Source organism: Cajanus cajan, chromosome 9 (genome assembly GCF_000230855.2).
Source record: "Cajanus cajan strain Asha chromosome 9, NIPB_CcT2T_4, whole genome shotgun sequence".
NCBI classification, from domain to species: domain Eukaryota; kingdom Viridiplantae; phylum Streptophyta; class Magnoliopsida; order Fabales; family Fabaceae; genus Cajanus; species Cajanus cajan.
Window position 1 is genome coordinate 25,834,452 of NC_138525.1, and position 72,089 is coordinate 25,906,540.

General features: G+C 31.8%; 4 protein-coding genes and 2 long non-coding RNA genes across 9 annotated transcripts; 3 read left to right on the forward strand and 3 right to left on the reverse strand.

The window, feature by feature from the left end:
* Positions 1–8,703: 8,703 nt before the first annotated feature.
* LOC145951642 (uncharacterized) lies at positions 8,704–18,500 on the forward strand. Its single transcript, XR_014429496.1, has 3 exons — positions 8,704–11,855; positions 12,740–17,264; positions 18,226–18,500. It is a non-coding gene; the product is annotated as an uncharacterized LOC145951642 (long non-coding RNA).
* Positions 18,501–25,167: 6,667 nt separating this feature from the next.
* On the forward strand, positions 25,168–25,977 carry LOC145951644 (uncharacterized). The gene is made up of 2 exons (XR_014429498.1): positions 25,168–25,420; positions 25,531–25,977. It is a non-coding gene; the product is annotated as an uncharacterized LOC145951644 (long non-coding RNA).
* A 340-nt stretch (positions 25,978–26,317) lies between these two features.
* Positions 26,318–31,257, reverse strand: LOC114915628 (TOM1-like protein 4). 4 transcript variants are annotated; one of them, XM_083063217.1, is made up of 7 exons: positions 30,421–31,257; positions 29,116–29,173; positions 28,776–28,851; positions 28,612–28,689; positions 27,551–27,712; positions 27,177–27,229; positions 26,318–27,006 (listed from the first exon to the last, which is right to left on the reverse strand). In XM_083063217.1, exons 3-7 carry the CDS (start codon positions 28,799–28,801, stop codon positions 26,942–26,944), a joined length of 384 nt encoding a protein of 127 aa, XP_082919343.1. In that variant the 5' UTR covers positions 28,802–28,851; positions 29,116–29,173; positions 30,421–31,257; the 3' UTR covers positions 26,318–26,941. The 4 variants fall into 4 exon arrangements, with proteins under 4 accessions (XP_082919343.1, XP_082919345.1, XP_082919347.1 ...); XM_083063219.1 differs by lacking the exon at positions 29,116–29,173; XM_083063221.1 differs by having other exon boundaries at positions 28,612–28,663; positions 29,116–31,257.
* A 152-nt stretch (positions 31,258–31,409) lies between these two features.
* On the reverse strand, positions 31,410–33,418 carry LOC109794268 (uncharacterized). Its single transcript, XM_020353729.3, has one exon. The coding sequence runs from the start codon at positions 33,336–33,338 to the stop codon at positions 31,554–31,556; it is 1,785 nt and encodes a 594-aa protein (XP_020209318.3). The 5' UTR covers positions 33,339–33,418; the 3' UTR covers positions 31,410–31,553.
* A 5,970-nt stretch (positions 33,419–39,388) lies between these two features.
* Positions 39,389–41,523, reverse strand: LOC145951641 (ferrochelatase-2, chloroplastic-like). The gene is made up of 4 exons (XM_083063227.1): positions 41,169–41,523; positions 40,690–41,084; positions 40,385–40,589; positions 39,389–39,848 (listed from the first exon to the last, which is right to left on the reverse strand). Exons 3-4 carry the CDS (start codon positions 40,415–40,417, stop codon positions 39,651–39,653), a joined length of 231 nt encoding a protein of 76 aa, XP_082919353.1. The 5' UTR covers positions 40,418–40,589; positions 40,690–41,084; positions 41,169–41,523; the 3' UTR covers positions 39,389–39,650.
* Positions 41,524–65,618: 24,095 nt separating this feature from the next.
* On the forward strand, positions 65,619–66,323 carry LOC145952043 (uncharacterized). The gene is made up of 2 exons (XM_083064262.1): positions 65,619–65,681; positions 65,790–66,323. Exons 1-2 carry the CDS (start codon positions 65,619–65,621, stop codon positions 66,321–66,323), a joined length of 597 nt encoding a protein of 198 aa, XP_082920388.1.
* Positions 66,324–72,089: the final 5,766 nt, after the last annotated feature.

The window sequence follows — 72,089 nt, forward strand, 5'->3', positions numbered from 1 at the left end:
AAATATTTCTTTCTCTCAAATTGAATTTGAATAATAGAGCATCATTCTCTTGGATAATGAGATAATATTTTTATTTGATTGATTTTTATTTGTTACATTTATATTGTATCATTATGTTATGATAACCAAAAATATTGGATTGACAAGAAAAATATACTTTAAAATTAAAATAAATAATATATTTTTACCTTTAAAAATTAAATTAACTATTAATGCGTTGTATAGTTAATAAGTCATGAACATTGTGAGACTTCTATAACTATTATTTATCTTGTATAAAGTATTTCATATGATATTATATTTTTTTAATTAATAATGTTTATTAGATGTAGAATAATGCCAATTTTTTATGTTATAATAATTTATAAATATAATTTTATTTTGTGTCTAATATAAAGTTTGCATTATATATTTTCTTTATACATATTTTTATTTTAATGTTTTATTCTAATATACACGAGTTATTTACTGGTTTAATATAGTTAAGTTTATCATTTTTTTTATTTATAATAATTACAATGCGGGTGACAAGTTTAAACATAAGATTATGCATATATTATTAGACTTTACATACTAAAATACTAATTACAAAAAATAGCAAAGCAAAATACTCTTTAAAAAATGGATATAATCGTCTTAAAATTGTAGAAATCAAAGTTACATATTTTTATGTATTATTACATATTATACATAAATATTATTGTTACTAAACATTTTAAGATTAATATTCTTTAAAAAAATGTGATAAATTAAAAAAAAAAGGTTTTAAATGTCATCATTTAAAAACAACTTGTCCGATAAAATCATCTCATGTAGGAATATTACCTTAAAAAAATAAAAATATTTGTTAGAATAGAAAAGGTAACATGGATAAATATAATGTTTATAAAATATAGTTTATAAATACCAGTTTCTGCACTTGTAGTTTTTTGTGCTTGTCTCTTTTAACACATGGTAAGGAATCTAATATTAACAACTTCCTTTCATATATGTCAACTACAAGTAGGTACCAATGATCGTTATTGTCGTTGATAGGAATAAAAATATGCAAATAGAATTTTTCTCATCATTAATAGGGATAGAAATTTACACCTATAAATTTTATTTTATAAAATGTGAAAACATAAAATATAAACTAGTTAGATAATGAATAACCTTTCGCATAAACTTCAATTTTCCCATAAATTCTTCTTTGATGAAATCCATTGTTTTTGTAGGCATATGACCCAAACTAAGTGCATATTGCTATTATGACACAAAAGAAATAAAATTGGAAGGTTATATATTAAAAAATTAATAATAAAATCTAAAATATTGTACAAGTATATTCTCACTGCAAATGTAGTTGGCAAGTACCAAGTATTATATCCCACGACTGTTGACTTATGGGCCGTTAAAGAATCTAAGCTTACAAGCCATCAAATTAATAACCTAAAATTGATAAATAAAAAATCAATTAACTTGACATAAAAAAAATTAATTTAATCATAGCTATATAATTTATAGGTTTTGTCTTACCTCTTGATCCAACCAACCATTGGGCATAAGGGTCTTTAATGTTTTCCATATTGGAAGGAGGTCTAAATATAATAGGAATTTTCTGCAAAAAAATATATTTAATATATGTTACTCTAAACAATATTTGATTTAACACAATAAATTGATAATAAAATTAATAATTATTATTAATATATATATATATATATATAAAACTTACTTTTGGTATTTGAACACTAACAATACTTCCATCAATCATATACGGAGGCATTGGTTGAAAATTTATATAATAATCATTATCTGCTTCATAATAATGGAGCAACCTCCTTCTACTTTTATTTTGACAATCTACTCTTGAAGGATTTTGATGTGAATTAGTTGAAGAGCTTTGTTGGTTATTATCAATAAGTATTGAAAGTCCTGATGGAGAAAATGCGAACTTCAATTTGGGATATTTATCCACTATCATTCTGGCTAAGCTATTGAAAATGTCTATTAGTGAATCCTCACCAGCTTGTTCCACATCCTTATCAATCCTACTTCCAACAAATTTTATGGGAGATGACGCATCTGAGATATTATAATATTTATCTCTATCATTTTTTTGTTGAGGTACTTGATGAGACTTGTACTGTAATTGTAAAAAAAATATATTACAAAATTTAATTAAAAATCACATAAAATAATAAAATTAAATAATAGGTTTTAAATGAAAGAACCTGGAAGAAATATAAACAATTTCTTGAAACGATTTTGTTATTTTCTTCATCTCCTTCCGAGCAACTGGTTGTATCTCAGTTGATTTGTTTGTTGACCGATTACATTTGTTTCTTCTTGCCATTGTTTTGTTAGACGTTTTTGGAAACAGGTTTTTGATGACAAAATGTGTTCTATATAGAAACTTAAGATAATCCTAATTAGACTCAGAATACATAATTGAATGATGAATAAAGACCTAATAAATAACTATATATAAACCAATAACTTCACAATTATTTTCAATTACTGATAATTTAGATAATAAACAAAATTATACTTGATAAGAAGATAAAACATTTTCATCAAACATGTTTTTAGTTATCAAATCATTTATAATTTTTAAATTAAATCTTTTACATTTTTTTATTACCAAAAAAATTTATAAATCTGTTTTATCAGAACATAGTTCTAATATAAAAAAAAAAATTCTACTAAACCTTGACTCTGTAAACATTTTTCTTTATTTATTAAATTATCTTAAAACTTAAATTTGAAATGTTTCGGTTACAATTTTTTTTACCAAAATAATTACGATATTTTAAAATAAAAAATTTGTTATATGTCAATTACAAAAACAAAATCAACAACTTTACAATTATTTTGAATTATTGATAATTTAGATAATAAACAAAATTATATTTGATAAGAAGATAAAACAATTTCTAAAATATTTTTTGTTAAATTTGTTTTAAAAATATTAAATTTCAATTTAAAGATATATGTGATAAATAAAAAAATTAACCGTTATATTTAATTTAAAGATATATATGATATTTAAAAAAAAAATTGTTATATGTCAGTTCCAAAAATAAAATCAACTATACCATTATTTTGAATTATTGATAATTTAGATAATAAATAAAATTATATTTGATAAGGGGATAAAAATAATTTCTAAAATATTTTTTGTTAAATTTTTTAAAAATATTATATTTCAATTTAAAGATATATGTGATAAATAAAAAATTATCGGTATTTTGAAATTCTTTATTTTACACCATGTGTACAAATTTGGATTAATTAATTAATTTTTAAGCAACATTTGTTTTTAAATTTGAACCTTTTTTATTTAATAAATTATCTGTAAATTTTAAATATTTCAGCTTTCACCAAATTTATTACCATATTTATAAATAAAAATTTGTTATATGTCAGTTTAAAAAAATTACTAGAATTTTAACAAATTTTTTAATTCCTTCTTTGTAGAACATAATTCTAATATAAAACAGCTAATAAACCCTAAAACTTAAATTTCTAAACCGTAAATTTTAAATGCTTTTTTAATTTATCAAATTATATAAAAAAAATTAAATTTGAAATAATATAGTTAAAAAATTACCATAATAATTATAATATTCATAAAACCTTTTTTTAGTTACTAAAACAAAATGACTAGAATAATTATAAAATATTTAAAAAAAACTAGAGGGATTGTTTGTGTCTTTAATAATTATACATAGACATAATATTAGAAAGTTATGTATAGTTATTCAAAGATAATATAATATTTTTTAACATCTGAGGAGTATAATGGTTCATTAAAAAGTGAAGACCAAAACCAGTTACATACCCCTATACCCCTTTTATAATAGGTATAGATAATTATAATATATAAACAAATCTACTAAACCCTAAAATTTAAAATCTAAACAATTATTTTTTAAATTTATTAAATTATTTTAAAGTTTAAATTTGAAATGATTCGGTTTAAAAAAATGACCAAAATAAATACGATATTTTAAAACCAAAAATTGTTATATGCCAGTTTCAAAAACAAATTATCACTACAATAATTACAAAATCTTTAAAAACATAATTATAATGTATAAAAAATCTATTAAACCCTAAACCTTAAAAATCTAAATCCTAAATTTAGTACCTTTTTTAATTTATTAACTTATCTTATATTTTTTACATTTTAAATTAATTATTTATAAAAAAATGATAACTATAATATTTACAAAAATTGTTTTTAATTTATCAAATTATTTAAAAATCTAATATTAAATATTTTAACTAAAAAAACACTAAAATAATTACAAAAATTTATAAATCATTTTTACCGAAAGATAATTCAAATCTAAAAATAATATACAAATTTAATGATTGAAGTATGTACAAATTAATTTATATTACTTTTATTATTTAATTCAATCTTTTATTTCAATGATTAACAACATCACTTAATTTTATTAATTACTATAATAAAGATGAACAACAACTGTAACACCCCATCAACCCGCATGTGGATATTGTCCGCTTTGGCCGCAGCCCTCACGGTTTTGCTTCTGGCAATGGCACGCATGCCACCCCAAAACGCGTCCACACAAGGAAGGTATCCACACCCATATATATGGCATGCTTCGTTCTCCTTCCTAACCGATGTGGGACTTCACAATCCACCCCCCTCAAGGGAGTCCAGCGCCCTCGCTGGCACACCGGCTCGGGTCCCGGCTCTGATACCAATGTAACACCCCAGCAACCTGCATGTGGATATTGTCCGCTTTGGCCGCAGCCCTCACGGTTTTGCTTCTGGCAATGGCACGCATGCCATATATATGGGTGTGGATACCTTCCTTGTGTGGACGACCCATATATATGGCATGCTTCGTTCTCCTTCCTAACCGATGTAACATCCCAAATTTTATTCAATATTAATATTAAAAGGGTTATTTTTTTATGTATGGGATTATAAAAAGTTAAAAAAAAAAATGTGAAAAATATTTTATAATATTATTTTGATGAATAATAATCTTCAATCAGAATTCAAATCAAATTTTTCATGAATAGTATTTTATTATTTGAATAGTAATATATATATAATAATTGTAGTAATTATGAATTCAATCAGACGAAATTCAATCGAATTCCAATTCCCTTCATTTGAATAAAATATTATTATAAATAGTACATTTTGTAATAATGTATTAGAATCCAAATCAAATCCTAACATGGCCTCTTCTAAGTGCAGTAGCAATGTGAATGCAATTGGCAAAGCAATAATTGTGAATGTATAGCAATTGGCAATTATGTGCGTAGGAAATGTGATACGTGGCAAAGCAATTATATAGCAATCATATAGCTTTAGCGTAAGCAATTACGTAAGGGGATAAGATACAATTGTGTAGTAAGTGAGATTTCATTTCCTATAAATAGGCTCCCATTAAGACATGCAGCAACGGGAAAAATTGAAGAGAACGTATGATAATAAAAATCTGATAAGTGTGTATTTCTAGGTAAGGGGAGGAGAACTTTATCTCTTTAAAATTTTATATACTACTATGTTTATTTATTTATGTTATTTTAGTGGGGTGTCCCTAACCTCACTATATTTATATATTTATTCAGTGAGGTGCTTCTAACTTCACTATATTTATATATTTATTCAGTGAGATGTTCTTAACCTCATTTAACTACTTAACTTTTTACAATGTTTATTTATGTTATTGTTATATTTATTCAGTGAGGTGTTCCTAGCCTCATCTAACTACTTAACTTTTAATTATTATGTTTATTTATTTATGTTATTTTTATTATTTAGTGGGGTGTTTCTAACCTCATATATTTGTTTAACCTTTAATTACTATTGTAACATCCCAATTTTCAAAATGGTAATTACTATTATTATTATTATTATTACATAGTATTTGGTCATAATTTGAGGATTATCTTTTATTTCAATTGTAGCTAATTTACACTCCATTTATGATTAATTGTAGGTTTTAGAAAGATAGGTGTGTTAATGGACTTAATTAAATAGTTGAAAAACTTTCTTTTTGTTAAAATCGTTTTCGCAGGGCTGACTGGCAAGCCTCGGTTTTTGGGGCATAACTCGGTCTGTGGTTGTCCAAATGATGCAAACTTTGTATCAATGGAAAGCTAAGAGAAAATAGTATAACTGTTATGAAGAAACCATTTTCAAATTCCTTCATCTACCATGTTAAATATTCTAAACACCGCAACAGCTTTGACTCACGCTGGCAGCCTGACTCCTATTCACTAAAACGGTCATATCTGGAGTTATAAACCTCCTTTTTCGGTGATTCCAAAACGACTGAAAAGATAACAGCCACGGCTAAAACTTTCATGAAGACCACCTGACCAAATTCTGCCATATAGAAGGTCTAAATCATCGTGCTTAAGAACGTGTCCACTAAATCATCCACCAGCACCACTAACTCATCCAATAACTCCACTAATTCTTCTACCAACTCCACCAACTCCACTAATTCATTTCATATTACTCCACTAAGCCCATTTTACTTATATTTTAATGTGTTATGAAGGCTATAAATAGCCCTTCACTTCTCCATTGCAAACCATCCCTCAATTCTCATTCTCTCTTCTCTTATACTCTCTTCTTCTCCTCTTCTTCTCTTTGAAGACCTAGAGGAATCCATAGGAGGTGGTTCTATCCTAGTAGAAGGAGCCTAGAGGAGGAAGCTCTTCTTTAGTTTCAGCGCTTGTCATCCAGGTAAGGGGGGGAGTGAGAAATCTCGCTCTGGGTGTGGGATTGTATGCTGGGTAGTGGGATTGGCCCCCAATCCTGTGTTTGTTGTATGTTATATTGTTTGTATGTTCTAATTGCTTGGTTAATATGTGTGTATGAATAGAAATTCTGTTGAGATTATGATTGTGAAAGTTATGAATATGATATGATAATGTGAATGTGATGTTTCTAATGATATGATATGATGATGAAATATGATGTGAAATGACCATGAGATATGATTGACCATGAGATAGATAATGTGATAATGTGACAATGAGATATGAAATGTGATAAAGAGAAATGACCATGGAAAGTGATAAAGTGATATGAGAATGCATAGAGTCTTGTTTGACATGCATCATTTGCATAAAGTGATAAGGGTACGATATGGAATACGCCGCCAGAGAAGGCCCCCTAGTGTAAAAGCTGTGGGGATCAGTCCTTGGGGATGGCTCGGTTTGGAAGTCCCAGTCTCGCCCATTGTGTGCATGGGATGTATCTTGCGCGGCTTAGCTATCCCGACGAGACTCTGGTAGTATGTCCTTCTAGTGAGAGTGCGCAGAGGTTGTGTCCCGGCATGTACTCCTAGACTACTCTTTGTGTATTGCTAGCGGCAATATACTACGTGATAAGTGACTGGCGCCACATGCATGATAAAATGTAGTCCGTATCCATACATGTGTCTTTTGATATTATATGACAAATGGATATGCCTTGAATGAGTAAGATGTGATATTGTTAATCTATGTTATATATGTTTTGTTTGTGTTTGGCTATCTAGTATATATATTCCTACACTGTGAGCCGAGTGAGATGTTTTCTCACTCCCTTTTTCTTTGTGTTGTTTTTCTTTAACCGTTATACAGGTGATTATCAGCATGAAGCTGAGGATGTTGGTGGTGAAGCTTAGGCTTCTTTATGGGCTATGCTCTGATAGGACATGTGACATCGGGGTATAGATAAGATTAGATTAGGTTGTTAATGTTATTTTAAATTACTTTGAAAACTTTGAGATTTATTTCTTTGTAATTTCCGCTGATTATGTTTGTTAAAAATGTGATACTCTTTAAACATGTTTGATTATTAAAGTTATATTATTTAAATTTATTGATTTATGATATGCGGGGTAGAGGGTGTCACATTTAGTGGTATCAGAGCCTGGTTGATCCAATCGGCCGTGAGTTATGAGTCTACTATGCTTGTTTGGTAGATTAATAATGTGATGAGATGATTGATGTGCTAATGTGATGATTAATTATGTTCTTATTTATTTATTTGTATGTATTGTATTCTCAGGATTTGTCTGATAGACATGATATAAATTGATGATGCTATTTTTGATTGATCTTTTCATAATTGCTTATTTGTTTGATACTTTTTGCTTACGTAAGAAGTAGTGATTGAGTAGTATCACTCGTATGGTGAGCTTATGTACCAATAGTACGGACAAAGCCTTGATAATCAACTAGAAATTATTGAGACCTTAGATTTGGATGATTTTTCAATAGTTTACGGTTAATGGAAGTTAGGAATCTATAGTAGTAGTGGTTGAATCCAAGGAGGTTGTATTTGAGAATTGGAGTTTTGATATTTTGATGAGAGATTGGTACGTTCCTTGAGTGTTGGTGCTTGCATGTTAACTTTTATGGTTGAGGTAGTATGTGAATTTTATTCTCTAAGTCCTTTGTGAGCTGTTTTGGTCTAGGATTTGTAATGAAAAACTTGAATATGAGTTAAGGTGGGAAGGAGTGAATTTGAAATGGTTGAGGTATTTTGTGAAATGTTAGTACACTACTGCTTTATGATATGGGGATTATTTTCGTTGAAATTCTGTTGTGCTAGTATGAGTATCATATGACAGACTCAGATTTTGTGGTCTTCATGAGAATTGTGGCTTGGGATATTATTTTTCCAATGGAACTAGAATAAGATAAAACAGAGGTCTAGAACCTTAGTTATGACTACTTTGGTCATCAGAAGTTTAGTTATAAGAGCTGAATATACTTGAAATGATTTCTGAATTTTTAGTTAGGAAGGTGATCTTTTTGAAATCTTATGCCTTCATAAGAATTGTAGCTTATTCATTTACCTTTCGTTTGAGATAGGTTTGAGATCATTTGGATGAGTATAACTCTGTGTGTCAGGTAGATATATGCTATCATGATATTTTTGAGATTTTAGGCATAACAAGGATAAAAATGGATTTGATGATGTTTTAAGGTCTGGTCACTGAAAGGTTGATTCAAATGATATGATTGGTTCATGGTGATAAATTCATACATATTTAGGGATGATATATGTGAAAGAGGTATTCTAATATGAATTGATATGCAAGTATGTGACCTTATGGATCAATTAGTGGATATTTGTGTGTTAATGAGAGGTTTTGACCTTAGGATGTGATACCATCATATTAGAGTTAAGTGTGAAGATATATCTAAGATAAACTTAGCTAGATTATGATTTTGATTGTATGAGGTGAGTGTTCTAGGCTATGTAATTTCTTGCGAAGGTATAACATAGAGCTATTTAAGGTAGAAGTTGTTCTTAAGTGAGAGATACCTAATTCAATTAGTAAAATTAAGAGTTTTCTTAGGATAATTTATAGGAGATTTATTAAGTAAATGTCTAAGGTAGCAGTTAGAGGTTTAGGCTACTCTCATTTCACTCGCCTCTACTACAGGAATCGCTTTTGCTTTCTTTTCCTCTAGCTACTAAGACGTTTCAGTTCACTAAGTTGTCGTTTGCCTACCCATGAATTCAACAGTAGTTTGAAAGGCTAACCCATATTAGGAATTTCTGGACCTATGTTTATTTTAAGTACCTAAAACATTTTATCGCTTACTTCTCTAGGTCGCTTAGTATTACCTTTGACTGGATTGACTAAGAAAAAGTTGCCTTTGTGTGCATAACAAAGGAGAAGGTAGTTTTCAAACTATTAAGGAAGAATTGGCTAGTGTTAATACTACTAGATGTTAACAAAGACTTTTGTGGTATATAGTTATGCTTCTAAAGATAGGATCAGGAAGAGTGTTGTGGCAAGAAGAAAGGTAGAAGCTTATGATTCTAGGCAACTGAAAATTCATGAGAGGAATTACTTTACCCATAACTTTGAGTTAGCAGTTTTAATATGATTTGAAAACACTACGTATATGATTCTAAGCTTGAGGTATTTAGCGATCATAATAGCTTTAAATATCTATTAACCAAAAGAAATAGTTAGAATTCGTTGAGAAATAAGATTTTGATCTTATTGATTATTCGGCCAAGCCATTATGGCAACCGATGTTTTGAGTAGTAAACCTTTATATTTATCTTCCTTTATGATTAGAGAAATGGATTTTTTTAGATTACTCCTAGTAGTGTGAAACTAGGTATGACTTGAGTAACAAGTGAATTCTTGAAAGAAATTGGAAAAGCATAATTAGTTGATTCATTTGGTGACAAGATATGAGGCTATAAGATAAAGTGATGAATAAGAGTTTGACTTGGGTATAGCTAGAATGGTGAAATTAGAAATCTGGTATATGTATCTAGTGAACCTATGCTTAAGTGCTTAACCTTTGGAGAAGGTCGTAGAAATAAAGCTATTATTCTAGCAGATACCTTGAGTAGGATGATCTTTCACCTACCATATTTGACGATTTAAGGGTTGTATTTGATTAAAGAACTTAGCGACTTAAGCGTGATGTGTGAGCTCACCCTTAGGAGCATTGAATTTAGTATGTTGAAAATGACTAATGAATTAATGGACGAGATTAGAGAAGCTTAGGAGTTAGATTCTTTCTTAGTGAACCAAGTGGAGAAGATTGGTAGAGGTATAAATAGCCCTTTATGAGTAGAAGTTGATGGTATTTTGGGGTTCAATGATAGGATCTATAGCCTAGTAATCTTGAATTTAGGAAGATGATCTTAAAGGGAGTTTTAAGAGCTACTAAGGTGCATCAGAGTGGCGCAGCGGAAGCGTGGTGGCCTTAAGTAAAGAGAGGAATAGAGGATATTATGTACTTATATTTAGTATTGTATAAGTATGAGACAGAACATCAGAAGCCTTTTAGGACTTTTGTAGCCTTTAGATGTTCCTATTTGGAAATGAGATAATGTGTCTAGACCTTGTTGTGGGTTTTCCTAGGAAGTTTAGAAAGAATCTTGAACAAGTCATAGTCAAACCTCTTCGTTGCGGAAATTCGAGGACGAATTTCTTAAAAGGGGGGAAGTATTGTAACATCCCAATTTTCAAAATGGTAATTACTATTATTATTATTATTATTACATAGTATTTGGTCATAATTTGAGGATTATCTTTTATTTCAATTGTAGCTAATTTACACTCCATTTATGATTAATTGTAGGTTTTAGAAAGATAGGTGTGTTAATGGACTTAATTAAATAGTTGAAAAACTTTCTTTTTGTTAAAATCGTTTTCGCAGGGCTGACTGGCAAGCCTCGGTTTTTGGGGCATAACTCGGTCTGTGGTTGTCCAAATGATGCAAACTTTGTATCAATGGAAAGCTAAGAGAAAATAGTATAACTGTTATGAAGAAACCATTTTCAAATTCCTTCATCTACCATGTTAAATATTCTAAACACCGCAACAGCTTTGACTCACGCTGGCAGCCTGACTCCTATTCACTAAAACGGTCATATCTGGAGTTATAAACCTCCTTTTTCGGTGATTCCAAAACGACTGAAAAGATAACAGCCACGGCTAAAACTTTCATGAAGACCACCTGACCAAATTCTGCCATCTAGAAGGTCTAAATCATCGTGCTTAAGAATGTGTCCACTAAATCATCCACCAGCACCACTAACTCATCCAATAACTCCACTAATTCTTCTACCAACTCCACCAACTCCACTAATTCATTTCATATTACTCCACTAAGCCCATTTTACTTATATTTTAATGTGTTATGAAGGCTATAAATAGCCCTTCACTTCTCCATTGCAAACCATCCCTCAATTCTCATTCTCTCTTCTCTTATACTCTCTTCTTCTCCTCTTCTTCTCTTTGAAGACCTAGAGGAATCCATAGGAGGTGGTTCTATCCTAGTAGAAGGAGCCTAGAGGAGGAAGCTCTTCTTTAGTTTCAGCGCTTGTCATCCAGGTAAGGGGGGGAGTGAGAAATCTCGCTCTGGGTGTGGGATTGTATGCTGGGTAGTGGGATTGGCCCCCAATCCTGTGTTTGTTGTATGTTATATTGTTTGTATGTTCTAATTGCTTGGTTAATATGTGTGTATGAATAGAAATTCTGTTGAGATTATGATTGTGAAAGTTATGAATATGATATGATAATGTGAATGTGATGTTTCTAATGATATGATGTGATGATGAAATATGATGTGAAATGACCATGAGATATGATTGACCATGAGATAGATAATGTGATAATGTGACAATGAGATATGAAATGTGATAAAGAGAAATGACCATGGAAAGTGATAAAGTGATATGAGAATGCATAGAGTCTTGTTTGACATGCATCATTTGCATAAAGTGATAAGGGTACGATATGGAATACGCCGCCAGAGAAGGCCCCCTAGTGTAAAAGCTGTGGGGATCAGTCCTTGGGGATGGCTCGGTTTGGAAGTCCCAGTCTCGCCCATTGTGTGCATGGGATGTATCTTGCGCGGCTTAGCTATCCCGACGAGACTCTGGTAGTATGTCCTTCTAGTGAGAGTGCGCAGAGGTTGTGTCCCGGCATGTACTCCTAGACTACTCTTTGTGTATTGCTAGCGGCAATATACTACGTGATAAGTGACTGGCGCCACATGCATGATAAAATGTAGTCCGTATCCATACATGTGTCTTTTGATATTATATGACAAATGGATATGCCTTGAATGAGTAAGATGTGATATTGTTAATCTATGTTATATATGTTTTGTTTGTGTTTGGCTATCTAGTATATATATTCCTACACTGTGAGCCGAGTGAGATGTTTTCTCACTCCCTTTTTCTTTGTGTTGTTTTTCTTTAACCGTTATACAGGTGATTATCAGCATGAAGCTGAGGATGTTGGTGGTGAAGCTTAGGCTTCTTTATGGGCTATGCTCTGATAGGACATGTGACATCGGGGTATAGATAAGATTAGATTAGGTTGTTAATGTTATTTTAAATTACTTTGAAAACTTTGAGATTTATTTCTTTGTAATTTCCGCTGATTATGTTTGTTAAAAATGTGATACTCTTTAAACATGTTTGATTATTAAAGTTATATTATTTAAATTTATTGATTTATGATATGCGGGGTAGAGGGTGTCACAACTATTACTTATTCTATGATTATTCTTATCCATGATAATTATTAATATATTCACATTTTATATTGTTTAATTATTTTATAATAATTGTCATTGTCATTTAATTAATTAGTGCTCTTAATATATTTTATTTAAATTTGTGTTATTTAATTAAAGCTTAAATAATGATAAATTCTTAAATCTATTTTGAGTAATTTTTTATGATTAATATAATTTGTTAAAATGTTTTTGACTCATTTTAAAGATAAATAATACTCTATGGCCATAGACGATAAAGTTTGAATTATTTGTAGCTGGAGGTTTAACCTTGGGGATTTAAATGAGTAAGAAATGAAGGTGAAATATCCTTTTGTTGGTTGCTGTTATAATGATGCTCATTTATCCTGACTAGTCACTACAAGTATAATTCAAATTTTATTGTATCACCAAAAACTAATATTTGATCGGTATATATATTTATATTTAATTTTGTTTATAAATAATTCTGTTTATTCTTTTGAATTATTTTATTTATTGGATATCGTTCTTACTCCTTTCTTTTCTTTGTTTTTTTTAAATTAAATATATTATAAAATAGATGGATCAACTTGAGATTCCAGATCATTTTGCTGTTGTTGTTATTGCTGTCCTACTTGGAAGGAAATCGGAATATGGAGGCTATTTGATGGATTTGTTATAACTTTACTTGTCAATCATATTATTTTAATTGAAATTTTCTTTCCATTATGAATATAAATATTGTATTGAAAGGGTAAGGAAGAGGAATAATGTGTAAATTAATACGTTATTCTAAATATTTTAGAACGATATGTCATGTATTAAATTCACAAAATAATCTTTTCTTTACTTTCATTTTTATTAAATAAATATATAGATATTGTTAATGATATAATTGCAGAAATATTTTAAAATTTTATAATTTTTATTATATAAATTGGGTATTAGAATTTGGGCGTTACATTAATGGTATCAGAGCGGTCGATCCAATCGGCCGTGAGTTATGAGTTTACTATGCTTGTTTGGTAGACGAAGTCTATAGTTGCAGTGATTAAATTCAAGGAGGATGTATGTCGAGAATTGGAGTTTTAAAAAAAAAAAAAATTTTATAAGGCTAAAGTGTACGTCTTTGTTATTATTATTTTTATATGATTTGAAAGTTATAAATTATTCCTAACTAGGAGGCACTGCTACCTTTACTGGAATTAATTTATATTTCCTTTATTATTTTTAAATCTTATTATATGATTTATTAAATTTGATGATTACATATTGATTTTTATGGGCTAGGATTTTATTTTAGTTTCTAAGTTCTTTGTGCTAAATATGTAAGTTGTTTGGTTTAGGATTGTAGGAAAGAAATTTAAATAATGATTTGGAAGTGTCTTAAGGTATTTTTGGGGCTTTAGACTTTGGTGCACTCTTTTGCTGATCAATGCAGGGAATGTTTTAGCTGCAGTTTTGTTATGCTAGTACACGTATTATATTGACAAAATTGGATTTTATGAATTCCATAAAAGTTGTAGTCTTGGATGTTAACTTGTCAAGGGCACCAAAATCAGGTACAATGGAGATCTAGAACTTTCGTTAAGACTATTTTAATAAACAAAGGTCTAGCTGTTAAACACTGATTATATCTACTACAATCTTTGAAATTTTTAGCTAAGTATATGACCATTTTAGAAATTTCAAGTCTTTATAAGAATGATAGCTTATCCTGTTAGCTTTCTTTTGGTGATTGGTTTGAGATCATTTGGTGATAGCCTATATAATTTTCTATGTATCATTTTCTTTGATTAGTTGTTAAAGGGATATATATATATATGTTATCATGATATTTGTGAGTTATTAGGAAATCGATTTTTTTATGATATATTGAGGTGTTATCTCATGGATCAAAAATTTCTTTAAGGTCGTATGATGTTATGTGGTAAAGGTTGTTCATGTACAGGCTATACGGAGTAAATAGTGATTGATTCATACATGGTTAGGGATGGTATATATGAAGGTTTATAGTAGGTATTCTAATATGATTTGGTATGCATGTATGTTGATATGAGGATAGATGACCTTAGGAATGAATTAATGAAGGTTATGTGTTTAGTGAGATTGACCTTAGGATGTGATATCATCATATTGGAATTGAGAGTGAAAATATATTCAAGACAACTTTATGTTAAGTAAATTTTTATTGTATGAAGTAGATTTCCTAGGTCCTATGATTTTTTTTATAAAAGAAATTCTAAGATAATATTACTTTTGTCTGGGTTAACCAAGAAGAGAGAATTACCTTTATGAAATAGTAAGTGTTATGTGGTAATATAGTAATGCTTTGAAGACAGGTTTGGGTGAATTATTTTCATAACCTTGAATTAGAAGTTGTAATAGTTACGCTTGAAATTTTGGAAACATTACTGGTATGATTCTAAGTTTGAGATATTTAGTGATCATAAGAATTTTACATATTTGTTTGATTTAAAGGAATTGAATATGAGACAGAAGAGATAGTTAAAAACTGTTAAGGATTAAGATTTTAATCTCAGTTGTTATTCAGAAAGAGTCAATGTGGTGGTCGATACTTTGAGTAGAAAAACTCTATATATCTCTTCTTATCGTTAAGAGGGATATCTTTTAGCTCACATTAAGAATTTAAGTTTGATTTGTGAAATTACTCCTAGTAGTGTGAAACTAGGTATGACTCAAGTAAAGAATGGACTATTGAAGGAAATTAGAGAAACATAATTAGTTGATTCATTTTGATGGCAAGACATGAAATTATAAGACAAGATAGTAGATATGAGGTTGCCTTGGATATAGATATGGTGGTAAGACTTAGAGATTGATTATACGTATCTAGTAAACTTACGTTTAAGTACTTGATCCTTGGAGAGGGTCTTAAAAATTTAAATAATATGGTGACAAATGCCTTAAATAGGATGATCATTCATCTATCATTTTTGAAAATATAAAGGTTGAATTTAATTGAGGAAGTTAGAAGTTTAAGCAAGATGTGTAAGTTCACCCTTAGGAGCATCAAATTGAGTATGTTGAAAGGACTAATAGATTAATGGGTGTGATTAGAGGACCTAAGAGTTAAATTTTTCTTAATAAGCCAAGTGGAAAAGATTGGTAGAGGTATAGATAACCCTTTACGCTTGGAAGTTGATGGTGTTTTAAGATAGAATCTATGTGCCTAGTAATTTCGAATTAAGGAAGATGATCTTAGAGGAATGATATAAAAGTACTCTTAGTATTCATTTAAGAAATACTAAAATATATCAGAGTGGCGCAGCGGAAACATGGCCTAAGGAGAAAATAATTTGTATACTAGTATATAGTATGCCAAAAGTTTAAGGTGAAACATTAGAATTTTTTTTGTTGATATTTTTACAATCTTTAGATGTCCTAATTTGGAAATAAGATTTTATGAACTTAGTTGTAGTTATATCTGATATGCTTAAGAAATTTGATCTTATTTGGAGTATAATGGATAGGTTCGTTAAGTTTGCTCACCTTGGAGAGATTGATAGATTTATACATCAATATGGTATTAAGATTATGTGAGAGTTAGGAAGCAAACTGCGAGGAGCATAACTATTCCTATTTTCAAGAAAATTTCGGGGACGAAATTTCTAAAAGGAGGGGAGAATTGTAACATCCCAAATTTTATTCAATATTAATATTAAAAGGGTTATTTTTTTATGTATGGGATTATTAAAAGTTAAAAAAAAATGTGAAAAATATTTTATAATATTATTTTGATGAATAATAATCTTCAATCAGAATTCAAATCAAATTTTTCATGAATAGTATTTTATTATTTGAATAGTAATATATATATAATAATTGTAGTAATTATGAATTCAATCAGACGAAATTCAATCGAATTCCAATTCCCTTCATTTGAATAAAATATTATTATAAATAGTACATTTTGTAATAATGTATTAGAATCCAAATCAAATCCTAACATGGCCTCTTCTAAGTGCAGTAGCAATGTGAATGCAATTGGCAAAGCAATAATTGTGAATGTATAGCAATTGGCAATTATGTGCGTAGGAAATGTGATACGTGGCAAAGCAATTATATAGCAATCATATAGCTTTAGCGTAAGCAATTACGTAAGGGGATAAGATACAATTGTGTAGTAAGTGAGATTTCATTTCCTATAAATAGGCTCCCATTAAGACATGCAGCAACGGGAAAAATTGAAGAGAACGTATGATAATAAAAATCTGATAAGTGTGTATTTCTAGGTAAGGGGAGGAGAACTTTATCTCTTTAAAATTTTATATACTACTATGTTTATTTATTTATGTTATTTTAGTGGGGTGTCCCTAACCTCACTATATTTATATATTTATTCAGTGAGGTGCTTCTAACTTCACTATATTTATATATTTATTCAGTGAGGTGCTTCTAACTTCACTATATTTATATATTTATTCAGTGAGGTGTTCTTAACCTCATTTAACTACTTAACTTTTTACAATGTTTATTTATGTTATTGTTATATTTATTCAGTGAGGTGTTCCTAGCCTCATCTAACTACTTAACTTTTAATTATTATGTTTATTTATTTATGTTATTTTTATTATTTAGTGGGGTGTTTCTAACCTCATATATTTGTTTAACCTTTAATTACTATTACTTATTCTATGATTATTCTTATCCATGATAATTATTAATATATTCACATTTTATATTGTTTAATTATTTTATAATAATTGTCATTGTCATTTAATTAATTAGTGCTCTTAATATATTTTATTTAAATTTGTGTTATTTAATTAAATCGTAAATAATGATAAATTCTTAAATCTATTTTGAGTAATTTTTTATGATTAATATAATTTGTTAAAATGTTTTTGACTCATTTTAAAGATAAATAATACTCTATGGCCATAGACGATAAAGTTTGAATTATTTGTAGCTGGAGGTTTAACCTTGGGGATTTAAATGAGTAAGAAATGAAGGTGAAATATCCTTTTGTTGGTTGCTGTTATAATGATGCTCATTTATCCTGACTAGTCACTACAAGTATAATTCAAATTTTATTGTATCACCAAAAACTAATATTTGATCGGTATATATATTTATATTTAATTTTGTTTATAAATAATTCTGTTTATTCTTTTGAATTATTTTATTTATTGGATATCGTTCTTACTCCTTTCTTTTCTTTGTTTTTTTTAAATTAAATATATTATAAAATAGATGGATCAACTTGAGATTCCAGATCATTTTGCTGTTGTTGTTATTGCTGTCCTACTTGGAAGGAAATCGGAATATGGAGGCTATTTGATGGATTTGTTATAACTTTACTTGTCAATCATATTATTTTAATTGAAATTTTCTTTCCATTATGAATATAAATATTGTATTGAAAGGGTAAGGAAGAGGAATAATGTGTAAATTAATACGTTATTCTAAATATTTTAGAACGATATGTCATGTATTAAATTCACAAAATAATCTTTTCTTTACTTTCATTTTTATTAAATAAATATATAGATATTGTTAATGATATAATTGCAGAAATATTTTAAAATTTTATAATTTTTATTATATAAATTGGGTATTAGAATTTGGGCGTTACAACCGATGTGGGACTTCACAATCCGGTGTGCATACCTTCCTTGTGTGGACGCGTTCTAGGGTGGCATGCGTGCCATTGCCAGAAGCAAAACTGTGAGGGCTGCAGCCAAAGCGGACAATATCCACATGCGGGTTGCTGGGGTGTTACATTGGTATCAGGGCCGGGACCCGGGCCGGTGTGCCAGCGAGGGCGCTGGACTCCCTTGAGGGGGGTGGATTGTGAAGTCCCACATCGGTTAGGAAGGAGAACGAAGCATGCCATATATATGGGTGTGGATACCTTCCTTGTGTGGACGCGTTCTAGGGTGGCATGCGTGCCATTGCCAGAAGCAAAACCGTGAGAGCTGCGGCCAAAGCGGACAATATCCACATGCGGGTTGTTGTTGTGTTACAACAACTATATCTGAAGGCTTTTCATAAAATATTAGCATGTACAGTAGCATTTAAAATTATTCTTGTAACAGCCCAAATTTTTACTGGGCCGTGGGCCCAATTCGTTGCCTGGAACGGACCGTTTCGAAAGTGAAACGGGCCGTTCCGGAATAAAGAAATTGCCTAAAAAACGTAGTTGAGAACGGGTCGTTCCGGTTGGAGAACGGGTCGTTCCGGTTTGGAGAACGGGTCGTTCTGAAGGTAAAACGGGCCGTTCTGCTGGGTTTTGGAACGGGCCGTTCCGGTTTTGGAACGGGCCGTTCCAGTTGAGATTTTTGCTTGGTTCTGGAGGGTCTAGAACGGCCGTTCCACTTTTGGAACGGGCCGTTCCGGATTAGCTGAGGCAGATTCCTATAAATAGGAGGCCTTACCTCTCATTTTCTCACATCTCTCATTCTCTCTTCCTATTCTCTTCTGTTCTTTTTTCTTCCCCTCTTCTTCTCTCCGAAGACCATAGGGCACTTAGAGGAGGAGACCAAGAGATCCCTGTTGTAGTTTCAACTGCTGTTTATCCAGGTACGGGGGAAAAGGGAATTATTTATATGTAGAGGAAATTGGGTAGAGGAAGAACCCTAATTTTATAATTATTTTTGTTTGAAGAATTATTAGTCTTATTTGATTATGTATGTATTTAGGAACATGGATATATGATTAATTGGTAAAAATGATGCTCTGGGAGAGAAAACGAAATTATAGAAAAGTGCCTGTAAGCTAAGTTTTGGAAAAATTAGGATATTTCTGTTTGAAAAATTAATGATCCCATTAGATTCTGTATGTGTTGAGGATTAGAAATACATATTTAATTTGTAAGAATGATGATCTGAGAGGGAGAACGAAACTGTAGAAAAGTTCCTGTGAGTTAGATTTTGAAAGAATTGGGGGTTTTATTGTTTATGTTAAAGTTATATGAAATTGATAATTTCATTGTTTATAATATTAATTTATGAATGTTATTATTGTATCGATTGATAAGAATGAATGATCTTGATGTGAATTACTTGAGGGGTGAGTAAACCCTTATTTTGTTGGGCTTATCTGTTGTGTATGTGAGGTGGAATTGTGTACGTGATGTGAGTTTGAATTATGAGATCAAATGTTGTATGAATGTGATTATGATTGTGATTGTGGTGCCTCACATCAGTGACTAGGGATGGCACGGCCCCTGGGTAAGTGGTGCTACAGGGAGGGCGTGACCCTAACATGGTGTGGGATGAGTAAGACAGTTAACACACACCACTTATGTCGATTATGGCAGCCCTGACATATGGTTAATTGCAAGAGACCGTATGGATTCTAATTTGATTGTGGTTCCTCACACTAAAGGATTAAGGATGATACGAACCCTGGTAATTGATGTTTCAGGGATGAGCGTACTCCCGGATGATCAGGGATGATACGAACCCTGGGTAGGTGATGCTTTAGGGACGAGCGTACTCCTTAATGACTAGGGATGACACGGCCCCTGGGTAAGTGATGCTACAGGGAGGGCGTGACCCTGGTTTGGTGTGGGAGGCAATTAACCTGTATCACTTGTGTCAGATGTGGCGAGGTCTTGGCATAGTGTTAATTGTAAGATTGGTGTGAATTATGGATGTGGGAATGATATTGTTAATTGTAAGATTGACATGAATTATGAATATGGAAATGATGTTGTAAATTGTATAATTGGTGTGGATTATGATGGATTGAGATATGTATGTGAAATGAGATATGTTAAATGTGAATTGAGATGTGAAGATGATGAATGATTGATATATATATATATATATATATATATATATATATATATATATATATATATATATATATATATATATTATTAAATAATAATTATGATGAGATTATATTGTGATGTGTTTGTATGTACTTTGCATATAGATATTTTCTTTTCTCACCGTATAAACTGTGGATATTTTAGGTGAAGAAGATCCGGCTACGAGTGGCATCTAGAATGTCAACAGTTAAATTATGGGAATGCTCTGATAATGTGACATCGGGGCAGAGGATTTCTAGGACAGAATATTTATATGGATTTAGTATTGTAATAAATGATTTTAAAATTGTAAACTCTTAAATTTTACCTTTCAAGTTTTATTTTTCAGTCATTTTCTTATATTGAAGAAAGAACAGTTTTGAAGTTTTATGTGAACCCTTTTACGAACCCTTTGAAAGTTTATTCTTCTTAATTAAATTATATTATATATGTGTTGGAGTAGTAAGGGTGTCACAGTTCTAACCTGTGATCGGTGGTAAGACGATCTTCGAGCAAGATCGGTGAGCCTCTTCTGCTTGACGATCTTCGGGCAAGATCGATGAACTTTTTTTGCTTGATACGTCGACTGCTCGAAGATGGGGTTTGTATCTGCAAAAGAGACTTTAATGCTTAAGTTAGTCTTTGTGAGTGTGTAAGTGTCATATATAATACACATACCTTGATGCAGATTACGGCTTTTCCTATAAATGATAATGGGATTGATTACGATTTGATAAGATTATGATCTTATCAGTTTATCTTATCGGTTGGGGAGCGGTTCGACTTGATAAGCCGATGTGGTACCGATGTGGGTAGTACAAAAATAAAAGTGCAACTTAAAATTAATAACTCATAATTAAAGTGTCTCAAGATAAAGAAATAATATTTATCACCCAACAATCTGAAAATGACAAAGTATATATAAACTCTTTTACATATTGTATTAAGTAACCTTATATTTTATGTTATTATCAAAATTAAGATATATAGAACTAACATCACATATTGCTAATATTACATGTTAATAACTTAAACAAATTGTAAAAGCTTTCTTGTCGAATTTATTTTAAAAAATATTAAAGTATAATTTAAAGATAAATTTGATAAATCAAAATTGAATTACATGTTAAATTTTATAAAAAAAACTTTAAATTTTTCTCATCAAAATTATTTAAATAATAGTAAAAACTATTTAGTAGGATATATGTGATAACTAAAAGTTGAGTTACATAAGAAATTAAAATAATGTACAATTATGAAATATTATTTTATAGATAACTATCTAATTTGTAAGAGATTTTTGTTTTAATTTTTTTATCCAATTTGACTTTTATTTTTTATAATTATTTATTAATTAACCTTTACATATTAAACACATATATCTATCTTATCTAAGAGCATCTTTAGAGACTTTTCTTCTTCGACAAAAGAATTTTTAAAAATAAATTTTTAATCTGGCGATTGTACATGCATGTTTATTATATATAATTAATAGGGAAAGAGATACTTTGTGCTTCTATATATTTATTTTTTAAAACATTTTTAAAGAATTTTTTTATAAGTATAAGGGTAATAGTGTCCAATACAAAAATAAAATTTTATTTTTGAAAGAATTTTTTTTGTTAAATATATGAATAATAGTCTAATATAAAAATGAAAACTAAAATGATAGTTACCAAAATTTATTTTTATAATAGGTATACATTAATTGGTGTATTTTTAATGTCATATTTTTTATATGAGATCATAATTAATATTATAATTTTAATAGTTAACTAATGTGCATTTAATCATTGAACCAAAATTGTAAATTTCACTTGATTGAAGAACTAAAATTGTGAAATTAAACATTATGGAATGAAAATTGTAGATATGATATTGGCTTTGTTTGAAATTAAACAATTCTAAAAAAACTAATTTTTTAAAAAGTGATTTTTCAAATAAGATTTACTTCTTAAAAAATAGAGAACTATTTGTAAAGAAAATAAACGGTTTTTTTTAAACAATTTAGACTAGCATTTTTTTAATACCAATTTAGACCAACATGTTAAATAAGTAGAAAATTGTTTATTTTAGTTGGAAAAAAAATGGTAGCAAAGAATCAATTTTTTAACAAAAAAAATGGTAGAAATTTTATTTCTAATAATTAATGTGGGCTACATATATTATTTGTAGTTTTTATATTAACTATTTACATTTAGTTGGACTCAATAAAAGTGATCTGATTTTAGTGAACCTTTAGACTGTGAATAGAAAAAATAATATAGGCCCAAACAAGTGAGAACCAGATTTGGCCCGTTAGGGGTTAATGGAATCCTAACAGGTTTAAAATTCTAAAGATGGTCATGGTCCCCAATATGTCAAATTAAAAATAGACGTCTCTTTGTCTCCCACCAGAAGAGAAACATCAAGTCCCGTTAAATATTACTTCTTCTTAGACAGAGAAAATAATACTGTGCATCTATCACAATTTGAATTTCAATGGATTATAACACCTATTCTCACATTATTAATATTTTATATAAAATGTTATTTTCATCAATTAAACTATTGGAATGTAATTATATTTTAATAAAATTGAACAGTAATAAACTGATAATTAAACTATTTTTATTTTCATAAATTTCAATATATATATATATATATATATATATATATATCATGTTAATATAGAATAAACAGAATTCAAGGTAATGGGAATAAATAAGTAATTTGATTTCTAAATTATTTAGTTTGTTATGAACAACCATGTACCAAAAAAGATGATGCATTAAATTAGTAAATATGAGTATATACATGTTAATTAATAATTTAACAGGCACACTTTTTAATTGAAATTGAAAATTAAAATTCCAAGTAGATTATACTTAAAAATCATTTGATTATTTTATATTAAATAATTTATTATTAGTTTATATCATCCATTTATAAATATTTATAATTAATTAATTAATTAATAGTATTAAAAATTAAAATATAGAGGTGACTTTTGTAATGTAATATTATTCTCCATTATTTGGTCTCTTAATATTTATTTTGTTGAATATATGAATTTGTCATGTCCCTTTCTTTTAATACTAAAATTAAAAAAATAATTATATCCTTTAAAACTTATCTTTTAAGTATTTCAATATTCACTAATTATTATTTTTAGATTCAAACAAGGAGCCTAAATCACCACAACCAATTTCTTCCTCATATGAAAAAATCCATTGTAAGTACAAACAAATAACTATCTAAGAAATCAAAAGATGGATCATTATCAAATAAAAAAGTTCATTCAAGGAGAAAGATATCTATACAAATTTTTGACAAATCCTCAGATGAAGAGCCAATTCTAATTCAAAATTTAAAGAAAAAAAAGCAAAAAAAAAAAAAACAATTCAACAACCTAACACCAAAATAAAAATGACTAAATATTTATCTGAATAATGATTTGTATTCATTTTAATATCATTTTTGTTTCATTGGTGGTTTGCTATTTTATAATCAATTATTGACTTCAATAATAACTTCTTATCTTTATCTACATTCACATCAATTTCACTCTTACAAAACTAATTTTATGTAATGTTTATTTTTATATATACATACTTATTTTTAATGAATTTTTAACTTAAAATTATAGACACAAATTTGTAATATAATTAATAAAAAACTAATATATAACAATTTTTATATATTTATTTCATATCTTCATATTCCAAAATAATAGTTATTATATTACAAAATTTTAATTTACATATATTAAAATATTATCTAAAAATAAAAAAAATTCAATAAATTATGCAACGCACGGATCCATATCTAATTATAAAGAAAATTCGAAAACTATAATATAACCAAAATGAGGCAAACTAGATAATAAGATTTGTAAAATGGGTACATAGCTAATATCATATTCGGGGCAAACAATATAAGCAAATTCTTATAATGAATATTTTAATTACTCAAGACTTAGGATAAATCTATAAAATAAGATGAAGTAAGATAGCAATATTTGAAGTCAAATTAATCAGAACAAGACAAAACATGATCACAATAGTCAAAACATACATACAATACAACCGTTAGTTGGAAAACCCTCTCCTGATATTTCCCATGGTTCGGAAACTAATTTTTTTGTTGTAATAAGGAAAAATTATTTACAGTTTTTATTTATTAATATTTTAAGTTTTGTTTTAAATTAATTTGATTTCTTTGACTGGTACATAAAATTTAATTAAAAATTATTTTATCAAGGATGGGACTCGAGTAATATCTGAATAGTTCTAATTTTTTATTAAAAAAAATAATTCTTTAAATTGAATTTCCATTTTACCATTAAAAAAACTATATATATACATACAACGGAGTGGATCCAAATTTGCACCATCAAAGCTGAAACCTTTCTCTCGTATGAACCTATTCCACGTTCACGTACTTGTTAAATATCTTTGAAACTTTCAGCATGTTTCAGTCATATCACTTTTTGTTCTGAAATTTCTTCATTGTTATGTCTTACTTTTATGCTAACTCTTTTGCTGTAAGTTATGACGAAATCTTGACTTATATGTATACATATTTTTGTCCTACTATTGAAGTTCCTCCTACCATTGAAAATTCACCACTGTCTCCTTAAACCATCAGGTATGTATGATCATTCCTCTCTCTAACCCTGTACTGAACAATTTTATATAATACAGTATTTTTTTGCCTATAGTTTTATATAATAAGATTGTGGTTGTTTAACGATTTAGATATCTTGAATGGTTGAAGTGGTTCCTCATCACATATATATATATATAGAGATAACGTAGAAGATGAAAGAGAAGATGGAGGCAAGTACTAGTTCAGATGGAACAGAAACACCTCTATTAAGGGAAAATGATAATGGAAGAGAAAACACATGACCCCAAGTTGTGGGGTGGTGGAATAAAGTGTTGGACATGGAAGAGGCCAAGCATCAACTCTTGTTTTCACTGCCAATGATTCTTACCAACTTGTTCTATTACTTAATCACTTTGGTTTCTGTCATGCTTGTTGGTCACCTTGGTGAGCTTCAGCTTGCTGGTTCTACTCTCGCAAACTCATGGTTCAGTGTCACAGGCGTTGCTGTTATGGTAATTCATTGATTCATCTCTCTCTACTATCATGTTGTTGTCATTGTAATTCTTAAAAATAAAAAATAAAATACTTTTCTCTTATCACTGTAAGGATGTTTTTAACCAAAGTCTTCTATTATTGTAGTCTCTTAATATGTGCCTAGTTCATTGGATAGACAAACTGTAGTATATATGACAATTAAACTTTTCAATATCAGTAGTTGGACTGCTACCGATCTTGCAAATCGTAATAAATGTTTGAAAAACCCACATAACAAATTGTCATTAATGCTTCACAACTCATGTAGCGGTACAAATTGTCACAGAAGACTTAGGTTGTGTTTTTTGTCTTCACTATGTCTAGAATTTGTACAATTGTACGTTTCTAAAACAGGAGAAAAGATGAGAATTTATAAATTGATTGGAATGTGGAAACAACATGAGAACATGAAAACATTATATCATAACAAGCATGCCTCATATGCATAGTAAACATTATCTCATACCCTGTAGAGGAGATTAACAAAGATACAATTTTTTGGTTAAATGTCAATGATTGTTTCCAATCTTTATTTCTATACCTGAATTTATCCTTATAAACACTGGTGCAAATTTAACATCATAACATTTGTCTCAAACCTGGTTCAATTGAATGCAACAAGATAAATGTTGTTACTAGATTAAATTCCTGGTTCATACCCTTATTCTTGTCTTAGGTTGGTTTGAGTGGGGCACTGGAAACACTGTGCGGGCAAGGATTTGGTGCAAAGGATTACCAAATGCTGGCAATTTACCTACAAGTCTCTTGCATCATACCTCTTATTTTCTCCTTCATTATATCAATTATTTGGTTCTATACAGAACCCATCCTAGTGTTGCTTCATCAATATCAAGACATTGCAAGAACAGCTACTCTTTATATGAAGTTTTTTATCCCAGGATTGTTTGCATATAGCTTTTTGCAAAACATCTTGAGATTTCTTCAGACACAATCTGCAGTAATGCCATTGATTGTACTATCAGCTCTTCCATTGTTGCTTCATATTGGTATTGCATATGGCTTGGTTCAGTGGTCAGCTTCTTTGTAAAGGGCATGGTCAAAATGAGCAACATCAACACTCTCACAGGAAGCTAGGACAGATCAGAATCAATTGCAGAAAATTCAATTAAAAATGATGCATCAAAAATTGGAAACAAACTGCAATTAAGTAAAAGAAAACAAAAAAACATGCGAGAGGAATTGACAGAAACAGATCAGAGAAGGGGATTTAGACAATGGGAAAAAAAAATTGGCCGCTTACATGACCCAAAAGACAACAACTCAGTCCCCAAAAGACAAGAACTCCCAAATCCCCTAAGACATGACCCAAAAAGAATAAAAGTTCAGTCTACATATCACAAGATAGTCCAGTCCAGATTCACATTTTAGGTCAAAAGCATGTAAAATCTTCTGCAAAAAACTAAAACAAACATATTCACCAAGTAAATAAATTATTATTGAGCCAAAAATTATTATATGTAGCAATGAAACCAAATTAGTTCTCAAAAACGGAATCCTGATAAACTCATGGAAGTAGCTTTCTACTTTGTTTGAGAAACAAAATAGTTGATGGATAAAAGATCAAAATTCTCAATTCTTGAAATAAATTGAATTACAAGAACAGGTAGTCTTCACCTTCGAACTAACTGCTCAGGTTCCTCTTCCTCCTCAGCTTCTTCGTGATCAAATCGAGGGGCAGTTGTTGTAGTTCTGCCAGCAAGAAGGTCATCATGTCTTGCAAGAACTTTCTGAAGTTGCTCATTCAATTCAATTGCTCGAGAAACTATGCTTTCATCTCTGCAAAAGACCAATGCAAAACCAGTTTAAGGAAAAAATTAACCATATAATAATAACTAGATGCATTGTCAGGTTGTACATGTGCAAAACTGCAAATACATTAATATTAGGGAAAATTACAAGAGAAGATTTCATTCTGAAAGTAAATCCAGATTAGGAATAATTAATTACTTAACTTGTTGAATATGTTCAAATAGTGATTTCTGAGTAACCCTTTGTTAACTGGTTTGTTCAAAATACTTGAAATGTTCTTATCATGAGTGTATCTTTGTGGTTTTCCCATAGGTTTTCTTGGGATCATGGTAGAGCTACCACGATCATACCACGCTGCTGGTGCTTTAAGAGACCAGTGAATCTCAAGTTTCAAATACTTAATAGTTCTTGTTATCCAATACTTGAATTCATCCTCTTTTAGGAAGAGGCAAACACCAAACAAGGAAACTAAATCTGAACAGAAATAAATCCAATCTAAAATATAAAAAAATAAAAATAAAAAAACTGAATAAAGGAATGAGTGAGACTAAATAACAGAAGCAAATTCGAACAGATCCTATCTAATTGTATCAGAATTGGATTCAAGTTAATTAGATTCTATCTAATTATCAGCTGCTGTATCCATTATTTCCGGCCTTGGCCTCTTTCAATGTGTATCATATTGCGGGTCTAACAGATTAACACCAAAACTCTACTGTATATATTATTAAACAATCCAACATAGTTTTCTTTTTGGGGCTTGCAATTTGCATAAGATGAGTATCAAAGGAAAATTCTTAGAGCTACCAACAGACTACAAGCAAAGGCATTTACATTCATCCTCTGAACCATCTCAGTTCCACAAAGGATAAAGAAGGAAATTGTACAAAAAAGTTTAAGTAAAGAGAAATTTGAAGCACCCTTACCTAGAAGGCATCACAAGATGCATAACCCTTTGCTTTTGAAAGGAACATTGTTCTACAAGATCAAGAGTGAATTCATCCCTTGCTCCCAACAAAAGAAAACATTTATAAAGCAAAAGTTAGGATGTAAGTATTTACAGATTCTACAATAGACTCGCAGTAGTCACCTGAGGATTTTAAGCATCAACAGCATCAAGGACCTCTTTTAGTACTTCTAATGCGTTGCTAGCCTTTTGAATAATGCTGCAAAATATAAGTAGATGAAAATGAAGAAACATCATTTACTTACAGTACCTACCAATATCTAGCTAGCTCTCCTATGTTTCAAGTAAAGAACTACATGGTGGTGGTTGTTACCAACTTACTGTATAACAAAGGCCTATATAAGCTATTAAGGTACACAAAACAAAACATATTCATAGCTTGAACTCAGTCCCCAAAAGACAAGAACTCCCAAATCCCCTAACACATGACCCAAAAAGAATAAAAGTTCAGTCTACATATTACCTGGTCCAGTCCAGATTCATATTTTAGGTCAAATGCATGTAAAATCTTCTGCAAAAAACTAAAACAAACATATTCACCAAGTAAATAAATTATTATTGAGCCAAAAATTATCATATGTAGCAATGAAACCAAATTAGCTCTCAAAAACGGAATCCTGATAAACTCATGGAAGTAACTTTCTACTTTGTTTGAGAAACAAAATAGTTGATGGATAAAAGATCAAAATTCTCAATTCCTGAAATAATAATCATCTACACACCTTGGGACAACAAAAACACATAAATTCTGCCAATAAAAATATCAAAACATACAAGCATCAAAACGGAAAACAATAATCTCACAGAACGCCAATAATCTTGTTAAAGCACACCCAAATCATGTCATATACAACAATACTGCAAAATCCATTCAACTAGATAACACGGAGAAAACACTGTAATCAAGGAGTCATATCCTAACCTAATTAACATTTTTTCCCAAGACATTTTATCAATATAGTTAATCCAAACATGAAAGGGGAATAAAAAGCACATAAGAAAATCTAAAACAGAGCCCTCTTTTTTACACAAACCAGATCACAAACAGAAATAATTAAACCCTAAACTAAAAAACACTATTCCCGGGAATGTCAAACGCCCGAGGACCACCATGCCCGTCCCAACGCCGCCTCCGCCCCCGCCGGCGACGGGGCCACAATTGAAGTGGTTAGGCGCCCCAGGGGCCGCCCTCCTGGCTCCAAAAACAAGCCCAAACCGCCACTCGTTATAACCCAGGAGCCCGAGCCTGCTATGACCCCTTTTATTTTAGAAATCCCGGGCAGAAGCTACGTGGTCAAGGCCCTGGCCCGGTTCAGCCGCAGAAAGAACACGGGCCTATGTGTCCTGTCCGGTTCGGGAACCGTCACCAACGTCACTCTCCATCAACCCTTCGTCACCCCCGGCGCCACCGTCACTTTCCACGGCCGCTTTGATGTCCTCTCCCTCTCCGCCACGCTCCTCCTCCACAACTCGCCGGCAATACTTTTCTCTATTCTAAACTGATTTTTGTCGACAGGTGTAGTTAACCAAGAGACAAAGAACATTAACATGCTATAAGGGCAACTTAACTAAGATTTTAAAGATACTCCAAAAAAAATCAATAACAACACCTCAAATTCGATCAAATCCACTAATACTGATATAAGAAACACTAATTCCAAGTCAATCATAACCTACAAAAGAAAACATGTTATTATAAATTTTACGGAGACAAAAAAAGAAAATTAAACCAAAAACAAAACTCAAAAAGAGATTAAAAATTCCTCACATGTACTCATCAGTGACTTTATTTGACCGCAAACCTCAATTATCAAGTGGTATTTCCAAGTGACTTGCATAGCGTTTAATTGTACAAGCCTTGCACAGAAGGTACTCGTGCTGGAGTGGATTGTTATTGACTTTGAAGCCAAGCAAGCACCGTCCCGGTGTCACTATACTTAACAATTTAATATATATAACAATAGGTGATAAAGCAATATGCTACTCATCAAAAATACACCGCAATATCACATTAATTGTTGAAATTAAAAATCACTTGTGAATTGAAAAAAGTGAAGTTAGTATCTGAATTTAATAATGAGTACTTAAATGGAGTCTAAGAGATCCTTAAGAGAAAACCTTAAATGTTGAAAATCCAGCTTTATGAACCTTGAAAAAATTTGTTGTTTTAAGATAGCAAACATCAACTACTAAATAGCATTGCAGTTTTTATTCAAATAAAATAGTTTAACCTACTCTTAGCTAGCTATGACTAAAAAAACCTTTTCCTACTCAAGATAATGTATCAGAGTATCAGAACACAGTCAAAGGAGAGGCAACTATCTGTACAAAAACAGACAAGAAAAAGGGGCCAAAAATAGTATTGTAAATTATCATTGTGCTTAATTATATTAAAAAGTTTCCCCAATTTTATTATAAATTGTTTTGCTCGAGGCTCTTGTTTTGTACTGTATAATGGAAAAGAAGTATAAAATGGGACTAAACGAATAAAAAAGTATTATACATGCTGAACCTAATCCTGAAGTTAAAATTCAGTAGTTAATTTGATTGATGAGTGATGACAGCCTTGATCTTCAAATTAATTACTATTTACTACGTTGAATTATGGTGTAAGAAATGGTGGGGGAAGAAAGAATATTACCGTTGAAGCATGAACCAACGAAATATATTTTCCTTATTGGATTTACTAGTATTTCTAACAAATAAAAACAGAGCATGTACTAAGGAATGTTATGAATGAAAGTGACAGAGAGAAGATATAAAAAATATTAGTCCTTAACATAGTTCATGGATATATTTAAAAGAAGAATGACATAATAACTTAAATAAAACCAAGCGCATAGAGTCTGACAATGCTAACAGGTTAGCCCCGAAGAAAATGTTGGTATTCAAATATACCAGTTATCTACTCAAACAAATTTTCTGCAGGAATTCTTGTAATGAAGGATTTTCTTTATTAGCTGCGAAATGACTGATAAGCAATTCTGTGGTGGTAGCATCTGCAGAAAAACCTTTGTCTCTCATTAATAAAAGGTATTTTGTTGACCTTGAAATATCATATCTCCGCAGCAATCCTTGGACAAACACATTATAAGTCCTCATATCTCGGGGACAGCCATTCTCTTCCATTTTCATCACCAAGTCTTCAGCATCATCCAATAGTCCCGCTTTACATAGACCTTTAATCATTGTCGTATAAGAAATAACATTAATTTTCATGCCTTCACTTTGCAAACAAGAAAACAATTCTCGTGCATCATTCAGTTTTCCAAACCTACACAATCCATCTAGTACAATATTGTAAATAACAATATCGAGATCAAAATTCATCTTCTCCATCTCCCTGAACAATGACATTGCCTCCAAATGAAAATGACACTTGAATAGGCCATTCAAAATAATGGCACAAGTTTGGAGATTAGGAAGTTGGTCATGCTTGTGCATTATAGAAATCAATTCTTTCGCAGCAATTGGTTTCCCTGCTTTACAAAACCCCCCGATAAGAATGCTCCAAGTGACAACATTCGGACTTAGTCCACAATTAACCATTTCACCCAAGAGATGCATAACCTTATTTATGTTTTTAATTTTACACCATCCATGAATTAATGAATTATAAGTTGCAACAGTTGGTATGCTGCCCTTCTGAATCATCAAATCAAATACTTTCACAGCATCCTCCATTTGATTTAGCAAACAATGAGCACTAATGAGTGAATTATATGTGACAACATTAGGTTCCACTCCAAAATGAACCATGAAGTCCATTATACTTTTAGCCCTTGCAATCATCCCCTCTTTGCAAAAATTGTCAACTAAAACGTTAAAGGTTCGCACATCTGGCATGATTCCCTTTCGCATCATATGACCCAGTAGAGTTGCAGCCTCTTTCCATCTATCAAAATTACAAAGGCCGTGAATTAAGGAAGTGCAAGTGACGAGATCATGATGAATACCTTTGCGAGTCATTTCTGAAAACATATCCAAAGCCTCCCATACCTTGCCATCCTTGCAAAGGCCGTCAATAACTGTATTCCAAGCAATAACGTCCAAAGAGTGTTCCATCTTCTTGAGACATGAGATAGCAGCAAAAGTGTCTCCGACCTTACACAACCCATTAATTATTGCACCATACGTGTAGGAGTCAGATTGATATCCCAAGTCTTCCAAATGCTCCACCAACCTCACTGCTTCAGCCACATTGCCTTCTTTGCAAAACCCATTAACGATGGTGGTAAGAGTCACGATGTTGGGCTCCACACCAATTTTGAACATAAGCCCCAAAATAGAGAAGCCATACACTGTGTGATTTAAACGGCAGACACAATTGATGACTATAGTGAGCGTGTAAACATCTGGTTTCACTCCAAGGGAATACATGTGTTTGGTAAGGGAAATCACAGTTGTGTAATGTTTCATCTTTGCAATGATGCCGAGCAATAAGTTGAAGTCCTTGTTACTAGGGAAAGGCTTCATGGCAATCATTTGGTGGAACAAATCCAAAGCAGTGTCCACATTTCTGATGTTTCTGATGGAATCCAATAGTTTTGTTCTGCGTGTATCACTACCACTGTCTAAGGTGGAGAAAGTTGAAGGAGAATGCGATGGGCGAAGAAGGAAATCTCTGGGATTAGGAATTGAACCCAAGTGGCGAAGAACTCTTCCTCGCAACATCCCTAACACCATCGAAGGAAAGAAAACCTAGAAATGCAAATGTGGAAAGAAAGAAATGTGCAAAAGGAAAGTTGTAGATGAAGTTGTATATGACACGTAATAATAAGTTTCTAAAAGACTGTTATAATATTATATTATTAAATATAAATTAAAATATTATATATTATTAATTTACGTGCTTATCCTCGTATCTTCTCAATTAATCTTCACCATCAGAGGTAGGAGCACGTGGAATCGACGCTAATAACGGCGTGAAGATTGTTTATTAAAGAAAATATATAAGATTGTTTATTAAGATTGCCTAATAAAGAAAAAAATACATGAAAAATAAAATAAAAGCTTATTTTTTATTAATAATTTTATTTTTAAATATTATTTAGAATTATTTTATTAGAAGTTTAATATTTTATAAATAATGTTATTCAAAAATAATAAATAGGAATTATTTTTATTATTATTATATTTACTAGAGGGGTAGAGGCACGAAGTGCCTCTAATAGTTATTCACTAATAAAATATTAGAAAGTTGTGTATAATTATTTAAAGAAAATTTAAGATTTTTTTTACATCTGGGGGTATAATGGTCCACTAAAAAATGGAGACCAAAAAGCGGTTACATCTCTTATATTCCCTTTATAATAGTTATAGAATAGTTATAGATTTACTTTTATTATTATTAATATTATTGGGTTTTCTTTTTATAAATAGTTTTATCTAAAATAAATAATAATAATTATTATTATATTTATTTATTATTTAGAGTTTAAAAAATATAATTATTTTTATTTTATATATATATATATATATTACTTTTAAATAATTCATCTTAAACTTCTTCAAGTTCAATGGTAATTACAAGCTTTATGCTAAAGAGATGTAGTAATATATTTTTGGATGAGTCTAAGTCTTTGTTTGGTAAAGAGGAAAAAAGTGAGGGTGAAAAAAAGAATAGAAGCGCGAAGAAATATAGGAAAATAAATAAGAAATAAAGTAAAAATTAAGTTTGTTTAAAAAATAGATTAGAAATAAGATAGTGATTTACTTTTTATTAATAATTTTATTTTTAAATAATATTTAAAAAAATTAATAGAAGTTTAACTTTTTATAAATGATTTTATTCAAAAGTAATAAATATGAATTATTCTTATTCTTATTTTTATTATTATTATATTTATTTATTTATTATTACTATTGGGATTTATTTTTATAAATAATTTTATCTAAAAATAATAAATAAATAATATTATTATATTTAGTTATTATTAAGAGTTTATAAAAACTAAACTTCTCCACATTTCTCCTTATTTAAGAGGGAAAGTATTTTTGTGGGTCCCACTCAAATTTTTACAATTTCTTTTCTACTTTTTTTTTATCAAATACCTTATCATGCTTTACTTCCTCTACATCTCCTAAGGTGAAGTACTTGTTAAGTGATATATGGATGAATCATCAAAATTTATCATTAGATATAATAATAAAAAATCGACGATTAAGATTGATGACTTGTTATCTGTTAATTATCCAGTTTTTGTTTACAAGCTTATGACTTTCATGCTTCAACGTTGCACCCTAGCACCCACCTCAACATTGTTCATTAGCAAGAATCATAAATGAAACTTCGAGGAAGACTTAATATGTAATTGAAGAAGGTGAAAAAGCTTTAAATTTATTAGTTATTACTTTAGAAAAAAGAAAAACAATGTGTTTTAGAGGTTGGTCATTGAATGGTGTTCCTCCATAGACTTGCATGCAAAAAATAGGATTGACAATCTTGGTTAGCTTTTATCAATATAAGGCAACTAACGGTAGGGATTCATAGCAAGAAGAAAAAGAAGTTAATATAAATTTAAACTAAAACAATTTTAAAAAATAAAATATAAAAAAAAATTATCCAATTAAAGACCTACTACTACTGGTAAGGCGATAACTTTGATGCCTCATTTGTGACTACTCACCTTACTACTTCATTGTAGAAGTTTCCTATATTTTTAACCTTTGAAGGTATATTTCTCATGAGAGATTCTAGCATGGAGTAGTGTGCATGTGCCTCCTCCATGAGGTAGTAACTTTTGTAACTTTAAAGCGGTACGGTGCATTAAAATAAAGTGCCTCAAGCATAACAATTTATAATAAAATTGAGGAGAATTTTTAAAATAATTAAGCAAAATGTTAATTTACAATAATATTTTCGACCCCTTTTCTCATTCTTTTTGTACAGATAGTTTATAAAACTCAAATAAGTTGTTTCTCCTTTGATTGTTGTCTAATACTCTTATACATTAGTTAGAGTTGGAAAAAGGTATTTTAGTCAGAGTTAGAAAAGAGTAGGTTGAACTACTTTGTTTGAATAAAAATTGTAGTGATATTTAGGACTTGATGTTTGCTATCTTAAAACAACAAATGTTTTCAAGGTTTGTATTCGTAAAACTAAGTTTTCTATATGTAAGGTCTTGTTTGAAGGATTTCTTAGACTCCATGTATTTTAAGTACTCATTATTAAAGTTAAATACTAACTTCACTTTTTTTGAATTGACAAGTAATTGTAATTTCAAGAATTAATGTGATTTGTTATAGATGAGTAACATATACTTTATCTCCTCTTGTTATATATATGTTGAGTATAGTGACATAGGAGGTAGTGTTGGCTTAGCTTCAAAGTCAATAACAAGAATGATCTTTGAAGGCACATGGTCTACTCCAGAGCACAAGACTATGTTAGGATTTTTACCAGGGTGTTATTGGTACCTAATAAAGTCAACCGAGTACATGTGAGGAATTTTTCTCTCAATTGGCATGATAAGCAATTTTTTTCTTTCATTTTCTTTTCTCTTGCGGAAGTGAGAACTAGGGAATTTTTTTTGTGTCCAATCATGTCTTGATTGAAATTCATTAATAGTGAGCTTGGATTTGAGATTTTTAAGAGGGAAAGTAATTTAAAAGGTAATCTAAAATTATTGTTCGATAAATTCTTTGTTTAGAAAATTTTTCCCCCAAAAATTAAAGTTTACAAGATTTTAATGAGGATTTTCATTTATCTAAAAACTAAAATTTTTAATTTCCAACCTAAAAGAAGGAATTTGGAAATTCTTTCTCCCTCCCTCACTTGTGTGTCTCTCTTTTTCACTACCATCTCTACATTTCTTCTCTAATGTAGGGTTTGTTGGTTGATCTTTGGTAATTTATTTTGTTTATTTGGTAAACTTAAATTTGATTCTTCGATTGTGTTTTTGATTTTTGTTGTTGTTGTTGGTTATTATTAATCTCTCTATAATATTTCTAATAACATGTTTTCCCATTGTCTGTTATGATTGAATTTCAATTAGTGTTTCTCATATCAATATTAGTGGATATGATTGAATTTGACATGTTACTGAGATTTTGGAGTTTCCTTTAAAATCCTAGTTAAGTGGCCTTATAGTAGGGTTATGTTTTATGTCTCTTGTTTAAGTACACATGTTGACGAAAATTAGTTTAGAAAAGAGAAAACGCTTACAATTTAACAGTTGTATGAACTATTTTTCATAATAAAATACTTCAAGCTATTAATGTGTAGTATCATACAATTTAAGTACATTGATAATACATTTCAACCTATTGTTGTTAAATTTAAGGGTTTGAAAATCAAATGAGCCAAACATGTTTTTTCCATTCAGCTATGTGATCCATTGATTCCTACTTTTGGACCATGGGTAACACTTGAGACTTGCTATAAGAAAAATGGAGCACCATGGTAAAATTGTAGCTTCTATCCTCTCTTTAATATTGAGGTGCCAACAGAAAGACCAATAATTATCCCTCCATTATTGCACCTGAACATGATAGAAATCACTGGGAGAATATGCAAATTTAAAATGTCTATGACTTTGAAACCTCAATTTGTTAGATCCAACATGCATCTAGGCATGGCAATCTAACCCACCCCCGTGGGTACCCGCCCGAACCCGCCCCGATTTGGATGGGGAAAACCCATGTTTATCGGATTCGGATTCGGGTTCGGGTTTTTCCCGATTGATAAAATCGGGAGCGGGGGCAGGGGCGGGGATGTTAATACCCACCCCGCCCCCACCCCCATACCTGCCCCCGCCCCTGCCCCCGCCCCGCTTAATAATTAATTAAAAATTATTTTTATATATATGTAAACCAAAATTATAAATATTTATACGTAAAAATTTATATTATTTTACTTTTCTTTTATTTTTTTAAAAATTATTCATATTTATTTAAAAGAAAAAAAGAAGAAAAAAAATAGGAGCGGGGGCAGGGGCAGGGCGGGGAAACCCTAACCCCGCTAGGAATGGGGATGGGGACCTAGATTTTATCCCCGGCGGGTATCGGGGGCGGGGGCGGGGAACGTAAAACCCGCCCCACCCCGCCCCGTTGCCATGCCTATGCATCTCACTAGTGATTTTGTTTAGGAAGGACATTAGAACAATTTATATGAAATAACTCCTTACATGATCAAGTCTCAACAATTCTAATGGAAAAGAAGATTTTGCCATGGAGCAATGTGATAGGCCATGTGGTAGTGAAGGGGAAATCAAAAACCTCTGAATTTTCAATATTATTTCATTTTTCTATGACTAATGCCTGCAGATTGCGCAAGGGAAAGGCCTGTACAAGGCCTGAAGATGAGGAGACTAAAACCGTCGACATCCATCGCATGGGTTTGCTTGGAGAGAGACTCAATCGTGCACTAATATGACCACTCTCGTTAGAGCCACCATCTCGAGAAGCTGATACTCGATCTCCACCTGTTGTGGTGCCACCTCCACGACCAAAGCAGAATGGGGAGGTTCATCATGTATCAATTCCACCACCACCTGCAAAACACATGGAGAGGGAGAGGTTTTTTCAAGAAAACAAGGATGGTTCTAATTTGTCCGGTTACATGAGAGGCCTATCCTTGCATAGTCGTAATGGCAGCAACTCTCACAGTGGAAGCTTTGATTTTAGTGACTGATCTCTTGACAAACAGAAAAGGACCTATTTTAGCTTTTTTTTCTTTCATTTTTGTCTAAATTTGGAGTTGGTATTATTCAAGTTGTGAGGGGGTGGTGATTTCTCATTTAGTCTTGGTGAGTATGGAGATGGGAGCAAAAAACGGAAACCACATGTGCTTCAGTTTATAAATTACTTGTAATTATATTATGTGATATCATATGCCATGACGTGAGGCTTGTAAGTTTCAGGTGCGAGTTTTATAACTGATAATTTTTTTTCTTCCCCTAATTTCTAATAAACTACATATTTTCTTCGTAATCTAACCATTTTAAAATCTTCAAACACCACTTTTACTTGTTTGTGCGAGTCTATGTTTTTTTTAATAAATCACGCCACTTTCAGTTTCACAACGAAATTGAAACAGGTGTATGTAAATCATATTTGAATCAATAGTAGTCCAGTAGAAACTGTAACTCTTTCCTTAGAAAAATATATACCTATCTGTAAATTGTAATATAAGTTATCAATTTATCATACTCAAATGAGGCAATATCCGTTTTTCCAAAACGTTTTTTGCTAACGAAATTACAAAATTAGCAGCGAAAAACTGTCGAATAAAAGTATGTTGCCTGACATGTCTGAATACGTACTTCTGTGATTGGCATTCCCAGGACGGGTACAAACAAATTGAACAACAATTTTTGCATCTTTTACGAAATCCCTCTTTTCTACTGAAAATTATTGGCCTTAGTAATTTTATAGTTTACCCTTAAAATGGTCTGATTTGGTAAAAAAGAATCATACTTCCTATAATTAAAAAAGAAAAAAAAATATTTTAGTTTTTGACCAACACTAATAAAATTGCCGGCATATCCTTATGTTCACACTCCACATAGAACTTTCTATTGTCTTAACTGCTCTTCAGCTACAACAGCCTAGTAGCTTTCCAACTCACGCAAACCAATCAACGAAGCTTTCAAGTTTAAATGTATACAAAAACATTTTGTGTTGTATACATGTTCTCTCCATTTTCCATCCACAAATAATGTGCCTAAGCTGCATTTCACAACTCCTGATTGCATGCCTTGGATTTCAACAGCATATGATGCTAACATTATGCATATACAAGAAAAACTAAATGGATTTTATATTTATACATTATCAAGTCTTTTACACTGATCTAGTCATGCATTAATACATTGTAAAATCAGCATGACTATGGTAATAAAACTACTTGAAAACTTTGTGAGTTAAGAACATGATTTGATTGTAGTATAAAAAGGCCATATACTGGCAACTGGTCAAAATTGAACTCAACTAAAATCCTGTTATAGAGGGCGTATGGTGATGATTCATTCACATAAGTGATGGCCATATTCCCAACTAGTGCAGAACACCCTTATCTATAGTGACTTCATAAAACAAAAGAAGAAGCACAGCCAGCATAGCTACTCTTCCATTCCATGTTTCAGCACTTTTTCTCCAACCCCATTCCCACACTATAACTGGTGGTGGCAACTCCCTACGTTGTGAATCATATGCTGCCAATAACTCTTCTACACTGCCAAGTGGAACCAGAGACTGCCAAAAAGCCCAAACTTTCAATTAGATTACAAAGTAGATAATCAACAAATCTATATAAAGGTTGTTAAAAATCTCACATCCACTAGTGATAAGGTCAAAGTAAGATATATAAGTGGATGAAAATCCTAACCCATATTCTACTCGAAGTGACTGAAAAGGAAATGTCTGTGTTTCAATCACAATCCAAAAGAATACTGAATGAAATATTTAAAACTAGAATATAATAGTAATAAATAAAAATGATAACAGGTATCTTATCTTATTCGACTAGATCGGTTACATACATCATAGAACACCATTTGGTTCAGTTAAAAACCAAATACTCGGGAATCAGGATATTCCATGAGACCCTTTTTAATAATATCCTCCAGTGTTCTTTTTGATCTTCCTTTATCTCTTTTTACTGAACTAAAAGCTACGTGACCTACTCTCGTCACTGGTGCCTCCTGTAGCATTTACCCCTTTTCAAAAACCATGCCCATTTCCATCTAGAATATGAAAATATAAATTCATATAGGAATTAAAAAAAGTACCTGTCGAGCTTCAAGGTTTGATGAAGCTGCCATGGCACCAACATAAGGGAGACTCTCAATAACAGCATCTGCCAAATCAGAAATGAAGGTAGGTTCGCATCCTAGAGCAGGAACACGACCCCACTTTTCTATACCAGATTCTAGAGCCAATTCTTTGTATTCAATATCAATTTCTTCTAGAGTTTCAATATGCTCACTGACAAAACTGTGATTTAAGTACAAGTTAACAATGTACACATGGAGAGAGAAATCAAGAAAGGAGGTGGAGATGATAGAAACTGATTAAGTAAAACTAGTATATTTACCTGATTGGTAGAAAATGAGTACAAACTACGTATTAAGCTTATAGTTTTAATCCTTCTTCCTTGAACATTTTGTTTAGAGCCACTTTATATATATTATGCTTACATTATACTCATACTTTACAAGTATTGATGCGGCTGACCACTTAAAAAATGTTATGCTTATCTGTCTCTCATGCAATGATTCTTAATTATGAATTGTCCTGAATTAGAAAAATGAATAGTGGTACAGGAAAAGTGACAGCAGTCAAACACCTACAACTGGATGTGAGTACAGAGTTGCCAAAGCACATGCTTGTGCACGGTCATCACCCTCCACTTTGGGCAAATATATCATATATGCTATAAGTTTACTCATGTCAGGTAATGGTCCAATAAGCAAGTTGTCATCTAACCACCTAAGCAAAACAGAATGAATTACAAAAGAAACCTTATTAAAGAAAAACTAAAAGCATTTATAATCTGAAGATCAATGTACTTACATCCTTGTTCATGCTCCCATGTTGCTAAGCTCAGGTGGGATTTCACCCTTCATATTCCTTCTCGAAAGAGTTCTAATATAGACAATTACTAATAGTAAAATTTATTCAGCTTTAAATATGAGTGAATGGTTAGCATAGCAAAATGGAAGCAACTAGATATCATTGTATATTTCCTGTATGGACAAGAGACATGGAAGCAACCTTGGCTCTCAGGCAATATGTAATCAGCATCAAACAAATTAATAAAAATCCTCTCTTTCAACCCTGCATAAATTGCTCAAAGCCTATGACTCCTCATAGAAAAGTTCTCTGTCTGCCTAAGGGTCCAACTAATTAAAATCCTGCCTCTTTTAGTTATCTTTGTGACACCCTCTACCCCAACATATATATATATATATATATATATATATATATATATAATAATAATAATAATAAAAATAAATATCTTATTGGATAAAAAAAAATATTTAAAATTGAAACGACAATTCCAATAATCATGTGAGTAGAGAATTCACATTCATGTCCTTAATCCAAATAGCAAATAAAATTACAAAGAATAAAAATTGAATTTTCCAAAATATATACTTTAATAAATCATAAACAATGTCATATTCTAATTCTATCTATGTCCCGATGTCACATGTCCTATAAGAGCAAAATCCCACATAGAAGCCTCAGCTCCATCGTCCACATCCTCAGCCTCATGCTGTTGATGGTCTTCTGTATATCAAACAAGGGAAACAACACAAAACAAAGGAGTGAGAAACATCTCACTCTGGCTTACGGTGTAGGAACGCACACTGGATAGCCAAACACAAACAATACAGTTACCTCATAGATCAATCAACAACAATAGTTTATCCAATCATCCAAGTCATACAAATAGTAATTTATTGTGACACCCTTCTACCCCATAATAGATAAGTAACAACAATAAGAATAATTCAATAAATATAACATCAAGAAGGGTCCACATATTTTAATAAAAACTCATAGGTTCACAAGTCTTGAAATAAATAGAAATAATAATAATAATAATAATAAAGTTTTACTCTTAAAAGAAAATTATCAAGGTCTCTAAAGAAAAATGAAAGGGATCCAGAATTTACAAATATAAGGTGAATATAAAACTCCTAAAAATAAGTCTCCTCAAACGACAAATAACAATTCATAACTAAAGCATCCTAAATTCATGCCCCAATGTCACATCCTATCAGAGCAGAACCTTTTCCCTTTAGAACTCAACACTATGAGTGCCTTCATCTTCACCTAAAAGAAAACCACATAAAAACAGGACGGTGAGAGATAGATAACATCATATATGAACATAGAGCTACCCAATTCCCACCCCACACCGTGCACCAAAATATCATCATTAACTATAAACAACAAATACATCTCATATAATTACCAAACATCATTTTTTTTCAATCATACAAGCTTTCATACACATGCTCACTATAAGCTCATACACATCTCCTCTCCTAAGAGTCTCAACTTGGCACTCCGCACAATGGGCGTACCTCGTCAATTCCCTTAGTTGTTGCCAATGCGGGCATACCGTTCTCACACCCTCCCAAGGCCGGTATGTTGCACGGTTAAACACCCAGCGGCCCGTGCAAAGGCAATCCACCCACCGTTAAACCCTCTGTGGCCAGTGAGCTGCGCAGTTAAACACCCAACGGCCCACGCATGGAATGCCTCCCGTCATGGTCCCCCCTGTCTCAACCCCTCTCTGGGCCCAGGGTCCAATGCAATATAGCCACGTCTGGCTTCTCAAGCACCACATGTAACTCATAAGTCTCATGCAACTCATGCATCCCACGTAACTCATAATTAATGCATCTCCATTATATAACATCATCACATGTCAATAACAATCCATGAAATATCATCCTCACATGCTAGGTACCTATCATTAAGTTATCAACATCATAGACCACAAATTTCACATAATTCTTCACACACATCACAATATCTATGACATTCAGTTAATAATTTAACCATAACTCGAGATATACATATCATTTCTAAGTGATCCCAACTCCATTAGAATCCTAACATCAATATCTACAACTTTCATGAAGAACACAAATCCTAATAAAGTCGTTTAGGTTACCATTCAGGGCTCACAAAAATTGATGTTGTGGTTCGCACACAGATTGGAAGGCTCAAATTGCAACTCACATAACTTGATCAAATATTAATATTTTTACACGACTCTTGTGTCTAAATGGTAGCCCCAGATGTCTAGTTTCTAACAAAACAAACGGCACTCGATTTGGATAACTACACAGAAAGATATCGCAAAATTACAAACGTATGTCGGGGTCCCGACGCCCGACGCCCAAAACTGGCGCTGAGCGCCCAAATCTCTGCCCAGACTCCCCTCTGTGAAATTAAACCTGCGTTTTACGAGTTTCAACAAGGTTTTTACCAATTTTCACTACTTCTACACCCTGTTGGTTCAGTTTAACTCCATTTATATTCTTCATACGTTCCAAATCAATCCATACACATCTCAAGCCTCAAAAATTGGTTTCCATTGGTTTTACAAAAAAAAATCTAAACTCTTCTTAACACATAAAATTCAAGTCATCAAATTTAAGGATAAAGAATTAGCAAGAAAGCCCCAATGGAATTCAAAGACAATTCAAGAAATAAGTTCTTCCAAATAAATTAAGAATTTAGAACATCGATTGCACAGATAATCGTTCAGAATTTTAAATAGAGTTCCTAGAGGGACTTAGGGATTGCCCTCACTACCCGAACACCCCTATATTCACATATGAAGAAACCCATCTCCCCCGTAACTGGATGAGCAGAAGATGAATGGTCTTGGTGTGATCTAAGATCGTTCCTGAGTACTCTTCCTTAGAGCTCTTTGTTTCTCCTCTTTTTTTCCCTAACCCTTCAGAACGCAAATGAGGCAGATAGGGTTAACACCACCTGACTCCTTTCTTAAAATTAATCCATTGGACTGGGTCAACCCAACCCATTTTTCTTCTCTTCTAACCCACTTCTAATTTTCCTCAAAATAATTAAATAAAATAAATACATGTATATTATAAAATATTTTTTTCTCTATAATAATAATATATTTCTGACCCTAAATATAATAATATAATTTCAATAACAAAATATCATATAAAATCAACATTCTCTTAAAACATATAAATATTTATTTAAAAATGCTAATAAAAATACTTATTTAATACGTACAAAATAATTGTCCAAAATAATAATTATTTAAAACGTACAAAATAATATTCCTCTATAATTATTAAAATAATTATGACCAAATACCATCTAATAATAATAATAATAATAACCTTTTTGAAAATTGGGGTGTTACATTTATCATCATTTAATAATAAGAATGCACATGCATGGACACGAACTACATATTATCATGTATGTGGCGCCAGTAAAACATCACATGGCATATTGCCGCTAGCAATACACGAAGAGTAGTCTAGGAGTACATGCCGGATCACACCCTCTGCGCACTCTCACTAGAAGGATATACTACCAAAGTCTCGTCGGGATAGCTAAGCTGCGCAAGATACATCCCATGCACACAATGGGCGAGACTGGGACTTCCAAACCGAGCTATCCCCAAGGACTAATCCCCAAAGCTTTTACACTAGGGGGCCTTCTCTGGCGGTGTATTTCATATCGTACCCTTAAAACACTTATGCAAATGATGCATGTCAATCAAGACTCTATGCATTCTCATATCACATTATCATTTCCCATGGTCATATCACATCATCGCATTTCGTCATCATATTTCATTATCACATTTTATATGCCATGTCTCAATCACATTTCACTTTACATCATCATATTCACAAAGCCTCCACAGAGCACTTTAATTTATATCAAAACTCGTTTATTTATAAAATTAAATATATATTTTTACAACTCATCAAACAAGGAATATAACAGAAAAATCAGAAATCAAAACAGAAAATATTTCATATTTTGCCTATTTCTCATAGGGTTTCTCAAAAGAACCCATAGAGCACTCTAGATCATATTAAAACATATTTATTTTCAAAATTAACCACATACTCATGCATCACATCCAACAAGGAACACAACAAAGTAATCAGAAGGCAAAATATAACAGAAAAATCGTTTATTTATAAAATTAAATATATATTTTTACAACTCATCAAACAAGGAATATAACAGAAAAATCAGAAATCAAAACAGAAAATATTTCATATTTTGCCTATTTCTCATAGGGTTTCTCAAAAGAACCCATAGAGCACTCTAGATCATATTAAAACATATTTATTTTCAAAATTAACCACATACTCATGCATCACATCCAACAAGGAACACAACAAAGTAATCAGAAGGCAAAATAGAAAACATTCATATTTTGCCCGTTTTCTCATAGGGTTTCCCATAGGAACCCATAGAGATCTCAAGTCATACAATTAATTGCATATAAGAAAAATAATAAGAAAAATAGATACAATTGGGAGAAAACCCTCATACATGAGCATACATAAAAATACAGCAAACACAGGATTGGGGGCCAATCCCACTACCCAGTATACAATCCCACACCCAGAGCGAGATTTCTCACTCCCCCCTTACCTGGATGAGCAGAAGACAAAGGTGTGATCTAAGGTCGTTCCTGAGTACTCTTCCTTAGAGCTCTTTGTTTCTCTTTTTTTTTTTCCTAACCCTTCAGAACGCAAATGAGGTAGATAGGGTTAACGCTACCTGACTCCTTAAAATTAATCCATTGGGTTGGGTCAACCTAACCCATTTTCCTTCTCTTCTAACCCACTTCTCTTTTTCCTCATAATAATTAAATAAAATAAATACATGTATATTATAAAATATTTTTCCTCTATAATAATAATATATTTCTGACCCAAAATATAATAATATAATTTTAATAACAAAATATCATATAAAATCAACCTTCTCTTAAAACATATAAATATTTATTTAAATATGCTAATAAAAAATACTTATTTAATACGTACAAAATAATTGTCCAAAACAATAATTATTTAAAACGTACAAAATAATATTCTTCTATAATTATTAAAATAATTATGACCAAATACCATATAATAATAATTATTATTATTATAATAATAATAATAACTTTATTGAAAACTGGGGTGTTACAATTCTCACCTCCTTTTAAAAATTTCGTCCTCGAAATTACCTGAAGTAAATAAAAATGGATATGTCTCCTGCATTAGACTTTCTAATGTTCCACCTTAGGCTTTTGGAATACTACACACGAGTCCACAACTTCCTCTACTCCTCTGTTCACCTTAGACCACCACGCTTCCGCTACGTCACTCTCATACATTCTCCCAAGGTCCTAATCCATCTAATAGATCCTAAGTGAATACTAAGAGTACTCTTATTGCCTTTTTCTAAGATCATCTTCCTTAATTCGGGATTATTAGACACATAGATTATATCCTGAAACCACAAAACACCATCAACTTCCACTCGAAAAGGGCTATCTATACCCTTACCAATCCTCTCCACTTGGTTCACTAAGAAAGGATCTAACTCTTAGGCTCCTCTAATCTCATCCATTAATTCACTAGTCACCTTCGACATACTCAATTCAATGCTTCTAAGGGTAAGCTCACAAATCAAGCTTAAATCTCTAAACTCTTCAATCAAATTTAACCTTTAAATCATCAAAATGATAGATGAAAGATCATCCTACTCAATGCATCTGTCACCACATTGCCTTTACCTAGATAGCAACTGAGATTAAAATCCTAGTCCTTAAGAAATTCCAACTATCTCTTTTGGTCAAAAGATATTTAAGACTCTCACAATCACTAAATACCTCAAGCTTAGAATCATATAGGTAGTGTCTCCAAATCTTAATGTAATATCATAACCACTAACTCATAGATAAGGTAGTTCCTCTCATGAATTTTCAATTGCCTAGAAACATAAGCTACTACCTTTCCTTCTTGCATCAACAATGCATCCAAATTCATCTTATAAGTACTACTATATACGACAAAAGGCTTACTAAAATCCAATAATATTAACACTAGTCAATCTTGCCTTAAGAGTTGGAACTACTCTCATACTTACTATCCCACATAAAGAGAATACTCCTCCTAGTAAATGTAGTTAAGGGCAATGCTATCTTAGAAATTCCTTCAATAAATCTCCAATAATAATAAGCTAACCTCATAAAACTCTTATCTTCACTAACTGGCTTAGATATCTCCCCACTTAAACACAACTTCTACTTGAGACAGATCCATGTTTACCTCAACTAGAATTTACAGGAACTATAAAACTTATCTCATACAATAAAAAAATAATAATAAAATAAAATAAAATAAGATAAAATAAAATGGTAATACTTAGATAACTTAACATACAACCGTCTTGAATATATCTCCACCCTCAACTACAATATGATCATATCACACCCTAAGATCAATCTCACTAACCACACGGCATTCACCAATTGATCCCTAAGATCATCTATCCACATATCAACATACATGCATATTAAATCATATTAGAATACCTACTTTAAACCTTCAAATATACCATCCATAAGCATGTACATGAACAACCCTTACCACATAGCATCATACAATCTTAAACAACCTCTAAATCCACATGAAAACACCTCAAAACATCTTAACAAAATCAATTCTTATCCTTGCATTGCCTACTAACCCAAAAACATTATTACAGCCTACGTCTCCTTTCAACAACTATCAAAGAAAATAACACACAGAGAGTTCTACTCATACAAATGATCTCAAACCTATCTCAAACGAAAGCTAAGAGAATAAGCTACAACTCCTATGAAGACATAAGATTCTAAAAAGATCATCTTATTAGCTAAAAATCTCAAAAACCGCAGCAGATATACTCAGGGCTTATAGCTAGACCTTTGATCACCAAAGTAGCTATAACTAGAGTTCTAGACCTCCGTTTTACCTGATTCAAGTTCCATTGGAAAGATAACGTCCAAGGCTACAACTTTTGTGAAGATCATAAAATCTAAATCTGTCAATATGGTACTCATACTGGAACAACAAGACTGCAGCGAAAATATCCTCTACACCAAACAGCAATAGTATATCAATATATCTAAACCCACAAAAATACCTCAACCCTTCCAAACTCACACCTCAACTTCATATTCAAGCTTTCCACTACAATCCTAAACCAAAACAACTCACATATTCAGTATAAAAGGCTTAGAAAATAAAATTCACATGCTACCTAAACCATAAAAGGTCAAGATGCAACCATCAAACTCTAGAAATCATCAACACTTCAATCACTCCTTAAGAATACCAAAACTCCAATTCTCAACATACATCATCCTTAGATTCAATCGCTACAACTATAGCTTTAAAAAATTCCACCAATCGTAAACTCTTAATACACTAAAAACAATCAATGTCTTACCCAAGTCTAAGGCCTCAATAGTTCCTATAATATTAGCACAATATCTCGTCTACCACTACTTGCACACATGCTTGCAACACAAGCGATGTCACTCAACCACTACTTCTTCCGTAAGCAAGAAGTATCAAACAAATAAGCAATCATAAGAATGAAGAAGAGTGCTCATAATGGTATTAGCTAACACTATCATGACTATCATTCCTCTAATTACAAAATAACTTAACAAGAAGAACATCATCATCATCAAAGCAAAACATCATCAAAGTACACAACAAATAAGACACAATCAGAGTACACAACAGAATCACGATAAGTACATAACTCACGGCCGATTGGATCGACCAGGCTCTGATACCACTTAATGTGACACCCTCTACCCCAACATATATATATATATATATATATATATATATATATAATAATAAAAAGAAATATCTTATTGGATAAAAAAAATATTTAAAATTAAAACGACAATTCCAATAATCATGTGAGTAGAGAATTCACATTCATGTCCTTAATCCAAATAGCAAATAAAATTACAAAGAATAAAAATTGAATTTTCCAAAATATATACTTTAATAAATCATAAACAATGTCATATTCTAATTCTATCTATGTCCCGATGTCACATGTCCTATCAGAGCAAAATCCCACATAGAAGCCTCAGCTCCATCGTCCACATCCTCAGCCTCATGCTGTTGATGGTCTCCTGTATATCAAACAAGGGAAACAACACAAAAGAAAGGAGTGAGAAACATCTCACTCTGGCTTACGGTGTAGGAACACACACTGGATAGCCAAACACAAACAATACAGTTACCTCATAGATCAATCAACAACAATAGCTTATCCAATCATCCAAGTCATACAAATAGTAATTTATCATCATTTAATAATAAGAATGCACATGCATGGACACGAACTACATATTATCATGCATGTTGTGACACCCTCTACCCCAACATCATTAATAAACATAAACTATATTTATAAAAGATTTTCATAGAATGATATAAAACAATAAGTATCATAAGGTAGAAGATGCACATTCATAATTCATACACATAAATATTAAACTCAAGAAGTTATTATAAAACAAAGATTATAAATTAATCCCAGTAAAGGTGGCAGAGCCTCCTAGTTAGGAATTAACTTATAATCTTTTAGTAAAATTATAATATGACAAAAATACACACTTTCAACATAAATAACATAAAAATTACAAAAGAAAAATAATAATAATTTAACAATAAGTCTAGCTAATCCCGATGTCACATCCTATCAGAGCGAAACCCAAACAGAAGCCTAAGCTTCACCACCAACATCCTCAGCCTCATGCTAATTATCTGCATCATAATTTAAATATACACAAAAATGACAAGGGAGTGAGAAACTTCTCACTCAGTTGCAGATATAGAAATAAAAGTTAAATAGCACACACACACGCAATATAATTCACATATATAATCAATCTCACATATATGCTTATGTATAATGATTTTCTTGACTTGACTCACTAATGTATGCATGTGGCGCCATACGGAAGTTGCAGAATTCATCACTGGTGACCCGAAGGCACACCTATACAATTGTCGGTGACCCTAAGGTACACCTATCATTGGTGTTCATACACCTCGTTAGCATATCGTGGGTGACCCAAAGGTACACCTTGTTAGTCGTGGGTATGCGGCCTCAGCGGCACACCTGGAGTAATATGTGCATATGATGCATGTCATACATTCACAGACTCAACCTTTAGCATGTTACACATATCATATTCATATTTCATAATTAAGAATTATTTCAATAATCCAATTTAATAGTCCAATAGTCCAACAGTCCAAACAGTCCAACAGTCCAAACAGTCCAACAGTCCAACAGTCCAACAATCCAACAGTCCAGAGGTTGCTTAGGTATCATATTTTTCAATAATAATATATTAAGATCTTTTAAGTAAAGTAGGAAGCTTAAAAGGTAATATAAGATAATAAGGAGGCTCAGCCTTCCATTTAAATAATAGATTACAAATTTATAAATACTTAGGAGGCTTAGCCTTCCATTCAAATAACAGATTCTAATATGTAAATAAGATATAAAACAAAACACATCAATAATACATATTCAAAGAAATAAACAACAGGTAAGGGATCGGGAGCCAATCCAACAAACAAACTATTTAACAATTATTCCCACACCCCCAAGCGAGGTTTCCCACTCCCCCCTTACCTGGGTTTACAGAAATTTGGGCAGAATCTCCTCCTCTCTATCTTTCCTTAAAAGGAATCGGAATTAGGGCAGAATCTCTTCCTCTTTCTCCTTAAACAAGGCACTAGAGCAGAACCTCCTTTTCTTTCTCCTTCTCTCTCTCTTACTTTCTCTCTCTATTTCTCCAGAATTTCCTTCTCTCTAGAATTCTAAATTTTCAAAACCTTAGGCCCCTATTTATAGAATTTTTGAAGTTACTATGCACTATGCACTATTCATTAAAATAATATTATAAATTACTATGCACTATGCACTATTCATTATTATATTCAAATTAATTAAAATTTTGAAACGGAAAGAATCCGCAGCCCACGTTTCAGCCGCCCCTTTACTGTGCAATTGCATAGTAAAATACTATTCATACATACGTATTCGTAAATAGTAAAATACGTATACATAAATAGTAAAAATATGTATACATAAATAGTAAAATACGTATACGTAAATAGTAAAATACATAAATAAAATACTTATTCACATAAAAAAATATTTCTTTTCATTGAATAAAATTTGGGATGTTACAATTCTCCCCTCCTTTTAGAAATTTCGTCCCCGAAATTTTTGCAATGGTAAACTCTTCGCATTCTTACTTCTAATTCTTATGCAACATCACTACCTTGTTGATGTACAACTTTTATCAATTTCCTCAAAGGATTTGCTTAGGGAAAGATCTTGACGAATTTATCCACTTAAACACAAACAAAATCAATTTCTTAAGCGTCTTAGACAAATCTTCCACTAGGGTCTATCTATTCACCATCTTACTTCCAAAATGGAGCATCTAAGTGCTACAAGATTCTTAAAAACTTTTAGTATGCTAACCATAAATATACAATTGCTTTACTCCTCTCTTCATCTTAGGTCACAAAATATCTTCTTAAGATTTTGGTACATCTTAGTAGTTTCTGAATGGATACTAAAGATACTCTTATGACCTTCTTCTAGGATTGCTTTATTAAATTCTAGCACACTAGGAATGCCCAACTTATCCTTAAATCTCAAAACTCCATCCACTCTAAATTTAAACTCACTCTCCATACCTTGATTCAAGTTCTCTACTTCTCTTTCCATATTAGACCATCACGCTTCCCCTGCGCCACTCTAATACATTTTAGTAACTCCTAAATAAATGTTAAGAGTACTCTTATGTCCTTTCAAGTTTTATAACTAAACATCCAACTGTGTCCTTTCTGATCTCTTGCTTATTTGGGTCACTAATAAAGGATCTAACTCCTAGTTCCTCTAATCTCATCTATTAATCTGATAGTTACTTCCAACATAAATAATTCAATGCTACTAGGGTAATCTTACACATCAAGCATAAGTTTCTAAATTCTGCAATCAAATTCAATCCTTAAATCATCAAAATAATAATTTGGTTATCATTGTAATCCAGATATTTGCCACAACATCAACACCTAAGCATTAGATACACATATCAGATCACTAATTTTACTACTCTATCTACAACCAATTCAAACTCTTCTATGATCAATTCTAAAGATCAGGTACCTAAGCATAATGTACACTCGGTATCCATATCAGTTCTCTAGTTTCACCATTTCATCTTCACCCAAGTCATAATCATATCCATCACCTTAACCTATAGCCTTATAACTTGTTACCAAAATAAATCAACTAATTATGCTCCTATAATTTTCTTCAACAATCCATTCGTTATTCATACTTAATCTCACAATACTAGAAGTAACCTTATAATCCAAACTTAAATTTCTAATTTGAGCCAAAAAGATTCATCTCTCTAATCATAATGAAAGATAAAGATTTCCTCAAAACATCAATCACTACAATGGCTTTAGCCAAATAATAAGATCAAAATTTTACTCCTTAAGAAATTTCAACTATTTCTTTTATCTCGTATTCAACCCCTTTGGTCAAAAGATATTTAAGGTTCTTATGATCATTAAATACCTCAACCATAGAATCATATAGTTAGTGTCTCCAAATCTTAGTATAAATGACAAAGTCGCTAACAAGGTTATGGGTAAGGTAATTTCTCTCATGAATTTTCAATTTCTTAGAAACATAAGCTACTATCTTTTCTTCTTGCCACAATATTCTTCCTAAACCTATTTTCAGAGACATAATTATATATCACAATAATCTTACTAAAATCTAGTAATATTAACACTAGTCAATCTTTCCTTAAGAGTTTGAAAACTACTTCCTCAATTGTTATCCCATACTAATGTAACTCCTTTCTAGTCAATTCAGTCAAAGGTAATAGTAAGTAATTCAAAGAAGTAAGCAACGAAATGATTTGGGTAGTTAAAAATATACAAAGGTTCAAGAATTCCTGATATAGATTATCCTTACGGTTGATTCCAAGGGTAGGCAAGAAACAACCTAGTGAACGGAAACATCTTAATGACCAAAGAAACGAAGGCAAAAGCAATTTTTATAGTGAGAGCAGTTTAAACCATGAACAGTTGTTAAAAAAAATTACTCACTGAATTTTCATATAAACTATCAAACAAGACTCCTGATTTTACTAATTGACTCAAGTATCTCTCATTTAAGCACAACTTAGGTAGATCTTCCTCCGCAAGAAATTTCATGGTCTAAAATACTCACCTCATACAATCCAAATTCATACTTAGACAATCTAGTTTAAATCTATACTCTAATATGATCATCTCACATCCTAAGGTCAAAAACATTTTATTATCACAACCCTACACTGATTGATCCATAAAGTCATCTATTATTATTTCTACATACATGTATATCAAATCATATTAGAATACCTTTTTCATAAATATCATTCCTAAGCATGTATGACTTGATCATTGCTTACATCCTATAGCATGTACAAGAACCAACTTTTACTACTTTGCATTATATCATTTTAATAGACCTATCAAATACAAAACCTCAAAATATCATATTTAAATCTATTTTTATGCCTAACAACTCAAAATATCATGATAGCATATATCTACCTGACACACAGAGTTGTATTCATCCAAGTGATTTCAAACCTATCTCAAACGAAAGTTAAGTGAATAAGCTACAACTCTTTATGAAGACATAAGATTTCCAAGAGATCATCTCTTTAGCTAAAGATTCAAATATCACCACTAATAAATTCAGTGCTTACTAAATTTCTAATCACCAAGGCAGTCATAACTTGAAGTTCTAGATTTTTGTTTCATCTTATCCTAGTTCTATTGAAAAGATAATATCTAAAACCATATTCTTCATAAAGACCTCAAAATATAAATTTTGTCGATATAATACTCATACTATCATAACAAACTATAATGAGAATATTTTCGACACCAAATAGCAATAATGTATCAATATATCTAATGCCACAAAATACCTCAACTTTTTCCAAATTCACTACTTAATTTCTCATTCAAGTCTCTCCTTACTTTTCTCAATCAAAACAACTCACATGCTACCTAAACCATAAATAATTAACATACCAATAATAACACTTAAGGGAATTAACATCATTTCGATCTCTCACCAAAGAGACAACCACCTTTAGATTCAACCTGCTACAACTATAGATGTCAGAAACTTCACCAATCATAAACTCTTAGTACACTCAATATATCACCTCCCATCCAAGGTTCTAATAATTCGAGTTGGCTAACACTATCATGATTATCATTCCTCTGATTACAAACTAACTTAACAATCTCAAACTCAACAATATCAACACAGGACGAACATCATCATCATAGTACACAACAAACAAGACATAGTCAGAGTACACAACAGAGTCATGATAAGCACATAACACACACGGTTGATAAAATCGACTTGCTCTGATACCACTAAATGTGACACCCTCTACCCCAACATCATTAATAAACATAAACTATATTTATAAAAGATTTTCATAGAATGATATAAAACAATAAGTATCATAAGGTAGAAGATGCACATTCATAATTCATACACATAAATATTAAACTCAAGAAGTTATTATAAAACAAAGATTATAAATTAATCCCAGTAAAGGTGGCAGAGCCTCCTAGTTAGGAATTAACTTATAATCTTTTAGTAAAATTATAATATGACAAAAATACACACTTTCAACATAAATAACATAAAAATTACAAAAGAAAAATAATAATAATTTAACAATAAGTCTAGCTAATCCCGATGTCACATCCTATCAGAGCGAAACCCAAACAGAAGCCTAAGCTTCACCACCAACATCCTCAGCCTCATGCTAATTATCTGCATCATAATTTAAATATACACAAAAATGACAAGGGAGTGAGAAACTTCTCACTCAGTTGCAGATATAGAAATAAAAGTTAAATAGCACACACACACGCAATATAATTCACATATATAATCAATCTCACATATATGCTTATGTATAATGATTTTCTTGACTTGACTCACTAATGTATGCATGTGGCGCCATACGGAAGTTGCAGAATTCATCACTGGTGACCCGAAGGCACACCTATACAATTGTCGGTGACCCTAAGGTACACCTATCATTGGTGTTCATACACCTCGTTAGCATATCGTGGGTGACCCAAAGGTACACCTTGTTAGTCGTGGGTATGCGGCCTCAGCGGCACACCTGGAGTAATATGTGCATATGATGCATGTCATACATTCACAGACTCAACCTTTAGCATGTTACACATATCATATTCATATTTCATAATTAAGAATTATTTCAATAATCCAATTTAATAGTCCAATAGTCCAACAGTCCAAACAGTCCAACAGTCCAAACAGTCCAACAGTCCAACAGTCCAACAATCCAACAGTCCAGAGGTTGCTTAGGTATCATATTTTTCAATAATAATATATTAAGATCTTTTAAGTAAAGTAGGAAGCTTAAAAGGTAATATAAGATAATAAGGAGGCTCAGCCTTCCATTTAAATAATAGATTACAAATTTATAAATACTTAGGAGGCTTAGCCTTCCATTCAAATAACAGATTCTAATATGTAAATAAGATATAAAACAAAACACATCAATAATACATATTCAAAGAAATAAACAACAGGTAAGGGATCGGGAGCCAATCCAACAAACAAACTATTTAACAATTATTCCCACACCCCCAAGCGAGGTTTCCCACTCCCCCCTTACCTGGGTTTACAGAAATTTGGGCAGAATCTCCTCCTCTCTATCTTTCCTTAAAAGGAATCGGAATTAGGGCAGAATCTCTTCCTCTTTCTCCTTAAACAAGGCACTAGAGCAGAACCTCCTTTTCTTTCTCCTTCTCTCTCTCTTACTTTCTCTCTCTATTTCTCCAGAATTTCCTTCTCTCTAGAATTCTAAATTTTCAAAACCTTAGGCCCCTATTTATAGAATTTTTGAAGTTACTATGCACTATGCACTATTCATTAAAATAATATTATAAATTACTATGCACTATGCACTATTCATTATTATATTCAAATTAATTAAAATTTTGAAACGGAAAGAATCCGCAGCCCACGTTTCAGCCGCCCTTTACTGTGCAATTGCATAGTAAAATACTATTCATACATACGTATTCGTAAATAGTAAAATACGTATACATAAATAGTAAAAATATGTATACATAAATAGTAAAATACGTATACGTAAATAGTAAAATACATAAATAAAATACTTATTCACATAAAAAAATATTTCTTTTCATTGAATAAAATTTGGGATGTTACAATTCTCCCCTCCTTTTAGAAATTTCGTCCCCGAAATTTTTGCAATGGTAAACTCTTCGCATTCTTACTTCTAATTCTTATGCAACATCACTACCTTGTTGATGTACAACTTTTATCAATTTCCTCAAAGGATTTGCTTAGGGAAAGATCTTGACGAATTTATCCACTTAAACACAAACAAAATCAATTTCTTAAGCGTCTTAGACAAATCTTCCACTAGGGTCTATCTATTCACCATCTTACTTCCAAAATGGAGCATCTAAGTGCTACAAGATTCTTAAAAACTTTTAGTATGCTAACCATAAATATACAATTGCTTTACTCCTCTCTTCATCTTAGGTCACAAAATATCTTCTTAAGATTTTGGTACATCTTAGTAGTTTCTGAATGGATACTAAAGATACTCTTATGACCTTCTTCTAGGATTGCTTTATTAAATTCTAGCACACTAGGAATGCCCAACTTATCCTTAAATCTCAAAACTCCATCCACTCTAAATTTAAACTCACTCTCCATACCTTGATTCAAGTTCTCTACTTCTCTTTCCATATTAGACCATCACGCTTCCCCTGCGCCACTCTAATACATTTTAGTAACTCCTAAATAAATGTTAAGAGTACTCTTATGTCCTTTCAAGTTTTATAACTAAACATCCAACTGTGTCCTTTCTGATCTCTTGCTTATTTGGGTCACTAATAAAGGATCTAACTCCTAGTTCCTCTAATCTCATCTATTAATCTGATAGTTACTTCCAACATAAATAATTCAATGCTACTAGGGTAATCTTACACATCAAGCATAAGTTTCTAAATTCTGCAATCAAATTCAATCCTTAAATCATCAAAATAATAATTTGGTTATCATTGTAATCCAGATATTTGCCACAACATCAACACCTAAGCATTAGATACACATATCAGATCACTAATTTTACTACTCTATCTACAACCAATTCAAACTCTTCTATGATCAATTCTAAAGATCAGGTACCTAAGCATAATGTACACTCGGTATCCATATCAGTTCTCTAGTTTCACCATTTCATCTTCACCCAAGTCATAATCATATCCATCACCTTAACCTATAGCCTTATAACTTGTTACCAAAATAAATCAACTAATTATGCTCCTATAATTTTCTTCAACAATCCATTCGTTATTCATACTTAATCTCACAATACTAGAAGTAACCTTATAATCCAAACTTAAATTTCTAATTTGAGCCAAAAAGATTCATCTCTCTAATCATAATGAAAGATAAAGATTTCCTCAAAACATCAATCACTACAATGGCTTTAGCCAAATAATAAGATCAAAATTTTACTCCTTAAGAAATTTCAACTATTTCTTTTATCTCGTATTCAACCCCTTTGGTCAAAAGATATTTAAGGTTCTTATGATCATTAAATACCTCAACCATAGAATCATATAGTTAGTGTCTCCAAATCTTAGTATAAATGACAAAGTCGCTAACAAGGTTATGGGTAAGGTAATTTCTCTCATGAATTTTCAATTTCTTAGAAACATAAGCTACTATCTTTTCTTCTTGCCACAATATTCTTCCTAAACCTATTTTCAGAGACATAATTATATATCACAATAATCTTACTAAAATCTAGTAATATTAACACTAGTCAATCTTTCCTTAAGAGTTTGAAAACTACTTCCTCAATTGTTATCCCATACTAATGTAACTCCTTTCTAGTCAATTCAGTCAAAGGTAATAGTAAGTAATTCAAAGAAGTAAGCAACGAAATGATTTGGGTAGTTAAAAATATACAAAGGTTCAAGAATTCCTGATATAGATTATCCTTACGGTTGATTCCAAGGGTAGGCAAGAAACAACCTAGTGAACGGAAACATCTTAATGACCAAAGAAACGAAGGCAAAAGCAATTTTTATAGTGAGAGCAGTTTAAACCATGAACAGTTGTTAAAAAAAATTACTCACTGAATTTTCATATAAACTATCAAACAAGACTCCTGATTTTACTAATTGACTCAAGTATCTCTCATTTAAGCACAACTTAGGTAGATCTTCCTCCGCAAGAAATTTCATGGTCTAAAATACTCACCTCATACAATCCAAATTCATACTTAGACAATCTAGTTTAAATCTATACTCTAATATGATCATCTCACATCCTAAGGTCAAAAACATTTTATTATCACAACCCTACACTGATTGATCCATAAAGTCATCTATTATTATTTCTACATACATGTATATCAAATCATATTAGAATACCTTTTTCATAAATATCATTCCTAAGCATGTATGACTTGATCATTGCTTACATCCTATAGCATGTACAAGAACCAACTTTTACTACTTTGCATTATATCATTTTAATAGACCTATCAAATACAAAACCTCAAAATATCATATTTAAATCTATTTTTATGCCTAACAACTCAAAATATCATGATAGCATATATCTACCTGACACACAGAGTTGTATTCATAGATCAATCAACAACAATAGCTTATCCAATCATCCAAGTCATACAAATAGTAATTTATCATCATTTAATAATAAGAATGCACATGCATGGACACGAACTACATATTATCATGCATGTGGCGCCAGTAAAACATCACATGGCATATTGCCGCTAGCAATACACGAAGAGTAGTCTAGGAGTACATGCCGGGTCACACCCTCTGCGCACTCTCACTAGAAGGATATACTACCAGAGTCTCGTCGGGATAGCTAAGCTGCGCAAGATACATCCCATGCACACAATGGGCGAGACTGAGACTTCCAAACCGAGCTATCCCCAAGGACTAATCCCCAAAGCTTTTACACTAGGGGGCCTTCTCTGGCGGTGTATTCCATATCGTACCCTTAAAACACTTATGCAAATGATGCATGTCAATCAAGACTCTATGCATTCTCATATCACATTATCATTTCCAATGGTCATATCACATCATCGCATTTCGTCATCATATTTCATTATCACATTTCATATGCCATGTCTCAATCACATTTCACTTTACATCATCATATTCACAAAGCCTCCACAGAGCACTTTAATTTATATCAAAACTCGTTTATTTATAAAATTAAATACATATTTTTACAACTCATCAAACAAGGAATATAACAGAAAAATCAGAAATCAAAAAAGAAAATATTTCATATTTTGCCTATTTCTCATAGGGTTTCCCAAAGGAACCCATAGAGCACTCTAGATCATATTAAAACATATTTATTTTCAAAATTAACCACATACTCATGCATCACATCCAACAAGGAACACAACAAAGTAATCAGAAGGCAAAATAGAAAACATTCATATTTTGCCCGTTTTCTCATAGGGTTTCCCATAGGAACCCATAGAGATCTCAAGTCATACAATTAATTGCATATAAGAAAAATAATAAGAAAAACAGATACAATTGGGAGAAACCCCTCATACATGAGCATACATAAAAATACAGCAAACACAGGATTGGGGGTCAATCCCACTACCCAGTATACAATCCCACACCCAGAGCGAGGTTTCTCACTCCCCACTTACCTGGATGAGCAGAAGACAAAGGTGTGATCTAAGGTCGTTCCTGAGTACTCTTCCTTAGAGCTCTTTGTTTCTCTTTTTTTTTTCCAACCCTTCAGAACGCAAATGAGGTAGATAGGGTTAACGCTACCTGACTCCTTAAAATTAATCCATTGGGCTGGGTCAACCCAACCCATTTTCCTTCTCTTCTAACCCACTTCTCTTTTTCCTCATAATAATTAAATAAAATAAATACATGTATATTATAAAATATTTTTCCTCTATAATAATAATATATTTCTGACCCAAAATATAATAATATAATTTCAATAACAAAATATCATATAAAATCAACATTCTCTTAAAACATATAAATATTTATTTAAATATGCTAATAAAAAAATACTTATTTAATACGTACAAAATAATTATCCAAAACAATAATTATTTAAAACGTACAAAATAATATTCTTCTATAATTATTAAAATAATTATGACCAAATACCATATAATAATAATAATTATTATTATAATAATAATAATAACTTTATTGAAAACTGGGGTGTTACAATCTTCACTGTCAATTGATCTTCACTACCACTTCCTGAACCTTCCCTCCTGAAAAGCTACCACCACTTCCATGGATAATCTTCCCTGCACCAACAAATCCTAAACCCACTAAATAGAACTCCATACCTACCCCTAACCCACCCTCTTTATCTTCTATAATAGTATTTTTATTAATTTATAAATTATTTTTAGAATAATAAAATTTAATTCATAAATAATTATGATAATAAAAACTAAATTTAATAAGAAATTATAAATAAAAAAATCTTAAAAATCCTTTCATCGAAAAAAAAATTTCTAAAAATATTATTTCATATATCATACGGTCTCAAATAAAATAATTTCGTGACAGCTATATAAATTTTTATTCTGTACTTAAATATTCACATACTTATAGAGAGGAATATGTTAATATTAGATCACAGATTGCACTACAGAAGTACTTCAGTATGACTAATAGGACTACACGTTTGATTAGTTATATCCAACAAGGATACTGCCTATCAAAATAAGCAGCAAAAAGAGGTGTACTACACGAGCATGACAAAGTGAGCAAAAGGGGGATTTAGAGATAGTAGAAGATGAACGTGTTAGGTTAATTTGGAAGAATGAAAGAGGGAAAATAAGGCGGAAATCTTAGGTTAAAAATAAGGTTAATTTGAAAGAGTCAGCAGAGAGGGAAATTTAGAAAAATTTAAACTTTTAGAAATTGCCAAACTTATAAATTTTGTTTTTTTTTTGCTTGTAGTATTAGCATATTATTTAATTAATAATTAAAAATAGTATTATGTAAAAATTAAATTATTTATAGATAAACATAAAATATAACTAATATATTTAAAAACTTTATTTATACAAATTCTTCATACATTATATATATATATATATATATATATATATATATATATTTGTATATTCGTTATAAATTTTAATTATACATAAATAATATTTATATATAAAATACTATTTATAATAATTATATTTTAAATTTATGATAAATAATTTATATAGTATAATAAATTTATTGAATTGATTGTTGATTTTTTCAAGGTATATTAAGTTCAGTTTAAAAATAAAGTTGAGAATAATAGATTAAATGTAAAGATAGTCTTTTAGTAATCCTAATTTGATAATAAATTTATTTTTTTTAATTGTTAGTTTGATTTTTACAATTAAGTTATAAGATTAAAGTTTTAAATAAATAATAAATAAATAAAACTTTATCTTTGATTTTGAATATAAATTTAAATTTGTAAGATAACATAATAAATTACCAAGTTTTAAAATATTGTCTTTAGTTGTTATTTTAATTTTTTACAATTAGGCTATAAGATAAATGTATAAAAAAAAAATCATTATCTTTAATTTTGAATCAGAATTCATATGTTTAAGATCAGATAAAAATGTAAAATAAAAATATTTCTTTCTCTCAAATTGAATTTGAATAATAGAGCATCATTCTCTTGGATAATGAGATAATATTTTTATTTGATTGATTTTTATTTGTTACATTTATATTGTATCATTATGTTATGATAACCAAAAATATTGGATTGACAAGAAAAATATACTTTAAAATTAAAATAAATAATATATTTTTACCTTTAAAAATTAAATTTACTATTAATGCGTTGTATAGTTAATAAGTCATGAACATTGTGAGACTTCTATAACTATTATTTATCTTGTATAAAGTATTTCATATGATATTATATTTTTTTAATTAATAATGTTTATTAGATGTAGAATAATGCCAATTTTTTATGTTATAATAATTTATAAATATAATTTTATTTTGTGTCTAATATAAAGTTTGCATTATATATTTTCTTTATACATATTTTTATTTTAATGTTTTATTCTAATATACACGAGTTATTTACTGGTTTAATATAGTTAAGTTTATCATTTTTTTTATTTATAATAATTACAATGCGGGTGACAAGTTTAAACATAAGATTATGCATATATTATTAGACTTTACATACTAAAATACTAATTACAAAAAATAGCAAAGCAAAATACTCTTTAAAAAATGGATATAATCGTCTTAAAATTGTGGAAATCAAAGTTACATATTTTTATGTATTATTACATATTATACATAAATATTATTGTTACTAAACATTTTAAGATTAATATTCTTTAAAAAAATGTGATAAATTAAAAAAAAAGGTTTTAAATGTCATCATTTAAAAACAACTTGTCCGATAAAATCATCTCATGTAGGAATATTACCTTAAAAAAATAAAAATATTTGTTAGAATAGAAAAGGTAACATGGATAAATATAATGTTTATAAAATATAGTTTATAAATACCAGTTTCTGCACTTGTAGTTTTTTGTGCTTGTCTCTTTTAACACATGGTAAGGAATCTAATATTAACAACTTCCTTTCATATATGTCAACTACAAGTAGGTACCAATGATCGTTATTGTCGTTGATAGGAATAAAAATATGCAAATAGAATTTTTCTCATCATTAATAGGGATAGAAATTTACACCTATAAATTTTATTTTATAAAATGTGAAAACATAAAATATAAACTAGTTAGATAATGAATAACCTTTCGCATAAACTTCAATTTTCCCATAAATTCTTCTTTGATGAAATCCATTGTTTTTGTAGGCATATGACCCAAACTAAGTGCATATTGCTATTATGACACAAAAGAAATAAAATTGGAAGGTTATATATGTAACATCCCAGTTTTTATTATTATTATATGGTATTTGGTCATAATTTTGTGATTATATTTTACTTCAATTGTAGCTAATTCACATTTCATTTATGCTTAATTGTAGGCTTTAGAAATATATGTATATTGTTGGGCTTAATTAGATAGTTGTAAACTTTCTTTTCAATAAAATCGTTTTCGCTGGGCTGACTGGCAAACCTCGGTGTTTAGGGCATAACTTGGGCTGTGATGGTCCAAATGATGCAAAATTGGTGTCAAAGGAAATCTAAGAGAAAAACGCACAACTTTTACAGAAATAGCCATTTGCAAAATCGGTCGTTTAGGAGGTCAAAATTGGAATTTGATTGATACAATTGGTTCTCGCTGGACTGATTGGCAAGCCTCGGTTTGTGGGGTATAACTTGGTCGGTGGTTGTTCAAATGATACAAACTTGGTGGCTATGGAAAGATAAGAGAAAATCCTACAACTTTCATGAAGGAAATATTTTCAGATTCGGCTGTCTATAAGGTCCAAATCAGTAGCTAAAGTCGATGAGGAAAAGAACATGGCACCAACTCCATTAATTCATCCCACCAACTTTAATAATTCATCTCACTAATTCATTCCACTTAGTTTTGTCTAAGATTTTTTCATTATTTTCCATTTTTTAATGTGTCTTGAAGGCTATAAATAGCCCTTCACTTCTCCATTGCAAACCATCCCTCAATTCTCATTCTCTCTTCTCTTATACTCTCTTCTTCTCCTCTTCTTCTCTTTGAAGACCTAGAGGAATCCATAGGAGGTGGTTCTATCCTAGTAGAAGGAGCCTAGAGGAGGAAGCTCTTCTTTAGTTTCAGCGCTTGTCATCCAGGTAAGGGGGGGAGTGAGAAATCTCGCTCTGGGTGTGGGATTGTATGCTGGGTAGTGGGATTGGCCCCCAATCCTGTGTTTGTTGTATGTTATATTGTTTGTATGTTCTAATTGCTTGGTTAATATGTGTGTATGAATAGAAATTCTGTTGAGATTATGATTGTGAAAGTTATGAATATGATATGATAATGTGAATGTGATGTTTCTAATGATATGATGTGATGATGAAATATGATGTGAAATGACCATGAGATATGATTGACCATGAGATAGATAATGTGATAATGTGACAATGAGATATGAAATGTGATAAAGAGAAATGACCATGGAAAGTGATAAAGTGATATGAGAATGCATAGAGTCTTGTTTGACATGCATCATTTGCATAAAGTGATAAGGGTACGATATGGAATACGCCGCCAGAGAAGGCCCCCTAGTGTAAAAGCTGTGGGGATCAGTCCTTGGGGATGGCTCGGTTTGGAAGTCCCAGTCTCGCCCATTGTGTGCATGGGATGTATCTTGCGCGGCTTAGCTATCCCGACGAGACTCTGGTAGTATGTCCTTCTAGTGAGAGTGCGCAGAGGTTGTGTCCCGGCATGTACTCCTAGACTACTCTTTGTGTATTGCTAGCGGCAATATACTACGTGATAAGTGACTGGCGCCACATGCATGATAAAATGTAGTCCGTGTCCATACATGTGTCTTTTGATATTATATGACAAATGGATATGCCTTGAATGAGTAAGATGTGATATTGTTAATCTATGTTATATATGTTTTGTTTGTGTTTGGCTATCTAGTATATATATTCCTACACTGTGAGCCGAGTGAGATGTTTTCTCACTCCCTTTTTCTTTGTGTTGTTTTTCTTTAACCGTTATACAGGTGATTATCAGCATGAGGCTGAGGATGTTGGTGGTGAAGCTTAGGCTTCTTTATGGGCTATGCTCTGATAGGACATGTGACATCGGGGTATAGATAAGATTAGATTAGGTTGTTAATGTTATTTTAAATTACTTTGAAAACTTTGAGATTTATTTCTTTGTAATTTCTGCTGATTATGTTTGTTAAAAATGTGATACTCTTTAAACATGTTTGATTATTAAAGTTATATTATTTAAATTTATTGATTTATGATATGCGGGGTAGAGGGTGTCACATTTAGTGGTATCAGAGCAGGTCGATCAAATCGACCGTGAGTTATGAGTCTACTGTGCTTGTGTGATAGTTGAGAAATTTATACTAGCATGATGGTTGATTATGTTTGTTGTCATGTGTACTATTTTCTTAGATTATGGCTGGTAGAAATGATCGTGCAATTGCTGATGCTCTTCAAGCGTTAGCACAAGCCGTGAGTAACAATAATAGGGCTGAAATCACTCCTAACTGGTTAGAGCGATTTCAACAAAATAATCCACCTACTTTCCAAGGAGGATATGACCCAGATGTTGCGATGAATTGGCTAATGGAAATCGAAAAGATTTTTAATGCCATGGAGTGTCCTTTCGCTCAGAAGGTGAGGCTGGCTACCTTCATGTTGACTGCTGATGCCCATTTTTGGTGGGAAGGAGCTCTTCAAAGGATGATTGATGGAGGAGTGCAATTGAATTGGGACAACTTCAAGAGAGTCTTCCTCGAAAAGTATTTCCCGGATGATGTAAGAAGCCAGAAAGAAGTTGAATTTCTCGAGCTGAAACAAGGAAATGATACAGTGGCAGAGTATGCTGCAAAATTTGATGCCTTGGTTCGCTATTGTACTCATTACCATGGTGAGGGTGGTGAAAGGGCTAAGTGTATTAAGTTCGTGAATGGCCTTCGTCCGGAGATAAAAACAGCAATTAATTATCAAGAGATCTATCACTATCCAACGCTTGTCAACAAGAGTAGAATCTATGATCGTGATAATCGTGCACGTGCTAGTTTCTACCAAGGGGCTGGAGGTCCTATACGTGCTGCAGGTTCTAGTGCTCTGGGTAAGAGTAAGCCTTACTCTGTTCCTACCAAAATTCAAGGAAATCATGCTAAGAGTAGATCCGTTGCTAGAAATTCTTTCGTAAGTGGTGCTGCTAGTGTAGGAGGCTCTGTTTCTACCCCTACTAATCGATGCAAGAAATGTGGGCTGCGTGGGCATGAACACTATAACTGTCCCGACAAATAAATAACATGTTTCAATTGCAATGGCAAAGGTCATATTAGTACTCAGTGTCCACAATCGCCAAAGCAACGTATGATGGGAACAGGAGCTAATTCTCAACCTAAACGTCCAACAACTACTGGAAGAGTATTTGCTCTTAGTAGTGCTGAAGCTACTCAGTCCGATAATTTAATACAAGGTATTTGTTTCATAGCTGAGAATCCTTTGGTTGTACTGTTTGACTCTGGTGCAACTCATTCTTTCATTTCTTTTGCCTGTGTCCAAAAATTGAAATTGCCAGTGTCTTATTTGAGCTATGATCTAGTGGTAGAAACTCCCACAGAAGGTCCCATATCTACTTCTAGTATTTGCCTCAAATGCCCAATTGCTATTTCTGAAAGACAGTTTCTGGTTGACCTTATCTGTTTGCCTCTTAGTCAACTCGATATCATTCTTGGAATGGACTGGTTATCTTCCAATCATGTCCTACTAAATTGTTTTGAAAAATCCATATCTTTTGGTGAGAATAAGGGCGCAGAGTTTTTAAGTGCTAACAAAATAAAAACTTGTTTAAAGGAAAATGAAAAGGTTTACATGATTCTCGCCTGTTTAACTCTTGAGAAAGACCATGAGCCTAGTAAGATTCCCATAGTAAGAGAGTTTCCTGAAGTTTTCCCTAAGGACATATCTAGCTTACCACCTGAGAGGGAGATTGAGTTTTCCATAGACTTAGTACCTGGTACTGCACCCATATCCATAGCACCTTATAGAATGTCCCCTAAGGAGTTAGCTGAACTCAAGAAACAGATAGAAGAACTTCAAGAGAAACAATTCATTAGACCTAGTGTCTCACCTTGGGGAGCGCCTGTTTTGTTGGTCAAGAAGAAAGATGGGAGCATGAGGTTGTGCGTAGACTATAGGCAACTAAATAAAGTAACCATCAAGAATAAGTATCCATTGCCTAGAATAGATGACCTTATGGACCAGCTAGTTGGGGCTTATGTGTTTAGTAAGATAGATTTGAGATCAGGTTATCACCAAATCCGAGTGAAATCCGAGGATATCCCAAAGACTGCTTTTAGAACCCGCTATGGGCACTATGAGTATTTAGTTATGCCTTTCGGTGTAACTAATGCACCTGGAGTATTCATGGATTATATGAATAGGATCTTTCACCCCTATTTGGATAGATTTGTAGTAGTCTTCATAGATGACATCCTTGTATATTCTAAGACTAAGGAAGAACATGCTGAACACCTTAGGATTGTCCTTCAAACCCTTAAGGAGAAGCAGTTATATGCTAAATTGTCTAAGTGTGAATTCTGGCTCAATAGTGTAAGCTTTTTGGGACATGTGATTTCTGAAGGAGGGATAGCTGTAGACCCTTCTAAGGTAGAAGCTGTACTTGAGTGGAAAACACCTAAGTCAGTTTTTGAGATCAGGAGTTTTCTGGGGTTAGCTGGGTATTATAGGAGGTTTATAGAGGGTTTTTCTAAATTAGCATTACCTTTGACCAAATTGACTAGGAAGAATCAACCTTTTGTGTGGGACTCTAAGTGTGAAGAGAACTTTCAGGAACTTAAGAGGAGGTTAACTAGTGCCCCTATTTTAGCATTACCTGACCCTAATGAAACCTTTGTAGTGTATTGTGATGCCTCTAAGATGGGTTTAGGAGGGGTACTTATGCAGAAGGGAAAGGTAATAGCCTATGCTTCTAGGCAATTGAAAATCCATGAACAAAACTACCCTACCCATGACCTTGAATTAGCTGCAGTAGTATTTGTTCTTAAGTTGTGGAGGCATTACTTGTTTGGGTCTAGATTTGAAGTTTTTAGTGATCATAAGAGCCTTAAGTACTTATTTGACCAAAAAGAACTAAATATGAGGCAGAGGAGATGGTTAGAGTTCCTTAAGGATTATGATTTTCAATTAAATTACCACCCTGGCAAGGCTAATGTTGTAGCTGATGCTCTGAGTAGAAAATCCTTGAGAATCTCTTCTTTGATGATTAAGGAGTTGCACATGATTGAAGAGTTTAGAGATATGAGCTTAGTGTGTGAACTGACCTCTAGGAGTATTAAGTTGGGAGCCTTGAGAGTGACTAATAACTTGATAGATGAGATTAGAAAAGGTCAGAAAGCAGATCCTTTCTTATTGAGTCAAGTAGAGAAGTTGAATCAAGGTGTGGAAAGTGAGTTTAAAGTTGGAGTAGATGGGGTGTTAAGATTTAAGGACAGGTTATGCATTCCTAGTGTGCCTGAGCTTAAGAAAGCAATCCTAGAAGAAGGTCATAGGAGCAGCCTTAGTATCCATCCAGGAGCCACTAAGATGTACCAAGACCTTAGGAAAATGTTCTGGTGGCCTAAGATGAAGAGGGAGGTAGAGGAATTTGTGTATGCTTGCTTAGTATGTCAGAAAGCTAAAGTAGAACACCAGAAACCTTCAGGTCTGCTACAACCTTTAGATGTGCCTGTATGGAAATGGGATAGCATCTCGATGGATTTTGTAGTAGGATTACCTAGGACAAGGAAGAACTTGGATGCTATATGGGTCATTGTAGATAGATTAACTAAGTCTGCCCATTTTATTCCCATTAACATTAGATACCCTTTGGAGAGATTAACCAAGTTGTACATAGGTGAGATTGTAAGGTTGCATGGGGTTCCTACTAGTATAGTTTCTGATAGAGATCCTAGGTTCACCTCTAGATTTTGGGAGAGCTTGCATAAGGCGTTAGGCACTAAGCTTAGGTTGAGTTCAGCATATCACCCCCAAACAGATGGCCAGACTGAGAGGACCATACAATCCTTAGAAGACTTGTTGAGAGCTTGTATCTTAGAACATGGAGGTACTTGGGATAGTTTCCTACCTTTGATAGAGTTTACCTACAATAATAGCTACCATTCCAGTATTGGGATGGCACCCTATGAGGCTTTGTATGGTAGGAGATGTAGAACACCTTTGTGTTGGGTAGAACCTGGAGAGAGTGCCATTTTGGGACCTGAGATAGTTCAACAAACCACCGAAAAGGTTAAGATGATCCAAGATAAAATGAGAGCGTCCCAAAGTAGACAAAAGAGCTACTATGATAAAAGAAGGAAAGACCTTGAGTTTAAAGAGGGAGATCATGTATTCCTTAAAGTAACTCCTTGGACTGGAATTGGTAGAGCACTTAAATCTCGCAAACTTACTCCAAGATTCATTGGTCCCTACCAGATCCTTAAAAGAGTTGGTGATGTAGCCTACCAAATTGCGTTACCTCCATCCCTATCAAATCTTCATGATGTCTTCCATGTTTCTCAACTTAGAAAATACATTCATAACCCATCTCATATTGTGGAACCCGACAACATTCAGTTAAAGGATAACCTCACTTATGAAACCATACCTTTGAGAATTGAGGACAAGAGGGTAAGGCAACTAAGAGGTAAGGAAATTCCTTTAGTCAAAGTTGTTTGGGGAGGAAACTTTGAAGAAGACGCTACATGGGAACTAGAAAGCAAAATGCGGGAAGCTCATCCATTCCTGTTTTCAGGTAAATTTCGAGGACGAAATTTCTTAAAGGAGGGGAGAATTGTAACATCCCAGTTTTTATTATTATTATATGGTATTTGGTCATAATTTTGTGATTATATTTTACTTCAATTGTAGCTAATTCACATTTCATTTATGCTTAATTGTAGGCTTTAGAAATATATGTATATTGTTGGGCTTAATTAGATAGTTGTAAACTTTCTTTTCAATAAAATCGTTTTCGCTGGGCTGACTGGCAAACCTCGGTGTTTAGGGCATAACTTGGGCTGTGATGGTCCAAATGATGCAAAATTGGTGTCAATGGAAATCTAAGAGAAAAACGCACAACTTTTACAGAAATAGCCATTTGCAAAATCGGTCGTTTAGGAGGTCAAAATTGGAATTTGATTGATACAATTGGTTCTCGCTGGACTGATTGGCAAGCCTCGGTTTGTGGGGTATAACTTGGTCGGTGGTTGTTCAAATGATACAAACTTGGTGGCTATGGAAAGATAAGAGAAAATCCTACAACTTTCATGAAGGAAATATTTTCAGATTCGGCTGTCTATAAGGTCCAAATCAGTAGCTAAAGTCGATGAGGAAAAGAACATGGCACCAACTCCATTAATTCATCCCACCAACTTTAATAATTCATCTCACTAATTCATTCCACTTAGTTTTGTCTAAGATTTTTTCATTATTTTCCATTTTTTAATGTGTCTTGAAGGCTATAAATAGCCCTTCACTTCTCCATTGCAAACCATCCCTCAATTCTCATTCTCTCTTCTCTTATACTCTCTTCTTCTCCTCTTCTTCTCTTTGAAGACCTAGAGGAATCCATAGGAGGTGGTTCTATCCTAGTAGAAGGAGCCTAGAGGAGGAAGCTCTTCTTTAGTTTCAGCGCTTGTCATCCAGGTAAGGGGGGGAGTGAGAAATCTCGCTCTGGGTGTGGGATTGTATGCTGGGTAGTGGGATTGGCCCCCAATCCTGTGTTTGTTGTATGTTATATTGTTTGTATGTTCTAATTGCTTGGTTAATATGTGTGTATGAATAGAAATTCTGTTGAGATTATGATTGTGAAAGTTATGAATATGATATGATAATGTGAATGTGATGTTTCTAATGATATGATGTGATGATGAAATATGATGTGAAATGACCATGAGATATGATTGACCATGAGATAGATAATGTGATAATGTGACAATGAGATATGAAATGTGATAAAGAGAAATGACCATGGAAAGTGATAAAGTGATATGAGAATGCATAGAGTCTTGTTTGACATGCATCATTTGCATAAAGTGATAAGGGTACGATATGGAATACGCCGCCAGAGAAGGCCCCCTAGTGTAAAAGTTGTGGGGATCAGTCCTTGGGGATGGCTCGGTTTGGAAGTCCCAGTCTCGCCCATTGTGTGCATGGGATGTATCTTGCGCGGCTTAGCTATCCCGACGAGACTCTGGTAGTATGTCCTTCTAGTGAGAGTGCGCAGAGGTTGTGTCCCGGCATGTACTCCTAGACTACTCTTTGTGTATTGCTAGCGGCAATATACTACGTGATAAGTGACTGGCGCCACATGCATGATAAAATGTAGTCCGTGTCCATACATGTGTCTTTTGATATTATATGACAAATGGATATGCCTTGAATGAGTAAGATGTGATATTGTTAATCTATGTTATATATGTTTTGTTTGTGTTTGGCTATCTAGTATATATATTCCTACACTGTGAGCCGAGTGAGATGTTTTCTCACTCCCTTTTTCTTTGTATTGTTTTTCTTTAACCGTTATACAGGTGATTATCAGCATGAGGCTGAGGATGTTGGTGGTGAAGCTTAGGCTTCTTTATGGGCTATGCTCTGATAGGACATGTGACATCGGGGTATAGATAAGATTAGATTAGGTTGTTAATGTTATTTTAAATTACTTTGAAAACTTTGAGATTTATTTCTTTGTAATTTCTGCTGATTATGTTTGTTAAAAATGTGATACTCTTTAAACATGTTTGATTATTAAAGTTATATTATTTAAATTTATTGATTTATGATATGCGGGGTAGAGGGTGTCACAATATATTAAAAAATTAATAATAAAATCTAAAATATTGTACAAGTATATTCTCACTGCAAATGTAGTTGGCAAGTACCAAGTATTATATCCCACGACTGTTGACTTATGGGCCGTTAAAGAATCTAAGCTTACAAGCCATCAAATTAATAACCTAAAATTGATAAATAAAAAATCAATTAACTTGACATAAAAAAAAATTAATT

What these genes read in the sequence shown, in the direction of transcription:
- LOC145952043 (XM_083064262.1), top strand. Translation starts at nt 65,619, where the DNA reads ATGAATTGGCTAATGGAAATCGAAAAGATTTTTAATGCCATGGAGTGT. An exon ending in AGTGTCCTTTCGCTCAGAAG is followed by an intron (nt 65,682 to 65,789) that starts GTGAGGCTGGCT and finishes GACAACTTCAAG; the next exon opens with AGAGTCTTCCTCGAAAAGTA.
- LOC114915628 (XM_083063219.1), bottom strand. Translation starts at nt 28,801, where the DNA reads ATGCTGTTGATGCTTAAAATCCTCAG. An exon ending in CATCTTGTGATGCCTTCTAG is followed by an intron (nt 27,713 to 28,611) that starts GTAAGGGTGCTT and finishes GGTCTTTTGCAG; the next exon opens with AGATGAAAGCATAGTTTCTC. An exon ending in GTTGTTGTCTTTTGGGTCAT is followed by an intron (nt 27,007 to 27,176) that starts GTAAGCGGCCAA and finishes GATCTGTCCTAG; the next exon opens with CTTCCTGTGAGAGTGTTGAT.
- LOC145951641 (XM_083063227.1), bottom strand. Translation starts at nt 40,417, where the DNA reads ATGGCAGCTTCATCAAACCTTGAAGCTCGACAG. An exon ending in CAAACCTTGAAGCTCGACAG is followed by an intron (nt 39,849 to 40,384) that starts GTACTTTTTTTA and finishes GCTTTTTGGCAG; the next exon opens with TCTCTGGTTCCACTTGGCAG.
- LOC109794268 (XM_020353729.3), bottom strand. Translation starts at nt 33,338, where the DNA reads ATGGTGTTAGGGATGTTGCGAGGAAGAGTTCTTCGCCACTTGGGTTCA.